Source organism: Crocodylus siamensis, chromosome 11 (assembly GCF_052110815.1).
Source record: "Crocodylus siamensis isolate JL-2025a chromosome 11, ASM5211081v1, whole genome shotgun sequence".
Lineage (NCBI taxonomy): Eukaryota > Metazoa > Chordata > Crocodylia > Crocodylidae > Crocodylus > Crocodylus siamensis.
Window position 1 is genome coordinate 14,699,520 of NC_143405.1, and position 72,089 is coordinate 14,771,608.

Sequence of the window (72,089 nt, forward strand, 5' to 3'; positions counted from 1 at the left end):
TATACATCTTGATATGGAGGGGCTTTGATTGGATGCTTTAGCTCTGTATTTATATTTGTGTTCTTGCAACAAAAAGCAGTTATTTAGTGGAGCTGACGGCATGGTTTTAAAAGTTACATATAGAAGGGTTGGCGTCCACGTCACCCTAACATGGGTCACCAATTTACCTTAGGTTCCCTCTAAGTTTTAAGAGATCTATTTAAGAGATTACTGTGCTGTCTTAATCTTCCAGCTAAGCTATATCACCAGCTATATCCTTTCCTGGTTAACCAGGTTCCAGCACAAGAAAGAACAAAAACCTCCACCCCAAACATGACAGGATCAGGAATCTATCACCACACCCATCAAGCTTTCCTGGCCTACGGCCATCTTCCCTTCAAGGAGGCTTAACAGGCCTTTCTTCTCAGTGCTTCACTGCTTTCCCACCTACAAAAGGGCCTGGCAGTGGTAGGCAGTAGTCTGACTCAGCAATCTGGTTCCAGTTATGCTTCTTTCACCAGCCAAAAGCTAGAAATCCACTCCTTCCCACATCAGCTCTACATGAACTGAGTTCTCCTCTTTTATTGCTACCTTTTAGCAGGCACACTATGGCAGAATTCATTAAGCTCACAGGTTCTCAAGTAATCCCTTCTTGGCAAGTATAGGTTTTGTACATATTATTACCCGGTCCACATGTCACACCACCCTGTTAACACATCCCCAGTGGGTGCATCTACGTGTTCATTAATCCACATAAAGTCTAGTACCTCAGGGCACTTTTACACATGGTCCAGGCATGAGGGTGGGGGTGGTGCTTTAATTAAAGCAGCTCCAAGAGCCACTTAAATTAAAGTACAGCAGTGTCTCCTGCATCAGCACCCCTGCGCTTAAAAATAGCAGTGGAGGCACTTGAATTAAAGCTCACTCAATGAGCTTTAGTTCAAGCACACCCACCATCATTTTTAAGCATGGGGATGCTGATATATGAGATGCAGGAGGCTGCTGGAGGGAGGCAATTGCCACACTCCAGAAGTCTCAACTAATTGAGTCTGTTCTGGTGTGCTGGAATTCCACTGTTGGAGCACTTTCCATGCCCTCCATTCTGAGGTACTAGAAAAAGGAACATTAGCCTATTTTAATGCATATTAGCAAAAGCGCATGGTTTTTTTGTGATGCTTTAATGCGCATTAAAATAAACTAATGCACATTAAAGCACACGTGTAGACATGCCCAGTTAAAGCCGCATCAGACCCATGCATTCCCAGGCCTCTCTTGTCTCTTATTCTGACAGGCTACAGCAATACTCTTTCCTTGGCGCACATGCTTACCATCTGATACTCCAAAATGAACCATCACAGTCCAGCTACCCTAAGTCCAAGCTCAGTGATAATTCCCCCAGCCACCCCAGTAGATTAAATAGATGTTCCTTGATCACTACTTTGAGGCCTCTATGAGTTCATAGTTCATCCCTTGAAATGAACATCATCATAGAACAAACAGATTCAGACTTGTAAGTATTCCAAAAACTAATCACTTTTTTCTTTAGCTAGCATAAAAATGTGTAGATCCAAGCAAACTAATAAATACCTAAAAACATTTCTCCACCACATCTTATCAGTTGGAGGCTGCCTTGAGGCTCAAACCAAGGTCCATTATAACATCTAAAACTCCTCTCCTGTCACTCATGAGACTTACTTCAAAACCATGGAATCTTTCTCTTATCTGCAGCCAGCATGCCACATCTTTAAAAAAATATATTCTCTCCTGTCCTTTCTCCCCCTACCAAGTGGGCAAAAAAGCTTTTTGTTATGCCTTCTAACTTCCAGACAGGTGACCTCCTGATCAACTTTATCAGGTGAATGAGATCTCCCAGCAGGTGATCAGTTGCTTAGTTCCATGAATCTTGGAGGGTCCAGTAATTTCAGCATCAGTATTTATTAATTCAGAAAGTCACACTAGTAAATATATTTTAACTAACCGTTTACTCTGTGATCTCTTTCTGTTTAAAGTGTTTCATTCATCCACTTGAGCAAATAAGAAAATATCACGTTGAAGACAGACCTGTGTACAGCCAAGAATGCAAGTCCTGAAGCTTATGAATTTTCTCAGGCAGCCTTTGGATAAAAAAACACAAATGAACATGGAAGCAGCACCCAGAACCCAGAACTCTCCCTACCCAAGGATTAAGGGCTGCCTTAATCACTAGGCTACACATTCAGGTTTCCTTTTATTTGCACTCCTTTAGACTATTCACTCTTGTATTCCTAGCTAAAGAGGGACCTCACTTCAACAGAATAAATGGAGGATACCTCCCTCCTGAATTATCCCCAACATTAGCTTATAGCTAGGTGTCTATATGTTCCTTAGGAGTGAAGGGTATTGGTTTGAATCCCCTCAAGGTGAGGAGATCTTAGAACCCACATTTGCAATTTCTGAGTGCTGTAACCATTAGGTTATTATTAAAAAAGGGTGACCCCTCCAGCCATATTTCTGAGTAAAAACAGCCATGGGTACTATCCCTTGTGCTGGACTTGGTGGGCGCATCTACACATCGCCCCATGGTGACATAATGATGTGCTACATTGCCGTATGGCATGCTACAGCAATATAGCGATTATGTGTGTCTACACATGATCACCAGCTACAAAACTGTAGTGCCACTGTAGTGGCATGCGCACCACTACAGTGACATAGCTGCAAAGACTAAGCATGTGCTGCCCTTATGGCATGATACAAGCAGTTACTGTGCCATGTTTAGTACTTTCAAAACAAAGTACTGAAGCACAGCACAGTAACAACGTCACTGTACGGTGGTGACATGTAGACACACCCACTGATGTTTAGTTTACGCTTTGATATCACCTACTAAACTGAGCCCTCTTGAGATTTACAATGTGTGCCTCACCTCCATTTATCTGGATTGTAATTAAACTAAATACATTTATGTGCCTGAATTTTGTGTGGCTTCTTCAGCAGTGGTATTATATAGACTGTTTGCATCTTAAGTACTTAAATGGTACCAAAGTCCTGTTTAGGTACCTACTTTACAAAAATGAATCTGGCCTAAATTCATCCAGGAAATCTGTGCTGGAAAATAAATGAATTAGGCACAGGTCTTTCAAGTCCTGTCAGAGTTACTGGATAATTCTCCACCTCTATAATGAAATGAGCTGCTGGAATTACTAATGAGAAATTGACAACCCCTACCTTGTAGCTGATTTTACAGTCGGCATGTGGTATTTCCCCGCCTACACTCAATGTGTCAGTAGTAGTGTCATAAAGGACAGCCTGGTTACCAGGGCTAGAGACAGACATTACACATAAGCCATTTTAAGTGATCAGAAACTGATTTAAATCTGTAACAGAACAGATGTTCAGTGCATATAAACCAGTTTGAAAATGGCCGAAACTGGTTTGAGTTAAGCCTAATTGACTGTCGTATCAGACTTAACTGATTTGGTTCAAACTGGTTTATGCAATGTCTGCCCCAGGCCCCTTGCCAGTTTAAATTAAATCAGAGTTCCCCAGCATCCCAGCATGCTCTCTAGGCTGGGCAGGGATCTCTGCTCCACAGCAGGGCTGGCCTCTCCTCTCCACTCCCTGGCTGGAGCTTGGCACAGACTTGCAGGCACAGCAGGGTTTGCTGGCTTCCCTGTGCCCACCTCTCCCTCCCCCCTCTCACTGCCCACTGCTTAAGCAGAGATCCCCTCCTCCTCTCTGCCACACCAGGGAGCATGGGCAGCATGTGGTCTGCTAGCTAATGTGTCTGTGTGTGTGTCTGTCTCCAATTTCACTGGGATAAGGAGACAGAACAGTAACTGCTTAGGGCTTTTGGAGTTAATCAACAGGTCAGGCAGTAAGCTGTTTGAGGAGTTGAAGTAATGTGAAGAGAAACTATTGTTTTGCTAATCGGGTGATAAAGACTTATCAACAGATGCATGCACTGCACACACACACCACCACACCCTGCCCTTGCTTGAGAGTGCTAATCTGGGGCTGGGGCTGGGGCTGGCAACACTGCCACCCCTTCACCAGCCTGCCACCATGCAGAAAGACCTCCCTAATGAGACAGTCCTGCCAGAGCCTGGCCATACCCTCCTCAGCTCAGCTGCTGGCAGAAGGGAAGGGAGGGCTGCTCTAGTAGTGCCTCCTGGCTTCTAGCCTGAGCCACTGCAGGCATGTGCCTGAATTTCCCCAGTCCAGAGAGAATGTCTGTCCAATTTCAAACCAGTTCAGCCTAGCCAAGTTAGACCAACCTGCAAAGACTGAATCAATTCAGGCTCAGGCTTTTTGAATGTCTGCCCCTAGCCCAGAGCCCTCTGGCTAATGCAACGTGGTAGTTTCTCTTCAGCCTTATCTACCTCTTTTAACATAACCAATCGCTGCAATACAGTCAAGCAGCCTGGCTTGTTAAGATACTTCTGGAGATCCAGTAGGTCTCTTTGCATGGTCCAGTGTTTCACTGACACTCATCACTAATCAACATGAAAATGGGTATCTCGGTATAAATGTACAAAACTGTCAATTGGGGGAGAGTATTCTTATGTTCACAGATGCAAAAAAAAAAATTGTTAGTATAATAGATCCAAGCATCTAAAATTTTCAGATGATGCTTAGACAGCTGATTTTGAAGGCATAGCCCTAAGATGGCAATGCATATGTCTGTATTTCTTTATCTCTGCTTGCATGCATGTCTTTGTAAATGCATAGTGTTCAATTGCCTGCCTTTTAGGGCTTATCTCACTGTGTCTGTTTGTTTCAACTTGGAATCCAGAGACTACCCTCTACTTCTAATTAAGGAATTCATGTGCTGCTGGAAATGCTAGATGCTAATGGAATAGCAGTAGAAGGGAGCACTGAGAAATATTTTTTTTTCTATCCAGGATATTCTAATTTACAGGATTATACTTTAAATTACTATGAGCTGCATTAGTTTCTTGAATTAATATTATTGATCCAATTCTTGATTACAGTCATGCATCTCTGTTTCTTGAGCTGTTATAGTCTGCCTTGGGATGGGTCCTGTAATTCCTGAATATAATTTAAAAAAAAAGACATTGAAATTCACTACAAACAAGCTCACTCGCATGCTAGCTGCTCATAATATCTGATTGCCTGACAAAGGTGGCAGAAGTACAAGAAAAATAAAAATACAAATGAAATTTGTATTTAACAAATTACACCTAGTCAATCTCACCCAAGACACCCACATGCCAAGTATATCTTACATTGCAAAAGTCAGAAATTAACTGAGGATTCCCCCAGACTTTTTTTTAAAACCACTTGCACCATCTAGTCAAGTCATAGGAGCAGTGATGCTTCCCACTTTCAGTTTCTAAGATTAAGAAAAGCTTTTTCAGTTTCTTGATTTAATATAGCCAATATCTGTCTTCAAGAAACATTATCATCTAGCTGTGTGGGTTGATTTACTGTTATCAATTTGAATTTCTGTATTATTAGCTGTCACGGGTTCTTGAATTTGTACAGTGGGTAATGTAGAGCCAACTATATGCATAATAAAGCTATAATTTGCTTTCAGGGACCTGATGACAACAACTACCAGCTGACAACAACCCCCCATGATTTATCATTGTAGCCAGTATACTGGAATGGGGCAAATACCTACTGATTAGCTTATACAAAAAACATTGTGAATGTTGCCTAAATAACTCTACCATCAAAGCTGTGAACTACTGTATGAACATTATTCTTATCCCAGCATTATCAACAGGAACATGGAGACCCAGAGCAAATAAATGCACCCAGCCATGCACACATAGTAAGATCAGTGGCAAAGCAGGACCAGAAACTAGATCTTCCCCTGAAGCCTCACCCAGTTCCCATGGTGGCTAAGAGAAGTTTCTCCATTGACCTTAAAAGCCAAGCACATGGCCCTAGCTCTTTAAATCAAGCTATTTACCTAATTCCCTGCCTCATCTATGTTGCCCCTGCAGGTGTCTTACAATAGGTGCTGCCTCCTTTGACCAGCTTGGTAATGTTGCACTAGCCATATAAAACAATAACTAAGGCACAGACTGCCAGCTCCACCTGTTTCTACGCATTAGGGCTGTGTAAAATTTTGCCAGCTGTTTCATTTCAACACTAATTCGACTCGTTTCAAGCTCAAAACAGAGAAATCAAAATGAAATGAAGGGCTTCGGAACAGCCTCAAAATGAAACAAGGGCAGTCAAAACATTTCTCTGAAGCTGAAGCAGAGCTTGCCTGCAGGGAAACGGAGGCAATAAGGAAAATAAGGAGGCAATAAGGAAAATAAGGAGAGGGAAGGGGAAGAGGGGGGAAAGACTGCTCTGACAGAGACTGTGTAGCTGGTCAGTGACTGTGATCCTTCCCTGAGGTCCCTTCCAATCCCAGTGCTCTGGGGACGGGATGGAAAAATATCATAAACAGAGGGCATTGTTTGAACAGGTCTGCTTTCTGCCTTGGGGTCAGTTACTGAGCTATCTTCCAGAAGCTCAGGAGCATTAGACAACAAAGGCTATTACTACCATTGATTTAATTTCCTATTTGCTAGCCCAGCAAGTGAGATTCCATAATACCGTATGCTTTCTTTCTAGACCCTTTTATTTTATTAGTATATTAATTGATTTATTTTTTTCAGTTTCATAATTGTATTGAATATTATACTATAGAATTTATATAGGAGGGCACATATATATTCATATATTTTTATTTTTATACATTTATATCTTGCATATTATAGTATACAATTTATATAGGAGGGCACATACATTTATATATTTTTATAAAGACAGGACACTATGAAAAACACAATGAAGCATCCTGGAAAGGCAGCTGACAAGACTTCAGGGAGGGGTAGAAAAGGGGGTAGAGGGGGAGGTGTAAGTTCAGCCCCCCCCCAAAAAAAACAGAAAGACAACCTCTTTGCTACAACAAACAGGCCTGAAGCTTCCACTAGTACAGGCAGCAAGGCAAGGGGAGCAGTGTTAGTGCCACTGCCTGTGCTTGAGTCTACATCCCCTCTACGAGCACAAGCCATAACCCCCCCCACACCACCAACATGACAACAAGCAGCAGTACCAGCATGACAGTCTCCTCCACCCCCACTTTACTTCCCATGCTGAGCCTTCCAGCGCCAAAGGAAGAGCTGGAGCTGGATCTGAGTGCCCTAGCAAGGGAAATCTTAGGGAAGGAGGGGGAAATCAGCTGAGTTTGTACTCCACACCCCTCAAGTTTCCCCTAGAGCCAGGTCTTCTTCCCCAGAAGGCACTTCATAAGAGGCCAAGGTAGAGGCCGTGGAGGCAAGTGGCTCAGCAGAGTCCACTCCTCCTGTTGCTGTGCCTCTGCCTGCTGAGGAGGAGGAAATTGCAGCATCCACACATGCATCCACACCCCAGAAATGGTCTGAGCTGGCAGATGATCCCACATATGCTGTCTGCCTGCACTGCCGAGCCAAAACCAGCTGGGGCAAGGGATCAAAACACATGAGCACCACAGGGATGCCAAAGGACCTTGAAATGCCAAAGAACCTTGTCTGCCAGTGCCATGTCCTTAGACCAATACCTCTAGCACCTGACCGGAAGAAGGCAGGGCCCTGGGCACATCTAAGCCCCGGGGCTGGGGCTGGGGCTGGGGCTGGCAGGGAGAGTTCTCTGGAAGCTGCTGGAGAAGAAGCTCCTGCAGGAGAGGAAAGAAGGGCTCTGTCATAGTTCGGCTGCTTGAGATGCTGCTGGTGCTACTGTGCTGCTGCTCATTAAGATATTACTTTAACTGTTGTCATTTAAAGTGGTGGACTGAACTGAGGCTGTAGGGGAGAAGGAGAGGCCTCACTGGGGCACACTACCATGTTGTGTAGAGGCCCCAGCACCTGTGAGGATTCACCTTAACACACACACAGTCACACGTCATGAGTTTTGCTTGTCAGCAACTTGAGGTGCAGTTTCCCAGAAACCCCTGTACCTATCTCCTTGAAAGCTGGCAAGTTTCATGGCCTCAGCAGGAGCTACCATGCCTGCAGTTTTCACCCTGCTGCGCCTTAACACATACACGTGACATGAGTTTTGCTTGTGAGCAGTTTGAGGTGCAGTTTCCCAGAAACCCCTAAACCCATCTCCTTGAAACTTGGCAGGTTTTATGTCCTCAGAAGGAGCTACTATCCCTGCTGTATTCATCCAAATCTGCCAAAAAATTGCTAAGTTACAGGCAGTTTCATGCTTCCCCATTATAGCCTATGGGCAAAATGTTGAAACGTCGTCAAAACAGCAAAACAGTTTCAACGAAATGGAACAGAAGAGCACTTCAAAATTAAATGAAACTCGAAAGGAAACACTGTCCCATTGAAATGGTGACATGGAAGTTGAAACAAAACAGTGCTGTTTCTCACAGCCCTACTAAGTATACTTCTGCTACACTCAGCCTAGGAACAGACGTCACATTTGCCCTTGGAGAATTTGTGCTTGTGTTTGTCCCAGTACATCCATTTCCACTGTCCTTCGGATAAAGCCTAAAAAAACAAGTTTCCAAGTAAGAAGTAGTAACAGTGTACCCTAGGAAATTGCAAAGTACTGTACTGAATCAATGGCAGAAAAGCAGCATTGCACTCTCTGAACCATAATTAGAAGGACAATGTGCATTCATGCCAATCACAGGACATTTTTGATCTGCAATAAATTTACCCAGGGACAAATGCAACGTCTGCTCCTAGCCCTAGTCCCATTTCCCTCACTGCTTCATTCCCAAAGTTAAATAAAGATGGAACTAGTTAGTTTAAAAAAAAAAACCCCAAACAAACAAAAAAAAACCCCTCTTTCAACTAGAAATGTCACGATGCCAAAAGTAAGACTTTTCTGTTAGTTTTTTTTTGGCAAAATTGGAGGTTTGAAATATTGGACACTTTTTATATCTCTGTAACATCTGCCCACCAACTTCAGACTCGAGAGGTCTACATAGCTGTCAGATAAGCCCCTGCTGAGGATTGTCCACAGCAAATAGAACCTTTGAACCTAGTTCTGTTTTCCAGTAAATGCTGGCAGCTGCATTGCCTCATACTTGAGTGAGCAACCTAGAAAAATGGAATGTCCAGTCAAGCTACGGAAAGTCTCTCTACGCGTATTGCAGGCAAGTTGGAGGAAGAGTACACTTTCCATAAAGCATGGTCCAGAATTGTGTCAAAGACAGCACAGCAGATAGGGAGCACCCAGTCTGATTTCTTGGTTGAGACTGAATTCTAAATTGGGCTTACTGTCAGCCAAAATTGCTGGCATCCTATGAATGCTGGTGGCCTCGCAGGGTGAAATTTTACTTAGAGCTGTTTTAAAGTTGTTTAAATGTTCCAGGTAACCTTTTAATAAGACGTCTTAGAATAAGAGATCTGGAGGATTTTTTTTGTCATAGCCAGTCTTTCTCTTGGTTAGCCAGTGCTTCTTAAAAATGTTACCTAGCCATGACAAACATTTGGCACAAACAAGCTTCTTGAATAGGTTCCGGGAAGCGGGCGGTGTTTTTTTTTGTTTGTTTGATGTTGGATCAAAGTGACATTTAACTATAATTCACATTAGGACTGAACATTTTTGTGCCGTACATTCTCACTTGCTGGGTTGGTTGGGGTGTTGAGTACATTCCAGTTTGACTGATGAGGTTGGGCAGAGCATACAACTATCTCTGTCTCAACATCTGCCATGACAGCTGTGACATGGGGCAGCTAAAGAATAACAATAAATGGGCTGACCAAAGGAATCCCTCCAACAAACATTACTTAGACACTTCTGGAGTTTAACAGTAGAACAGGCCTGCGTGGAACAACCCAGCCTCATTCATGCCATAAACAACAATGTGGGAAAGATTCAGATTTAAGTTTCTTCTTACCTTTTAAACTAGAACAGTTGCTGAGGCATAGAAGTCTACGCACAGCTGCTGGTGCTAACATCTTCTCCATCAGTAGCTGCACTTATACCCATCCTACCCCAGTTAAACACTAACATCTACCTAGGAAATAAATAAAAGATTTGTTGTGAAGCAGCTCAAGCTGCTAAATGCTCAAAGAGCACCTGACAGAAGCTGACAAAAATGGATAAAACAGTTAAGTCCTCTAAGAATATATACCCTCTGCTCCTTCACACAAAAAGGTACTTGCCTGCTAGTAATACAACCATTGTCCATCACAGACCACATGCTGCCACCTTAACTCTGCCTCCCTCATGCACCCAGGAGATGACTGGCTTCTCTCGCTCCCCTTTGGTGTATGGCCCTCTCCTAAACGATCGTCTTCTAACAAAACTGATTACTATACAAAATATTTACAACTATATCCACTTGTGCTGGGGAAAGGATGAGGAGTTAGGAGAATCCATAAGGAAAAATCATGTGTGCATAAGGGTGAAAGAATTACAATGAAATAGAAGTTAGGGAAGAATAAAAGGCACTTAATATACACGCTGTTAAAAGGTGCGAGAAGCATAATGTTTTGCATAATGTGTATGGGAGCTGGCATAATGATTTTTATCCCCAAATGGGGATTGAAACAGAGATTAACCGTGATTTGGCCCAGGCTCTCCAGGCAACTGGTAGCACAACCAAGAACTGTTCCCAGCATCTGCCAAATCCCCAGCTACTCCCTTACCCACAAACACATCCTGGTTTTATAGACCAGTATTTCTTCTCCCTTCCCAGCTCCTAAAAATGAGGAATTTATTTAGTTAAAACCAAAGAGTTAAACATTGCTTCAGAATTTCAAGTCTGAGGTTATATTTCTTTGGTGCCTTTTTTCCCCTTGGGAAACATGTCAAACAGGATACAAATGCTGAAATAATCATGACTATATATCTGTCCAGTGAAAAAAAGTAGACAATGCTGGCAATCCTAGAAGAAAAGCTGAGTGTTTCTGAGCAGAGTACTCATAACATTGAGATAAGCAGAGTCTTTACTAGAATGCTATAAACATCCAGCTATACGCACAGGGACAAAAGATTTGTCATACCACAACAAATCAGCAGGCCACTTTTTCCCGTTTCACTATCTTTGATCTCAAGCATTATTATCCCATGCCTCAAGAAGCCTTCAAAGGCTGTTAATGGAATCAGTTGTCAGAGAAGTTCTTTCTAAGCTTCTTAGTAAAAAGTGAGATCAGTTTTTCCCACTCAAATTTTGAAGCCGATGGTTCCCAGCTATTAGCATGTACTGCAGAGAGAGAGACTGAGAGAAAAGAGTTACAGTTAAAAGACTGAATTGGAAACCTAAATCCCATTCCTGAATCAAACAGACAGTCTTATCTCAGTATGATGGGATACATCTAGACCCCAGCCATATTTTTTAAAGTTGGGTTAAAAATACAAAACAGAAACAACAAGGAAAGTATTGCCACACTTGTGAATATTTTTTTCTGCATTTACACCTGGATTTAAAAAACTGTAAAATTTGGAGCACTCCAAATCTCATATTGTACAAGAAGACAGAAATGAACGTTTGCAAAATATTCTGCCTTTTATGCATTCAGGTTTCATATCCTCTAGTTTTAAGGATGAAGGAGGGAAATTCTTAGACTTAAATCATGAATAGTTCAAAAACGCAAATCACCATTTCATAGAAAACTGATATTTCAGCATTCATTTTTTTAGTCTTGAGATGGGTGGTAAGTCAAAATAGCAACAATTTCCATAGAACAAGAACTTTCAAAATATTTCCATTTGGAAAGACTGAAGCAAATAGTTTTATATTTTTTCAGTTGAAACATACTGTTGAATTTTGAAATGTCAAACTATTTTCTTGATAGGAGAAGATGTGCTTTTTCAAGTTTCTCTGTTTTACTAAATGTTATTAGGGAAAGAAACATTTTTTTCCCTGAAAAATATCAACTTCTGTGTTGGGAAACATTTCAGTGACTTTTTTCTACACATACATAAAATAAAATATTACATTTATTACTACTATTATTGAAAGTATTGATGGAAGTAAATATGTACAGGCAGTCCTCAGACTTCTGACACAGTTGGTTCCCAAAAACTGTGTCTCAAAACTTTGTAATTTGGAACCAATTTTCCCATAGGAAATAATGTTGTAAAAGGGAAATTGGTTCCTGAACCAAGGCCCGATACCCTATTTTCACCAAAAATAATCCAGAATTTTGTACTCAATCAATTATAGATGAGTAATATATCTACATTAATGTATTTATATTGTAAATAGCAATCATATTGATTTGGAAGGACTTCTTAGAGGTGACTTTGCTGGACTATTCAAAGGGCTCTTGGTTGGACTTTTTTGAAGGGTTCTTGTCTGGAGTCTCGTCAGGAGTCTTGGCTGCAGGTTTTTCTGGAGTCTTGTCCTCTTTCTTAAAGAAAGTGTCCAAGCAAGTTTGGCCAGATGTTCTCCAGGGAGATGGGTGATGTAGTGAACTTGTTCGTTCACACAGCGTTGCATCAGATCAAGCATTGTAAAGTCAAAACTGATGTCATAAAGTTGAAACAGAGTGTCAATTTATAGATGTATGTACAAAACATTGTAACTTGAAACGTTGTAAGTTGACTGCCTGTAAACAAATGAGCAATACAATAAAATATATCAAGATCTATATTAGATATTATTATTACATACATTACTGAACTACTTAAGAGGCCCATTCGTGGATTATGTTTCTGCCTTCTTGGGCTCTTTAAAAACACAGCAAAAGGAAAGTCCCAGCCACTGAGAAATTATATCTTCCTGTAACTGTTTTGTAACCTGCACATGGAACAAAAGATCTAGTCTAAAAGGACTACAGTATCCAGTTCGTACTGAAAGATAATAATTTAAGTATTACAAACTTTAAAGAAAATAGCATGGCATCCTGATGTAGGGAATTTGTTTTATGCACATGGGCATGTTTTGTCTACACTGGCAAAAGGCCAGCAAATGACTTGTGTAAGTCCGCAAAAGAAAGAACTTGCATCAGAGAGCATTGACTGTAAATTGAGCGTGAACATGAGAGATGCTGAATAGAAAGAAGTTGGGTAACATCTCATTTAAAAACAAATGAAACTTGCTGAATTTTGGGGGATGGGACTTTTCCCAAAAGATTCTTTGTGTAATCAAAAAAGAAAAGAAAAAAACCCAAAGCATGCAGAACTTTGAACGTGAAAAATGTTTGGGAAAACAGTAATTGTTCAGTAGCCATTTCAAACACAATTTCAGTTTACTGCATTTTTCAGGAAACAAAAATGTGCAGCACCAATTTTAATACAACTTTCATTAAAATTGTTTTGAAAAAAATGTTTCAGAAACTTTTACACATAAAATTGCCACTGGGCTTTTCCTAAAAGCTGCATATAATGGAAAAATTGAAATTTCCCTGCCAAAATTTCTATCGTTCAAGCTGCATAAATGTTTGCCCAGACCTTGAAAACACTCAATGCTCAAATATTGGGGTATACAAACCAAAAACTCTCACTAACCTTCAAGAAGCACCATTTGAATGAGTTTCTTGTGTGTGGCATCATTAATGCCGCACATCATCAATGGCACCAGTGTCAAAAAGGGTGGGTAGCAAAATACTTGTTACTTGCTGGAAAGACTTGCTGGTTTGTGGTGGTAGTACACCAGTGCTCTGTACCCCACTGTGGCACATGTGCATAAAACAAGACCATTTTTTTTCAGCAACACTCTTGGTACAAGGGCCTGGTGACTGTGCCAGATTTGTAAAACCAAACCCACCTTACATACCCCACTATCTGCATATCTGTAGAGCCACTGCCACCTGCCTCTGAACTCCCTCCTCTGACTGCTGAACTGCTGCCTTTTCACTGAACCATGAGGATCTGCAACCTGCAGCACAATGTAGGCAGCTCAGTGCTTCCAACAGGAGGGAGTTCAAGGAAAAGGACAGTGGAGAACCATTTTTTAAAAAACACAGCTTAACATCAGGTTTTCTTTAGACCTTCAAGGGAAGGAAGAAAGTGAAATCTTCCTTTTGTCAAGAAAGGATCCAGTGCTGCCCAAACAGTCTGAAAGGGGATGTGTTTCTTTGGGAGTCTCTGCTGAGGGGAATCAGCCATGCCCTCTGCCCTGGCAGAAACCCCAAAGGTGAATAGGTACAGTACAAACTCATGCCATCCTGCAAGGGTGAGCCAAAAGAAAGTTGGCCAGCACCTCTACATTTGGTTGCACCAGCTACAGCACATCTGGCCCTGTGCTTCTATCTTGGGCAATGCAGTGCTGTGTCATAATGATCTGCCCACACAGGTGTGATGATGCTTTCCAGCTCTGGGTGTTTATGCATGTATACCGCCTAGCTCCTCTCACCGCAACCCAGCTTTGCCCAGCCTTCCTGAAATACGCTTCATCACAGGAAATGTAAGTGTGCATAATCCACAGAAATGGTCACAGCAATAAACTCTAGAGTCAGTTACCCCATAGCCCAGGCATTAGGAAACTATTCTGGATGTATAGAAAGGTGGATTTGAATGGCTTCAGCCTGAGAAAGGAACTGAGTCTGAGGGAGCTGGCACGTGCAGGCACCAGTACCTTTGTGAGTTGGGGTGAAGCTTTTAGAGTCCCCCCTTCACCCTGGACCTGTCCTAGTCGATGTCCCCACTTACCACCAGCCAAGCCTTGCTGCTCCATGAGCTACAGAGCATCTCCTGGCCAGGACCATGAGTGGGCTTCTTATACAGGCAGCCTCCTATATTCCCTTTGCAGCTGCTCCACACCTCACAACATCTTTTCTCCACTGTTGGGTCTCCCAGGCAGTGGCCATTCCCAAGGCTCATCCAGTCCCAGATGGGTTCTTCTGGGACCTTTCCTCAGGCCAATTGCAGTCCCTCTCCTGGGCTTCTTCCAGCCTCTGGCTTTTCTTTCAGTCCTGCTCACAGTGTCAGGCACCTTTGTCTTTCTCTGTGCTCTGGGCCTCACTTTTGCTAGCAGGCTGTCCTCTCAAGGCTGGAGCCTCCTGCCTCTTCCTTAGCAGGTTCTTCTCTCACAGCTGGAGACTCCTACCCCTTTTGCTGCTGCTTCCTAGCCTGAATTGTCCCTTTTTACGTGTCCTTCCCTTTTCTCTTTCATAATGGAAGGGGAAAGGCCCCATTACAGACAGGCAGCTCCACTACAAGCATTTTTGAATGAAAGTGTCTGTGGCCGCTGTATTTGGTGTTATCCTGCCCGTGCATGTTGGGGCTGCTCTGAGAAAGTCTCCAACTCAGAGCCAAGTCAGGGATTTAGGCAGAGGTACATCTACTTTGACCTACACATGAGCTAGGTACAGACCTTCTAAGATCTGCCAAGGTAGAAGATGGTCTGGGCATACCCAGAGGTAGAAATTTAGTCATCTATGGGAGCAGGGAGCTGAGCACTTGATGGGAAGTACAGCTTGAAGGGTGAGATTGACCCAGAGTGAGGGAGATGTTTAGTTGGAAACGGGTGCTTGTGTTTGTGTTCCATCTGAGTCAGATACCGGTGGACCGGATTGTGACTGTCGGGGAGGATTGGAAGCCATACCAGGGTGCTGGGGTTTCAAGCCCCACAAGAGGGGTAAGAGTGAGACAGGCAGGTGAGAGCTAAGAGGGCCACAGCCCAAGCCTCAAGAGCAAGACAGGGGAGCAGGCTGGAGCTGAGAGGGCTAGAGCCTGTGCCCCGAGAAAGTGAGGCACAACTGCAAAAAGGCTGGGACTAAGAAGTCAGGCCAGAACAAGTAGCCCTACGCTTAGGAGTCACAGCTACACCAGCTAGCAGGCCAAAGTCAAGAGGGCTGAAGCCTGTACAGGCTGGTGCATGGAGCAAGGCTAACATCATGGACTACATTGAGAGGGTCCAGGGAAGGGCCACCTGCATGATCCTGGGACAACAAAGCAGACCCTACAATGAGAGACTGCAGGACCTGAACCTGTTCAGCCTTCACAAGAGAAGGCTGAGGGGGGACCTGGTGACCGTCTATAAACTCACTAGGGGGGGACCAGAAGGGTTTGGGGGAGACCTTGTTTCCCCTAGCACCCCCTGGCATAACAAGGAATAATGGACACAAGTTGTTGGAGAGGAGGTTTACATTAGACATCCATAAGAACTACTTCACAGTCAGGGCGGCTGGATCTGGAACCAACTTCCAAGGGAAGTGGTGCTGGCTCCCACCCTGGGGGTCTTTAAGAGGAGGCTTGATGCCTACCTGGCTGGCCTCATTTGGGCCCAGTTTTTTATCCTGCCTAGGCAGGGGGTCAGACTTGAAGATCGACAAGTTCCCTTCCGACCCTACTTCTATGATTCTATGATCTGTGAGATATGGGGGTGGCTATAGGGAGGACAGGGGCCACAAAAAAAGCCCACAAGGTGACAGGTGCCCTAAGGCCACAATTCAGTGCCTGGGGGACAACACTGGGGCCAGGTAGACACTGCAATGATCACCTGGCTGGGGAACTGAGGCTTACTTTGGGACCCTGAAGGCAACCTCCCTATACACTATAGGATACATGAAGGCGTGGCAGGTCAGGGAAAAAAGTGAGGGACCCTGAAGAGCCAGGGTGGGAGTAGGAGTCACATGGCCACCAGGGAGCATCATGGCTGCCCTTGGGGCCTAGGCCTGCTACAGTGCCTGAATGTCTTATAAGACCCTCTTTAAGCACCTAAGTCCTACTACAGATCTGCACCTTTACCTCACCATGTCTCAGCTTCTTCATATGTAAATATATCTTCAGCTAAAACATTTCATGGAAAAGCAGTGTTTTTATAATGGATTTGTGTAATCCAGTTTAAAATGATTCAAGTTATAACAAGATTTCAGCCACAGCCTTATAGATTTTACCATCAGAACATTTTTTCTGATATTCAGACTGCTGACTGACAATCAATTGCTGGTGATTTGCTCTCTAACATAAGAATATATTTTTAAGCATAAAGAGCAATATAATCCCCCTTTGTTCTTAGGAACTGAGGATAGGATGGGACCTCCTAGGTTATCAATTCAGTCCCAACATTTAAGGAATTCACCCCACATCTAATATATGATAAATTATTGCTTTTTGCATAAAGCAGGCAGTATGTTAGAGGCGATATTTTTTACTAGACCAACTAGATAGTTGCAGGGGAAAAAAAAAATCTTTATTTGAAAGCTTTTGGGCACATGCACCCTTTCTCAGGCAAAAAGAATGCAAAAGTTGTAAAATTTCTCCCAGGTAGAAATTAAACTTCCTATTGCACAGGAGAGCTGGAGGGTGGTATAAGCTCTCCCAGGTGGAAAAGTTCATTTAATACAAATTAGGCTCAGATAAAAGTTGGAGCAGTCTGTTTACCTCTGAGATGTCTGATGGCAAGCAGGATGTTGAATTTTGCTTCTTTCTTGTTAAGATGCTTCATATTGTACAGGAGGACTGGTGATGGAAAGTTTCTCCTGGGTAAGGACATTCTGTTTTTCAGATAGGAAGTCACACAGATTAATCTACATTTGTTAGTTTCTCCCCAGGCCCCACTATCTACACAGCCATTTTCTTTGCCCATTGATCAGTTGTACAGAGAATATTTCCAGCATTTTCTTGATGATTTCTGGGGGGGAAAAAGCAAATTAGGCTAGACTTGCTTCCAAGAAAACCTTTATGAGATCTAGAAGTCTTCATTTCTGGATAAAATCTGGATCCAGTAACAATTACTTAGAAATTAACGGGCTTTATTTCTACATTGTTATATGTAATTAAAAGTAATTTCCCTGGTGTCAGAGGGAGGGGAAATTGGTCCAAAAGATTCCACAACTATTTTGTTGTGGAAGGCTGACAAGAAACCATCACCTAGGATACCATGAATAAGTGACTTCGGTCCTCAAGTACATGTTAAAAAACAACTTGACAGACTTCTGAAAATAAGTAATGTCAGCAGCTGGCTTAAACATCAAGTGACTCATAAATACAAATGCGTAGGTGACAGTGAGTCCACCTTGCCCTGTAGGCTGTTCCATTTCCTCAATACAAAGGCTTCCTCAAATAAACCCAGTTCCAAAACTTTAAAGTGAAACTGTGTACCGTATTTAGAACAAGCATCCTACTTGTAGTAAAAACAGCATGTTGCCTCTCCCTTCCTGTTGCAGATATCATCCCACATAGGGATTATCTATTCATAAGAAGCAACAGAAACTATTGCAGAGATACTGATGTCTCTTGCATCCCAACAGACAGCAGAAACTGCTTGAGCAATTCCCGCTGTTTTATGTCCATGGTTCATCATACTTGAAGTCCATGCACCTACACTGATTTTCAACAGCTGATGTTATCCCAATTTCTCCAACCTAGGGCAATTCTGGCAATTGCTAATTAGGGTGGAAATCCTGAGAACTAGTTTACTAGGAGCCACTCTAACAAATAAAACATGAAGTGCCTCTACTAGAATGTCTTCTGACATTAAACATGATTCTACAATATTTATTATTTAGGACTAGAAATACTCAGCGAAAAAAAACCATGATAGTTCTGCTGACATTTTCTTGGAAAAAATGACCATGTCCCTGTTCTGAGAAATGCAGTATCCTATTACATGAAATCATTTGCTAGGCCATCTGGATATGTACCTTATAAAAAGACAGCTGCAAAATGTCTTATGGCTAAGGCCACTGTATTTGTTTGATGTTGATTAGGAATTGTGCTTTTTGTGATTTCAAATATCTCTCAGATGCAAGGAGGGTGTGCCAATAAATGATCGTCAAATAATTCATTTAACATTAAATGGGCTATCCCATTAATTAGCTTCTTGTATCAGATCTAATAACTCTTCTGTTTTATGTGATAGATATGCAAGACTTATAATGTGGGAAAGAAAAAAACTGCAGTCAGATGAAAAGGGAGAATGTGAGATCAGAAACTGTTTAAATTCTGGACAAGAAATGGGATTTGAAATAGGAAAAGAAAAGTTCATGATTAATATGAGAAAGACTGTTTTTCCTGGTAATTCTCATATGACCACAAGCAGACGGTGTCAACAACCTCACCAAAAAAATTTGCATAAGTCTTCTAGCCCCAATTTTGCAGAAGTAAAACACTTGTAAGTTTGTGAGAGGGTCAGGTAAAAGCCATAAACCCTGGATACAAACAATCTATGAAATGTTAGATTTGAAAAGAATTCAAGTCTGAACCTAGATCTCAACCACAAGTTTGCCAAGGACTCCAGTCTTTAAAATGGGCTGCATGGAAACCATTAGACTACAGAAACTACCATCCAGACCAAGATCCAACTGTAGCTTCTATACATCCTTATTTGAAAACTACAGTAGGATTCTGCACCAAATCAAACTTCAACCCACCAAGGTTTGGCCTTCTTTAATTCATAGAATCATAGATTCATAGAAGTAGGGTTGGAAGGGAACTTGTAGATCTTCAAGTCCGACCCCCTGCCTGGGCGGGAGAAAAAACTGGACTCAAATGAGGCCAGCCAGGTAGGCATCAAGCCTCTTCTTAAAGATCCCCAGGGTAGAAGCCAGCACCACTTCCCTTGGAAGTTGGTTCCAGCTCCTAGCCGCCCTAACTGTGAAGTAGTTCTTGTGGATGTTTAATCTAAACCTACTCTCCAGTAACTTGTGTCCATTATTCCTTGATATGCCAAGGGGTGCTAGGGGAAACAGTGTCTCCCCCAAACCCTTCTGGTTCCCCCTAGTGAGTTTATAGACAGTCAACAGGTCCCCCCTCAGCCTCCTCTTGTGAAGGCTGAACAGGTTTAGGTCCCACAGTCTTTCATTATAGGGCCTGCCCTGTTGTCCCCGGATCATGCAGGCGGCCCTCCCCTGGACCCTTTCAATGTTGTCCACATCCCTCCTGAAATGGGGTGCACAGAACTGGATGCGGCCAGAGCTGTGGCCTGACCAGCGTCGCATAGAGGGGGAGGATCATCTCCCTGGCTCTACTTGAGATGCACCTGTGGATGCACGACAAGGTGCGGTTAGCCCTACCAACCGTGACCTCGCATTGTCGGCCCATGTTCATCTTGGAGTCAATAATGACTCCAAGATCCGTTTCTGCCTCCATGCTCTCAAGAAGGGAGTTTCTCGTTCTATAAGTGTGCTGCTGGTTACTACTGCCCAAGTGCAGCACCCTGCACTTGTCAGTATTGAAATGCATCCTGTTTATGTCAGCCCACTCCTGTAACCTATCCAGGTCTTGTTGCAATCTTTCTCTCCCTACTAGCATGCTCACCTCACCCCAAATGTTGGTATCATCAGCGTATTTAAACAGGTTGCTTTTCACCCCATTGTCCAGATCACTGATGAAGAAATTGAACAGCGCGTGCCCAAGGACCGAGCCCTGGGGGACTCTGCTTCCCACTTCCTCCCAGGTTGAATATGACCCGTCCACCACCACCCTCTGAGTACAACCCTTGAGCCAATCTGCAATCCATCTAACTGTGTAGGCATCAATGCCACAGTCACCTAGTTTTTTAATGAGGATGGGGTGGGAGAAGGTGTCAAAGGCCTTGCTGAAGTCTAGAAAGACTACGTCCACAGCGACACTTGCATCCATTGCCTTTGTGACCTGATCATAAAAGGCAATCAGGTTGGTCTGACATGACCTGCCCCTAATGAAACCGTGCTGGTTGCTCTTGAGCATCATCCCTGAAGCTGGCTCATCACAGATGTGCTCCTTGAGGATCTTCTCAAAGAGTTTCCCTAGGATTGAGGTAAGACTGACAGGCCTATAGTTGCCCAGGTCCTCTCTTTTTTGAAGAAAAAGGTCCTTTTTTGAAGATAGAGACCACGTTAGCTATCTTCCAGTCATCCGGCAGCTGGCCCGAGCACCACGAGCACTCATAAAGCCGTGCCAAGGGCCCTGCAATAACCCCAGCTAGCTCCCTCAACACCCTGGGGTGGAGAGCATCTGGACCTGCTGACTTGAACACGTCCAGCCCCTCCAGAAGCTCTCTAACCTGGTTCTCCCCAACCTGAGGTCTGGAGGCGTTCCCCTCAAGTCCATCTGGCATCACAGCAGGGAAGTCCCGGTCCCTGCACAAGAAAATGGAGGTGAAGAATTGGTTAAAGAATTCCGCTTTCTCCTCTGGCGCAACCACCAGATTGCCCAGCGTACTTTGCAGGGGCCCCACATTACCCAGTGCCTTCTTCATCCTCCCTATATATTTGAAAAAGGATTTTTTATTATCCTTGATCTTGGATGCTAGTCCTAGCTCTATGTCCACCTTAGCTTTCCTGACAGCCCCCCTACAGGCCCGAGCAGGGGAGGCACCCCCCTTCCACTGGGCATACGCTGCCTTTTTGGCAAGCAGGCATTCCCGAATGCCCTTGGTGAGCCAGGGGGGCTTTCGGGCACTCTTGCCCCCCTTGCTTCTTGTTGGGTTGGACACCCCTTGGGCCCTGAGTAGTATCGGTTCCTTAAGGAATGACCACTCGTCCTGGACACTGAGTTCCCCTGCCCTCAAGGACCCCAGTGCCTCTCCCACTAGTGTCCTCAACTTGTTGAAGTTGGCCCTCCTAAAGTCTAGGGCTACCGTCTTGCTGCAGGCCCTTGACACCCTGCGCTGGATGGTGAATTCCAGCAAGCGATGATCACTATCACCCAGGTGGTCAAGGACCTGGAGGCCCCTCACCAGGTCATCGCCTGTGGCTAGGACCAGGTCCAACAGGGCATTTCCTCTGGTGGGACCATGCACGTCCTGAATTAAGTGGAGGTCCTGTATCCCAGCCAGGAACCTCCTGGAACGGTCCGTCCTGGCTGACTGTTCCTCCCAGCAGATGTCTGGGTAATTAAAATCACCCATGACAACTACATCTCTTGCCTTAAGTGCCTCTGCAAGCTGGCCTGAAAATTCCTGGTCCAGCTCCTCCCCTTGGTTGGGGGGTCTGTAGTAGACCCCCACTGTCAAATCGCTCTCCCCACAGCCCCCTTGAATCTTGACCCAGAGCACTTCAGCCTGCCCTTCTTCTGACCCCATTTTGCTGGCAGAGGAAGTGTAGTGCTCCTTGACATACAGTGCCACACCCCTGCCTTTCCTTCCTTCTCTATCCTGCCTGTAAAGCCTATAGCCCCTAAATTAATTGACATTCACTTTTGTAAGTTGTCATGTTTCATTGAAAAAGCAGAACTCTCTCATACAGAATCTGTCTACTCATTCCTTGCTTGTTCATTTTAGATAAGCACTTTCCCTAGTCTTTGTCTAGAGATCTCTTTATCATTGCTATATATGAGGCAACACCTTGGACCACATCCAGCTGGGCTTCTGGAAGGTTGTATATAATGCAGTGTATTTCTGGCACAACCCAGGCAAAGGGAGATGTACATTCATTACACCTTAATTATGCCTGTAGTGACCTAATTGTCCCTTAGTGAAATCTGGAGGGGGAAAGATAGGCCTTAAGTCAATACTGTTGTTACTGTTATAAATGGCTGCAAAAGCTGATGGCATTATGTCCAATCCATCCTTAAGGTCCTCTTGTCCTTGTCTGTTGTTTTCCTATTGACTTTGTTGTGTTGTGCTGTCATTTACTTGATTTCAAGGTCACAACCAGATCTTTGTGTCATTATCTAAGTCTGCCAGACATCATGGAGCTGGACTGATCTCAGTGGTGGCAGATGACAGAACAAGGAGCAATGGTCTGCAGCAAGGGAAGTTTAGGTTAGATATTAGGAAAAAATTTCTCACTAGGATGGTAGTAAACACTGGAACAGGTTACCCAGAGAAGTTGTGGAATCTCCATCCTTGGAGGTTTTTAAGACCCAGCTAGACAAACCTTGGCTGGGATGATCTTGGCTTGGGGATGGTCCTGCTTTGAACAGGGGGTTGGACTAGATGACTTCCTAAGGTCCCTTCCAATTTTCTATGATTCTGTGGTGAAGAAATATTACAAAACAAGTATGTTTCAGGTGTTATGACTCCATCCCATGCACAAAGTTGTTGTTTTTTTTCCCCCTGGTAAGTAATAATAAGCTCAACTAAGATGCATATTACATACAAAAGAACTGTTAAACATATGGAGACATGGCCAATAAAGCTATGCATGTTTAAAGATGCTTAGGATCTTTCTCTTATTACACATTTTGCTTTCTAACCTCATGGCTAAGTACAGGCAGTCAAAAACCCAAGGCTGAATCAATTCAGTCATCTCAAGTTAGTCTAAACTGCATAGATTAAACCAATAAATAAGTGAACAAATGTTCACTTTTGATTCCGGAATGCAGTCACATGCCTGCAGTGGCCCAGGCCAAAAGCTGGGGGCGCTAGAGCATGCATCTGGAGCAGACAGTTTGGGCCGAGGCTAGCCCACTCACCCTGCAAGGGGAGGTTTACAGGGAAGGTGCAAACATCCTGGGATACTGGAAGACTGTGAATTAACTTGATTCTGGAGGGGAGTTGATTCAGAAGTTCAACAAACTGATTTAACCAAATCAGTTGTCTCATATACTACATCAACCCAGGTTTCTCTTAAACTGGTTTCAGCCATTTTGAAATGGGTTTATGTGCACTGAACTTCTGTTGTGTTACAGATTTGAACCAAATTCCAATCACTTATACCAGTTTATGTGTAATTTCTGTCCCTAGCCCATATCTCCCATTGGAAATGCACTCTCACTTTTCCAGATATGTCTATTTTAAACAAGACAAACATAGCTACCCTTGTGTATCCAATTTCTGCCAAAAAGGGGTTAATGGATAACAGCTCCAGTTATGTCATAACAGGTTTGTGCAGGAAAAAAAAGTGTGCATACTCACTCACACACACACACACACACACACACACACACAATTGGGAGCCAAATAGGGAATTCATACTACTCCCATGATGAATGATGCTGGATACTCCTGTTCATCTTTCCAATGTAATCTGCCGTATGGCATATGCAATCACTTACAATACATGTTTAATACCTTTCATAAGGATCCAATTATGAGCACCTACTGCAATGTATTAAGGCTAGGATTTTTAATGAAGATAAAGGGAATTAGGTGTCCTAAATTACTAATTTTCAATGTCATTTTGGCTTTTAACTCTCGTAAGTACCTCCACAAAGATTCATTGCAAGAGCCTTCAGCTCCCTTGAGCCTAATTCTGAGCTTACTTATCCCAGTAAAAATCAGGAATAACTCCATTAAATTAAAGATGGATTCTAGTAAAAGTTGAGAGCACTTTGCAGATTGCAAAGTTTGAGTATAGGCCAAAAAAGCCTATAAAGGTCAATAGAAACAGCTACATGTGCCAGCTAAGGAAGGAAAGAATAACTCTACTACTTGTCTTCCAGAGGAGAAACAACTCAGAAAGATTTCTTTTCTGTCACTTATGATACAGGCTTATTTTGGAATGTGAACCTTTGTCCTGGATTTCTTGTTGTTGAGGTCATCCTTCAAAATCACCTTCAGAATCAAGCTTCCCACATAGGGTTCTGTAGACACTGCTCTTACACACCCACACACCCCAAAAACAATTTAAAAGAAAACTGAATTCCGTCTTTCCAGCAATGGAATTGAATTGAGATAAATGAGACAATTAATGTATCATAGACATATGACATATTCTTGAAAACTCTGTGGAATGGTAATAGGTACAGATTTCTGGGTATTGGTTTAAATACTGTCAGGTTTTCCCTTGAGGCAACCGCCTTTATATGCCGGATGTGAGGCAAAGTTCTGTCCTCTTTTGCAATGAGGGTAAACTATATCAAGCTGTTAGCACTGGATAGGGAAGTCATTTGCAATAAAAATCAAATATAAAGAAGAGAGCCAGAAGTCACGAGGTCATTGTACACCAAACAACCTCAATGCTTGCTACGTATTGAGCTGTACTCATTCACATCTAGCAGAAAAAAGGAAACCAGATTATTTTTATTTAGTCTTGTGGTGTACTGTAAATAATTTAGCAATAACCAGTTGTGAGTTAAATATCCTTTTCCAGTTAACTGTGTTCTTTTAAATTTTGTTTTTAAATGGGATATTTCAAAAAGGCTTTTAGGTGCAAATCTGACTTTGACAGCATTTGGCTTGGCAACTGCCCTATCAGTTAAACTACCTCAATTCATCTAACTAAGGCAGGGCTGGATACAGGGAGCTGCACAAGACACCACAACAAGGGAGCTGAATACATGAGGACCTGAGGGCCCTGGGCCCCCTTTGGAAGAGGGCCTTTACCTGAAATGCATAAAACTTTCCACATGTCCATTATCTTAACCCCCTCAGCCCCCAGAAAAAATAAAAGTCGGTGCCTATGTACAGCACAGAGTCCAGGCTCATGGGGGCTCTTTGTTTGGCAGTACATAGGGCAGATAAAAGGGTGGGGTGGAACAGACTGAAGATGCTTGTTGGAGCCAGAGACCAGGGCCAGAAATGCTACCATGTTGCTGTACTGAAGTAGCTATTGGAAAACGGTCAGGAGCAATCATTCCTTTACTCCCTCAGCAACTGAGCTGAGTGACAATAAGTCCCTGAATTTGGTTAATCAGGAACAGCACTCTTTACTGTATGCCTAGCCACAATATAGTTTCATTCCCCTCAGGTTTTATTTCAGACAAAAAAAACAGTATTTTGCCATTACTAAGGACAGATAAAATCTGTATCCAAGTGGCTGGGGCAGGGATACAGCTGGGTGGAAGCACAGAGCATGGGGCTGGGGCTGGCAGCAGTGCGGAGCCTGCACCCAGAGGGGCAGCGGCAGCATGGAGCTCATCTGGCAGCGTGTGGATGTGAGGGAGGGTGGGGGGTGTAGGAACCCCTCACAAACCACCCCCATGACGCGCAGTCCCGGCAGGTGATGGCAGCAGTAGATGGGGTGCTCAGGGCACAGGTGGCCAGTGGGCCATGGCTCTGGCCAACACTGCACATTGCAATGAGGGCTGCAGCCTCCCTGGGGCCATCTGTATCACTGGCATTCCCTGCCATGCATGCACAGCCCCTGCGCTCGCTGGGCATAGGAGGAAAGCCTCAGGCACTGGAGCCAGCTGCCTCCTCCACTGTGCAGCATGGGATGGAAGCCTCAGGCACCTTCCCCTGGGAGGTGAGGAGAGACTTCTGGTGGCAAAGGTCATGGGTTAGGGGTGGGACTTTAAGTCCAAAGAGGGCAACAAGGGGGAGGGGCTCCTGTCAAGGAGCGGGGCTATCCATGCAGCCCTCAATGGCTCACGAGAACTCATTAAGTGGCCCTCCACCCAAAATAATTGCCCACTCTGCTCTAGAGATTGACCAATTTCAAAGACTTCAGGCCCTGTTTTCGACTGGTATAATTGCCCCAATAGGTCTGATGCATTAGCTATAGCTTGTTAAAAAATATGAGTGTTTTATATTAGCTAAATATCATAAAAGAACAGGAACAGGCCTCTGCAGATTCTATCAGGATCATTACACATTAGGCGCCAATAGACATGCAGCTCCCTGCTGTAACTCATGGCACTATGCAGAAAGTGCCATGAGTTACAGTGACCCCTCACTCTCCCCAAACCAACAGACATTCACTATTTGGTCATTGGGTTGGGGGGAGGATCGAGCTCCCCACCCCCGGTTGCATTTCCATATTGGACTTTGGAAATGCATCCACAAAACCAAGTGTCAAGAGGCAGTAAAACATAGAGGAATAATTTTAAACTCCCTAAAATGTTTACGTCTGAGTTCCAGATGACAGCATTGCTGGATGCTTGCCTAAGTAGAATAAGAAGACATTCCTTTTTTCAGAAAGGAAAATAAAATTCTTGGAGCCAGTTGCTTACCCTGCTGCCCAGTTGTTTTGCAATTGTGCAAGAGTATGTAATCCATTGGAAAGCTGACCTGAATGTGCAGCTGGGGTCCCACTGGTTTAAGGGAAGTCCAAAGAAGCATAAAGTTGATTGTTAGTCAAGTGTGCATCCAGTCACAAGAAGGGCCATATTTTTCAGTTGCTCAGAGTATGTAAATGCATCAGAAAGCTGGCCAGAGTGTGCAGCTTAGGTTTCACTGCATTACAGGAAGTCCAAAGGAGCATAAAGCTGACTATTAACCAGGCGTGCAGCCAAAAACAAGACGGGGCTTGTCCAGGGTACGTTCTGCTCTTGTGAACCTGTACCAGTGGAGATTGCCCTAGGAAGTTCTTCCAGGATGGCATAACTTGGCCATATTGTGTGGATGTCGGTTGCTCTAAGTTACAGGGGAGCTGAACTCACTCCCTGGTTCTGAGGAGTAAAAAGGATCCTTACAATGGCCTAGCCATGAAAATCAAACATTGCACCCCGGTATCTGATCATTCAGTGAATCTGATTTTGTTCCCGTTAGCAAAAGTCTCTCTAACTACTGTATAGGCTGGAACTGCTTTTTAAGCACGCTCTAGCACAGAAGCAAACTTATCCTAGCTCCACATTGTGAGTAAAATCTTCAAACAAAACAGGCTCTGTCTACATTTCCAAGAGACAAAGATGGAGTAAATGGATTGGATTTCTCCTGAAAAAGAAGGAAAACTGACACACAAAAAATTCTCCCAGAGTTTTAAAGAAGTAGATGCATTCTGCCCGTGGACACAAAGCCAAACTCGGATCTTGATTACAACAACAAGACTCTAGATTTACAGCAGTATAAACAAAAGCAGGATCCAGCCCACAACATGTATACTCCAAAGCCAGCTGGTCCTCAGGAGAAATAAAAAACATCATCACACAAGCTGCAGTTTCTTTCTTCCTGCAAACACAGGCATGGCAATTGATGGCCCCCTGAGGCAGAGGCAAGCAGCAAAGTAGGAACAACATACATCTATGAAATATGTTCAGGACAGCAGTTTCAAGCAATGCATTTCTGGGCCTTTGTTTTTTTAGTTCTACTTGTATGAGTCAAAGATATTAAGAACATCATGCTCAACACTAGGGGCACTTTTACATATGCTCTGGGGATGGTGGGGGCCATGCTTTAATTAGAGAGGCTCTGAGAGGCACTCTAATTAAAGCAGCACCGCATCTCCTGTATCAGCATCCCATGCTTAAAAATGGCAGTGGGGGTGCTTGACTAAAGCTCATTCAAGGAACTTTAGTTCAAGTGCCCCCACCACCATTTTTAAGCATGGGGACACTGATACACAAGATGCAGGAGGCTGCTGGAGATTGGCAATTGCCACCATCTGGCAGACTTTATTAATCCATTCTGCTCTAACGCAGTGGAATTCCAGCAGAGCGGAGCAGCCTCCATCCTTGTGTATAGGCACCCTAGGAGTCAGGCATGCATGAGCTTTAATCCAGATAGTAGACAACTGTTGTCCCTCTGGATCACGGTGTATGCATAAGGACTCTAGTCAGGTGCCTGATGAATCTGCCTATGCAGAGTCCTGCACCCATCACAACAAGTCGTTCAATGCATACGCCTAGGCAAGAGTATGGAGGAGTGGAAGCTGCTCAAGATCTACCATCCACTGAAACAGAATCCAAAAGCTAGACTGAGTCCAGATATTCAGTGCCTCAATGGTTGTAGCTTCTGCCAGAGAGCAACAGATAAGAACTGCTGCTAACTGCCTAATGCCTCATCCAAATACAGGCACGGCAACTGCGGCTACCAGTTCTTCAGGGGGAGAAGAGTGTCTTCTTGTGGATTATTTGCATGGCCCCAGGGGATGTGAGACTTCTGTGTTCCACCACAATAGTAACAACAACCGTCAATTAGGAGTAATGTAAGAACTCATCAATAAATGCTCACAGCTGGAAACAAGCCTAGATCGGAACCACCAACTTTGGATCGCAAGATGATCTTTTTTTCCAGTCCCAAAGGACAGAATGAACTAAAGTGAAATTTTGCATGGAGATGTCCCTATGAATCTGGCAAATTTGGCTCTGAAATTTGTGTCCTGGGTTTGCCTGGCATTGTTTTAAATGAAAAACATAAAAATAAGCCATTTCTTTGGCAGGTGTAGTCAGCAAAGTCCAAAGGAACGATGCCAATTTACATTTGCTGAGAATATGACCTTATCTCTCTTATGCACTAGTATTCACTCAGAATTATGTGAGTCATAAGGGGACTTGCATGAACAGAATATAAACATTTGCAAAAGAAACAGTAAAGAAAGAAACCTGAAATTCACTCCTCAGGGCAAGAGGTGAAAAATTTGGTAACATGAAGTTCAGAAGTTTGCTAAGAGATTTAGTAAAAAGATTTTAAGGGAAACATGATTCCTCAGCAAGTTGATTTGCTTTTGCTTCTAGCAATACCTACATCTCCAGGTACAAAGGAAATCAGTTTGGTCTTTGCTGTGTAATTCTTTGAAAGCTCAGATCAGTTGGACAGAACGAACAGATGCAACCACATCACTTCTGTTGTCAGCCTAAAAAGGGATACAGTGAACAGTCTTCTATTTTATCGAAGTCTGAGTGAAACACTGGGAGTCTCTGAAATTCAAAAATGATGAACATGGTGTTACTTTTAAAGACAAAGCCAGAGTGATCATGACACCCGTAAGCCTCTTTGGCTTTTCTCTTGTTAATATTTATGAACGGTCATCTAGGCGATGTTTATACAATATCGTCTGCAGGGACCACCTGAGAACAGGAATCCACTGTGTCAGACATTGTAATGCATCAGTAAGAGGCTAATAATCCAAACAACATAGCATTAGTAGTTCTCACCAGCTATGGTGTAACTATACTGCTTCCAGTTTGTGAGCTACCATATGCAGAGCAGACAGTGGCGTGCCTCCACATGGCTGCAGTCCATCTCAGCACAGTACTGTCTTACTCTGTATAAACATAGCCTACGTGACTTGCTCCAAATCACTGAGTAGATCTCTGGAAGAGCTAGCAGTTAGAAATAATCTAAATCCCAGTTTAGTACCTCAACCATAGGATCAACCTTCTTCTCCAGATCTGCAGATACCTGCAGATGTGCCAGAAGCAGACTCAATCAAGTCTGCTGGAGTGTGCTAAATAGTGCACTCCAGCCAGCCTCCACAGATCTAGTCCGACCCCCTGCCACGGCAGGAAAGAGTACTGGGGTCAAACGACCCCAGCAAGGTGTTCATCTAACCTCCTCTTAAAAACCCCCAGGGTAGGAGCCTGCATCACTTCTCTTGGAAGTTGGTTCCAGACCCTAGCCGCCCTGACCATGAAGTAGCGCCTCCTGATATCTAGCCTAAACCTACCCTCTGCCAACTTGTGACCGTTATTCCTGGTCACTCCTGGCGGTGCTCGGGGGAACAGGGACTTCCCCAGTGCCTGCTGATCCCCCCAACTAGTTTATAACAGGCCGCAAGATCACCCCTCAGCCTTCCCTTGTGGAGGCTGAACAGGTTCAGGTCCCATAGCCTCTCCTTATAGGGCCTGCCCTGTTGTTTTCTGATCGTACGAGTGTTCATCTTGGAGTCAATGATGACCCCAAGATCCTTTTCCGCCTCCGTGCTGACAAGAGGGGAGTTCCCCAGCCGGTAGGTATGGTGCCGGTTGTTCCTCCCCAGGTGCATCACCTTGCACTTGTCTGTGTTGAAACCCAACCTATTCTCATCCGCCCACCCTTGTAACCTGTCTAGCTCTGATTGTATCCTGTTGCTTCCTTCTAGTGTGCCCACGTCCCCCCACATCTTAGTGTCATCAGCAAATTTGAACAGCGTGCTTTTTACCCCCTCGTCCAAATCACTGATGAAGATGTTGAACAGTGCAGGCCCGAGGACCGAGCCCTGCGGGACCCCACTGCCCACGTCCTTCCAGGTTGAGAAGGACCCATCCGCTACCACCCTCTGGGTGCGGCCCTCCAGCCAGTTGGCGACCCATTTGACTATGTGGGTGTCGACACCACAGCCCCCCAGTTTCTTAATGAGAACAGGGTGAGAGACAGTGTCAAAAGCCTTCCGGAAGTCCAAGAAGACTATGTCCACTGCTACCCCTGCATCTAATGATGTGGTGATCTGATTGTAAAAGGACACCAGGTTGGTCTGACAGGACCTGCCACTGATGAACCCATGCTGGTTGCCCCTAAGCATGCAGTCCCCTGCTGGCCCCTCCTGGATGTGTGCCAGCATAATTTTCTCGAACAGCTTGCCTAGGATCGAGGTAAGACTAACTGGCCTATAGTTTCCTGGGTCATCCCTCCTCCCTTTTTTGAAGATGGGAACCATGTTGGCCCTCTTCCAGTCCTCCGGTACCTCTCCAGGGCACCACGAGTGCTCAGAAAGCCATGACAGGGGACTTGCAATGACCTGTGCCAATTCCTTTAGAACTCTAGGGTGGAGATCATCCGGGCCGGCTGACTTGAATACGTCCAACCCCTCCAGAAGCTCCCTAACTAAATCCTCACAAACCCTTGGCTTAGGTGTGCCTCCCCCGGGGCCCAAGGGGGGCCCAGCAGGGAGGTGGCTGTCCTGGTCCCTACTTAGGAAGACGGAGACAAAGAAATCGTTAAACATGTTAGCTTTGTCGTCTGGTGTGACGACCAAGTTTCCCAACGTGTCCTGCAAGGGCCCCACATTACCCGGGACCTTCTTTTTACCCCCTATGTATTTAAAAAAGGACTTCTTATTCTCCTTAATCTGGGAAGCTAGTCCCAGTTCCATCTCCGCCTTGGCCTTCCTAACTACCCCCCTATATCCCCGAGCAACTGCAGAATAGTCCTCCCTGGAGATGACCCCTTCTTTCCATTGGGTGTAAGCCTCCTTTTTAGCAAGGAGACATTCCCGGATGCTTTTGGTGAGCCATGGAGGCTTGTGTGCTCTCCTGCTCCCTTTGATCCTCGTCGGGATTACCTTCCTTAGTTCAAGCATCCCCCGCTACCGTTTTGAAGCATGGGGATGCTGATACACAAGACACTGTGGATGCTTTAATTAGAGAGGCGCTTGGAGCCCCTCTAATTAAAGTGCCCCCCACCCCAACAGCACATATAAAAATGCCTTGTATTACCATGAGAATTGTAACCACTCAGTTTATCAGTTCCTATAGCCTGTAGCTGCCAAATGAGCTTCTGATACTTCATAAGAGAATCATATCAGCCTCACTCAGCAGCTGCCAAATGAGGGAACCCAATGGCTTCCAGATTCCCCGACCTGCCACTCTTGGGGCAAGGGGCTCCCTGGATACCCACTCCAAGGACAATCCTTTGACCAGGATTGCTACAGATCTTCCTTCATCTGAAGCCTAAATTCCATAGCAGTACACCTAACAAATAGGAAAACAGAAGTTTTCCAGCAGAACCTGAGCTCTGAATCAGCATTTTCCAGGGAAATTATGTATTACTGGAAAATTTTGGACAAGCTTCAAGTTCCCACTCCAAAATGACTGAATATTTACTGAATTCCTGCATTAATCAGTTGATTAGACAGAAGAATGTGTGCACAGACTTCTGATTAAGGCTGCTAAACATTTCCATAAAAACTTTCATGGAAAGTCTTGTGATAAGACATGAAAATAATTTAGGTTTATCATCAGATGTACTGTTGACTCAAGCCTTCTAATCAGTACATGTTAACCAGAACATACGTAACTACATGCTGTTCACTGCATAAAAAACGCAACTGTGCTGCTGCCAGACCACATTGTTGACATAGCAGTAGCAAGCTGTTAAAATGCCATGCATCTGCATCAAAGGTGACTGGGTCTGTGACTAGCAGTACAGTTATTGGAACTCAAATCTCAAGATTTATTGCCTCCTGACTGACTGTGCTGCTCTGTGTGTGCCTGCCAGGTGTTGTGAGGCTTCTAATCTTCTTCAGCTCTTGGAATTATGGGAGGCCTGTGAAATTTGCTTCCTGGCAGGTACTTGGGTGTGAGTGTCTCATGACCTGGGTGAAGGCCTGCTACTTTCTAGGGAGGAATTTGTCTTTCTTGTGTCATCTTTGTGGAAGCATCTGCCACAAGGTTGACAGGGGCTTCAGAGACTGTCAGAAGGCTGGAGTAGCTTGTGACTAGAAGTAGCACAACAGCAACAGCTGATGGGACCACATGCACCTGGAGATGTGCTTTTAATGCCAGCTCACCCCTATGCAAACTGCCACTTCTGACCATAAGCACACACTGGTGGGACCACATAGTAATGGAAATATGAATTGACTAGTAGCTAGCTGTAACCTCGTGCATACAGAAAACACATTCATCAAGCAGCATGAGGAGCCTGCCTCAGTATGTCAAGTATTTAGATGAGACCCAATAACATTCCAGATTCTTGTTACTTCCACTCTGTGGAAACTGATAACTGATAAGAGAATTATGGTTTTTCCAACAATGATTTTGTGGTTGAAAAATCTGGACTTGGGTCAATGGCTATTGCAATATAATTAATATTCTACTGTCACCTAGGTTTGTAAAATTTGTAAATATTCCTTGGAAGTCCCTGGAAGTGGGGCTTAAGGGGTTGGGGGCACAGATGGTGTTCTCCTTGATCCTCCCAGTTTTTGGGGTACGGGCTGAGGAGGGAGAGGAGGATTGAGGTAGCAAACCAAAGACTGTGGTGCTGGTGTCATCGTGAAGGCTTTGGCTTCCATGACCACAGTCCACTCTTTGGTGAAAGAGGCAGTGAGCTGCTGGGAAGGGATGGCCTCCACCTCTCTCTGCTGGGGAGGAGGCTCTTCTCAGCCAGACTGGCTGACCTGCTCCACCGGGCTTTAAACTAAACCTGCCAGGGGTGGGGAGACTACCGCCACTGCTGGCCTGCTGAGCAACCCTTGCAAAGTCAGCAGACCAAGGCACTTAAGGGAGCCCACCCCTGCCCCAGCCCTGGAATGATCTGTAGGCAAGGCAAGGGCCCCCAAGGGGACACCTGTCTGTCTGTACACAAATGTCAGGAGCTTGGGGAATAAACAAAAGGAACTTGTCCTCCTGCTTAACACAATATGTCATAGGGATAACAGAGTCCTGGTGAGACTCCACCCATGACTGGACCACACGTATAGATGGCTGTACCCTGTGCAGGAGAGATCATGTGGACAAAAGGGGTGGAGGTGTAGTTCTCTATGTCAAGGAAAGCTACGTGTCCTTGCAAACTGACATTGGCGGATGACTGGAGACCCTCTGGGTTAAAATTTGTGGGGAACACGGCACAGGGGACACAATGGTGGGAGTCTACTACAGACTTCCCACCCAAAGTCAAGAACTTGACCAGGAGTTCACCAGGGAATTGACTGAGGCCACATGCTCCTGGTGCATCATTGTCATGGAGACTTCAACTACCCAGACATCTCATGGGAAGACCACTTGGCCAAACTGAACGGTCACAAAGCTTTCTCACATGCGTGGATGAGCTCTATCTGACTCAAGAAGGCTATGGGCCGACAAGAGGCAAAGCACTTCTTCACCTGGTACTGGCAATGGGGGATGACCTAATCAGCAACCTAACGATCGAAGGGAAGCTGGGTGACAGTGACCATGAGCTGATCACCTTCACCATCTGCTGTAAAGCTGGCAAGTCAGTCAGCAATACTGAAGTCCTCGACTTCAGGAAAGCTGACTTTGACAAGATCAGGAGGCTTGTCAGTGAGGCCCTAAGGGACCATGACCCAAAAGGGAAGGGAGTCCAGGAAGAGTAGTTGCTCCTCAAGGGAGTGATCCTGGATGCACAAGAAAAGTCTATCCCATCTTGAAGGAAAGGCAACGAAAGGGCATAGCAGCCCCCTTGGCTCTGCAGGGAACTAGCAGACCTCCTGCATCTAAAAAGAAAGACATACGAAGGATGGAGGACTGGATCCACCTCCAAAGAGGAATACTTTGCACTGGTCCAGACAAGGTCGAACAGTCACAAACTCTTCCATGACAGTTTCAGGCTGGACATAGGAAAGAACTTCTTTACTGCCCAAGCCCCCAAGGTCTGTCAGTGACTGCCATTGGAGGTGGCTCAAGCACCTACTTTGAACACCTTCAAGAGACATTTAGATGTTTACCTTGCTGGGATCCTATGAACCCTGCTGACTTCCTGCCCTTGGGGCATGGAGCTGGACTCGAAGCTCTTCCGAGGTCCCTTCCAGCCCTAATGTTTATGAAATCCTGTAATAATTGTGGGGCTTGAATAGATAGGTTCCTAAATTGTGCAGGTCTGATCAATAGAATGTATGAATCCATCCTGATTCTATTTCATGCAAGAGAGTATATTAACAGGAGAGGTTCATAGTCCATCATAATGCAGGCATTCATTGACCACTATGGCCAATTTACAAACACCTACATCAACGCGCGCTGGCAGGATGCATGATGCCAGGCTGTCCTAGAGGTCTCACCTGCTAAACCATGAGCAAGCAAATACAATGTTCTCCACTAACTTTATAGTCACTGGAGTTTTCCTTATGTCCAGTCTGAAGTGATCTTTCTGTGAATATCAGTAATCTTAGACAGACACTTAGCTGGGATGGGTCACTTAGGGATAATCCTGCCTAGATGACCCTGTGAGGTCCCTTCTAGCCTATTTTCCCATGATCCTATGATTTCTTTGACTGTAAGTAATCTATTAGTAAGTGGTGTAATATCTGTCTGCCAGAATGCTCACAAACACTGAGTATACTTTGCAAAGCGAGTGAACACTCCCAGAATTTTTGGGGGTAGAAATTCAAACCAAAAATATTTCAGCTTCTCCCCACACTTTTGTCCCTTTCCAGTGACCCAAAAGGAAAAGAAAATAGACTAGACAGCAGAAAGAGAGGAAAAAGAAAGACTTTTCGGGGAGGTTGTTTCTTTCCCTTTATTTCTTTTGACCAAAAAAGTAAATTTTGGAGCCCTCCTCAAATTTGTATCAAGCCACATCAGGCTAGATTGTTTGTGGATTTCTTCTGACCCATTTACATTTTTGTCTATGAGACATCAACATCACATCCAAAATTTCCACTATGCTATTAACTTTCTGAAGCACTGACTTCCCTTACCATTTGTTCACATATGTTCTTCAGCCTTTGCTTAAACAGCTCCAAATAATCTGGAAACCAATACACAACATTTACTGGTGACATTAACAGCCAGTCTGCTGAGCTGAATTACAAACTTATGCCATGAGACCAGGAAAACATAAAATAAAACTGGTATAATATAGCTGAAAACCCTATGTTTTTTGGCTCTAGTCCTCCTTCCCTAAGCCTGGCATCAAATAATGAGCTCTTGTTACTGAACCCTAGAAAAGCTAACGAAGAAAAGTAAGTCTCATTTTAAAACTGAGATTATGCATCTGACCAAGGAAATCAAAAAAGAATCAACCTTTGCAGCAGGGATTTTCAAAGGTACCTAGAGACTAACTCCCTAAATCTCCTTTTCAAGTCCCAAACATATTAATTTTATCATACCTTGAGCCACAGCAAGTGATTTACTGCTTCCACGGAGCCTGTTAGGTCAGAGAATGAATATCAGTCAAGGGGATTTAGCTGTCCAGCCAGACCAGACACTAGAAAATTGTTCATGGCCATCAAGAGGCTCAAGTCAAGAGACGATTCATATATTTACACAATATTTTTCCAGTGGTAACGGCAGGAAAGGCGGATGAGGACTATATAGTACTGCATCAACTGCTTGGGATAAAATCCAGGGTTAAATAAGGGGCAATAAAATCCAGGTTTTGAGTGCATACCAGTGTTCCTAGATATTTTAATTTATACTAGCTAGTCTGACACACTTAAGGATATTTCATTGTTGTCTGCTGTGTTCTAGTTGATAGATAGTTTGGCCCAAATTCCATTTCACCTATAGATATCTGGGTGCATACAAATGTACAAACTTTCTGACAGTTTAGCCAATTTAACATTTTAAGTCGACTTAACTATCAGAGTGTACACATGTATGTGTAGCAGAGTTGACTTAAATGCAGCACAAGATAATACAGCTCCAAGATCTTCAGTCACATTAGTTAAGTGAACATAGCTCACAAGATGACTGCCACCGTGTCAAGGAACTGTACATGTGTATACATGACTTAAAATAAGGTGACTTAACTAAATTGACTTAAATTAAGTCAACTTAGTATGCGTGTATTCACTTTAGATGCTATTCAGTTGTCCAAAGCCCAGATCATCTCAAATGCATAAATAGCACCAATTGCCTCCACTCGACCTCAGAAAGTCTAACCATTCATCTTCCTCTTTCCTGCAAACGTGGTCTTACAACCAGACCAGACACTAGGCAAGGGTGAGAGCATCCTCCACCAATGTTCCCTCTAAGCTGTGGGCGTATACAGCCACGCACAATAAAATATCTTGCCGTGCAGTAACTTTTTAATATCGCACACCTGCTTGGAGAGCAGCTGGGCTGTAGCTTCCTATAAACTTTGAACACGGAGCACAGCAGAGGCATCAGGGCCAGCACAGGACACTTACTGGTAGTAAGCTCACTCCTCCGCTCCACTCCTCACTCTGGGCACACGGCGGCTCCTCCCTGAGGTGGGGGTGGGGCTGGGGGCTGGAGCTGGGGCAGAGCCGGGCACCATGCAGGCTCCATTGGCTCCAGGGAACTGCTCCACTCCCCAGCCCTGATGCCATGTGCCTCCTCACCCCCAAGGTGAGGCAGGGGTGGGGACAAGGGCTGGGGCTGGGAAGTCCTGAATGCAGATGGGGAAGTGCCCCCCTGCAAATGGCATTCAATGCTCTGGGATAAAGCAAGGAGGCAGGGATGCTGGTGGGATGCTGAGCTGATGGGGTGGGATGGTTTGGATTCTGGCCTTGCAGATCGGGTGCTCTGACATGATCTCGGAAGAAAAGAGGATAAAGTGAGTGAAACCTGATTCTCCTCCCACATGAGGCACTGGTGGAAATCGGGAAGGGGAGCTGCTCTGCATGGGGTTAGTGGTGCCAACCTGACTGAGCCAAAGGCAACCACGCTCTTGTCCCCCATGTGTAAGTGATTGTTGGGATGCACTGGGCTGTTTCCCTGTTGTTTCTTCATATGTTTACATCTTGTAGTCAGAAAAGTCCCATGTTTCCAGCATGTTGGATTTTGCAGGTGTTTTTCCTATATTGAGATCGTGTCATTCCCCCAAGTCCTGCCTGCCCGAACTTTCATTTCAGAAGGAAATGCAAACTTTTGCAACCTCAGAATATTTGAACGAATCTGCTCTTTAGCAGCCACCATTTGGATTGGTTTCCCATTTGATTTGTGTGTGTGTTGGTGAGAGATGCACATGATGGGATTTCCAACCTTATTCCTATTCTTTTGTTGTTGTTGTTTTTGTTGTTTTATTTTAAAAGGTGTAAATTTAACAGAGTAAAGCACTGCGAAGAACTATGAAACCAATTCAGGAACAGACCGAAGCAGCGCACTCACGAACCAAAGCAGCATGCTCACAGATCACTACACCTTAGAGGGAACATTGTCCTTTAGCCCCATTTAAAGCTGGCCATCCAAGAGAAAAATACTTGCATTAGAAGGCAAGAATGCAAATTAGAGGGGGAGCACTGTGGCCCAATGGGATGGGCACTGTCCATAGTGGCAGGGTGCCCTAGGTTCTGGGATTGCACGAATAATCCTAGTGAATCCCTCCCAAACATGCTCAGAGGACAAATCTGTTCAGGTAGATGGGAATAGGATCTAAAATCCAGGTAAGTGGCACATATTCATCTAGGAGGATCTAGGTGGCATTTAGCTCCTGAAGGTGAATCAGGATTTGGGCCTAAGAATCTCCAGCATATACACATCTCAGAAGATTGTCACAGGACTTCAGCCACGGAAGAATCACTAATGAGGAAGAACATAATTAAGTGATTTGATTTTGACATCAAAACTGGAGATCTCTGAAATTTTTGGCCAGAATATTTTTTTTCAGTAAAAGATGCTAATTTGTTCATGTCAGAAATGAAAGGAAATGAAGGAACCTCACCCCAACATTTAAATTCACTGAGTATAAAAAGATATTTCAGTTGTACTCAAAATGTTTAATTGATTTTTCTGAATCCCAAGCAAAAAGAAAAGGAAAAAAAAACAATTATTCTCATAGTTTTAATAAAAATAGAGTAATATGGCAGTTCAAGGAACGCATGTCATAATGACATTCAAGCTAGCAGTCTGACAGCAGTTCTATTTTAAATGTGTCAACGGTTGACGATATTATTTATGGTAGTACTATGAAGAAAAAGAGGCACATTTGCCAACTGACTGCAGAAATGTTGGACGAACAAAATGCACTACATTTCTTAAAATCTTAAATTCACCAGTTAATGACACAAGATGGTCAGAAAATGACAGTTGAATGTTGTTTCCACTCTTGCTTTATTTGTTTTCAGAACTTTTTTTAATTTTGCCAAAATTCTCAAAATTAAAACAAAGTGGGATCAGCTCTCTAATTTATCACATAAATAAAGGAGGAAATTGTATAAATAATCCAGTAAGGGGTTTCCCTTTATTTCAAAATTTCATCAAAATATTGACATTTTTCAAATTTTGAACCAACTCTACTTTGAAGCACGCTAAAAGGCCTCCCCATCCAAGTAAGAGATGTTAAAAAAAACTGTCATAAGGAAATCCGTGCCATGGTTAAAAGACAAGAGCGTATTGCAAAGTTAAGGGAAATTACCTCTGTCCTTTGTTTTCTTCTTGAATGAAGTGGAACAAATGGTTAAGTCTTCACAAATAGATTCATTAGGAATATTTGTGGATTTTGCAGAAAGGGTTTGAGAGATGACTGCCAGGTAAAGACAAACTCTCCACCCAAGCAGCAGCTACAATGTTTCAGACAAAATTAAAGCATAGTAACAACATCTCCAGTCTAAAGTTGGCAGACAGATGGATGTGGTGACCTACCTTGGGCCAGAAAGCTTTCAGTGAAAGAGAAGACACCAAGAAAGAGCTGGCCCACCAGGAATTTGCCTACTTTGGTGAGCTGCAGCAAGGACCTATGAAGCTGATAAATCACCTTGGGCCCATCTACATGTGAAACTAGCATAATTTGCAACGGAGATTATTGTTCCTGGGCACCACATCTTCACATGCACCCAGGACCACAGCATATTGAGTTGGGTTGGTGCAGCCTTGGCTGGCAGGGGGCTCCAGGGATCAGCCAACCAGCCCAGGTCTGCTCCCACCTGGCTCAACCTGCTGTGGAGGGGCTGGATGGGGCACAAGGGTGCTCCAGTACAGGGCTAGCTAGCAGGCAGCCCCCGCACTGAAGCACCCTTATGCCCCAGCCAGCCCCAGCAGCGTCTACACATGCATTACTGCACACTAAAGAACTCTGCCACAGGACAGGACTTGTATTTACAAGCACTAACCTGAGGTGGAGTTAATTAGTTTCCTGCAGCCTAATAGGGTCACATGTATAGATGTTGAGACTTTACGGAAAAGCTAATTAGGCAGCCCCACTGTAAGCATCTTATGTAGATGTGCCCCTTTAGAAGGAAAACAGAGGATCATAAGCAATAAAGTGATAATAAACCACCTGCATGTGGAACTAGGACCACTGAAGGCCTTGGGCATAACTAAACATTAACAACAGCCTTTTTCACAGAGGCATGGAAGAGATTTTTCTCAGTCAGATGATGTAAAGCCCACTATCTTCTCTCTGAAAAGTCTACTTGGCTCACAGCCCCATTGAGTAGCTGGGCAGATAAGCCAGAAGCTGAATCAAAGAAATCTGAGTTGTTCCAGCCTGAAGTAACTCACTCTATACACAGAGTGGGGGAAGGTGGGAAAGTTTCCTCGGGTGATATAAAGATTGTAGAGAAATAAATGCCTGGCTCTCAGATACTCACACATGTGAAGGGTTCCATAAGACTATATTCCCATTATACAAAATGTAATTTTTAGTTTGTCAGTATTGCAAAAATGCATCTTATTTGTGGACGTCAGAAGAGGAGAACATTGTTGTGGCCAGCATAATGTCATTTGCCATTTTCAGAATTGATAAAAGTCCCTTTTGACTTCTCCTTTCTCAGCCTACCTATGTTTCAAAACATTTTTCATGGTGGACACAGATGTTAGTGCTTGTAGGATGGATGTGCCATATCCCAGCCAGCCGTTTCTACAGAAACAACAGTTCTCACAGATCACTGAAAGAAGACACCTCCCTGTGGTCTAAATTGGACAAGGAAAATAAAACTCTGAGGAAGTTTGGCAGAGAATTTAATTATTTTGGGCTGATCACATGAAAAGACTATGGGCTTGTCCACAGTCTCGAGGTACCCTGCCCAGAGTTCCCACTGTAAAGTAGGCCCTCCCACTCATTCCTGCACTATGCAGGCCAACTCCAAAAATGACTCCAAGCAGTTTCTTTAGATTTGGGCTGTGTGCAAACCGAGGCTTTCTTTCTTAAGTGTGCATATTGGCTCACACTCAACGCTGTTCTGAAGTAGGTGCATTACTTCTGGTCTGGGATTAGCCCATGCATGACAGGGCACCCTTGACAGCTGTGGTCTTGGACGTAGCACAGAAACATGTAAAATGGTACGGGATTGACCAAGTAGCTCTGTTTTATACTCTACTAGGCCAAAGAGCAAACCTAAGATGCTTGAAGGAAGGGCTGGATTAAAAGAAATCAGTGGATGCAGCAGCTGCTTTTCATTTAGGATACATCGAAAGAAAAATTGATCTTTCTTAAGAAAGCAGATGACTGAAGCATGAGCAACTTTCGCCTGCCAGCAAGTATCACTAGTCAAAACAAAAACATAAGTGAGTCACATGTGGGTGGGTGGGTGGGTTCTGCAAGGTATTGCTCTTTCCTATTGTTTTGTGAAAGTTTGCACACCTGTGAAAAGAAGGCAGAAAATCAACAATGCAAAGAAGGACCAGGGCAGCTAAGAGAAAAGCCTCAACACTGACTCGGGCCAAGGCACTGAAGAGATCTGAGAGAGAGAGAGAGGTTTGAGGGGATTAAATGCTGGCTGAAGGAGTGATGTAAAGAAAAATCTGTCCCCTGTTGCTTGATTTTCTCTGTAAACTGCATCACAGGCACCTGGTTCCATCACCAATTTCTCATCTTTACAGAAACAGCCCTCAGGACTCTGCATCTGGTCTAACCACTGAGATCAAAGGATAACAATGATAACTCTCTGCTGACCAGCAATAGAAACAGCTACTGCCCAGCTGCTCACCCAATCCGTAGACACAAAGATGATACTGTAGAGATGAGCCCAATGGAGAAGAGGCTTGCACTACAAAAGGCTTGAGAGAGGACTTCAGGCTGCATCTCCTTCTCTTGAACTGACCTGGGCAAAACTACTACAGAAATTAATATGGTAGATTGAGGCCTCATCTCTGTAGGTTCAAGAATGTAAATGCCACTGGGGCAAGACTAGGGGAGAGAGAGGGCTGAGATGGATAGACAGACTTTGTATGTTTAAATATGTATGACAAGTATAATATTTGTAGAACATGCAGCTACTAGAGTACTGGACACTTACATTAACTGTAATCCCATTAAATAACCTAACAACTATATACTTATTAGGGCTGTGCAAAGCTTCGGTCGCTGATTCCATTTGGTGGAGATTCAGCCCGATTTGGTGGCTGAATCTCTGAATCCGAACTGAATCAGGAAACCCTTTAAATTTCTGCAAATTGATTTGGAGAGATTCAGAAAGATTCAATGATTCGGACATAGACATAGCTTTAAATATTTTTTCTAAATACCTCCAGGTACCAGGCACAGCTCGTGAATGCTGTGATGCTAGGGCAGATGGAGCATTCCACAGGAGTTCAGGGGGCTCCCCAGTGCACTCATCAGCAGACCTGGAAGTGGATCAGAAGCACTTCCAGTCCACTTCCAGGTCTGCTGGGCAGCACACCCGGGCTACCACTCCCGGCACGTCCCCCTGGTTCAGTGACTGGTGCCTCCTGGATCGGTCCCCCCATGGCTGATCACTGAGCCTGGGGGTTGTGGGGGGCTGGGGGACCAGCGGACCTCCCAGCGGATCTAAAAGTGGACCGGAAGTATTTCCAACCCACTTCCGGGTTTGCCACCAAGCACGCAGGGGGGCCCACCGCACTGCTGTGGGACGCTCCATGCGCCCCAGCATCACAACATTCACAGGGTGCTCCTGGTACCTCAACAGATGTAGAAAATACTTGTAAAGCTGTGTCTATATGTGAATCACTAATTCTCCAAATCAGCATCGAATCTTCAGATTCGGATTTGGCCGAATCGAATCAGGGACAGTGATCCAAATCAACAAATCAAATCACTGTCCCCAATTTGGGCTGAATCTGAATCAAATACGGCCCATTTTACACACCCCCAATACATATTAAGTGACTCTCTTAGTCTACACTGCTCTCTTTAGCAGGAGGACAGAGCAATGCCATAGCTCATTGCATTCTGGGCCCTGTAGACATCCTCAGCAGTCAGCTCACTGAGGCTCAAAGATCCAATTTGTGTAAACTGGCATAAACCTATTGATTTCCAGAGCTAGCAATTTTCACAATATGAGGATTTGGTTCCAAGGATTTGGTCCATGGTTTCTAAACAGACATTAAGCAGTACAGTGCACATGATCAAATCCTTGAGAAATCAATCTGTGTGTTGGTCACTCGACATTTTTAATGGACTAGCCACCTTAGTGCCTAAATGTAAACATTATGGGTTGCATCAGTTCTCTGAAGAACTTACTCTTTGCATTTCACACTGCAAAGATGGGACTGGTGCAGATTTGCAGTTTAAAACAGCTCCATTACCAAGTCAGTAGAGCTATCCTGATTTACACCACCTGTGAATCTGACTCTTTTCTTTGTAATATCTCACGTAATACCAGAACTCTAGGGTGAGTTGTTGCACACCACTTCCCTCCCTGAACTGCCCCAAGCACTCTTCCTTGCTTGTAAATTGTTTTCCATAATAGCTTAATATTAAAAAACGACAATGCAACTTGGTCATTGATCTTGATACAATCTTCCCAAGAAAGAAACCTACTGCTTGCAGCTGAACAAAAAAGGGGGAAAAAAGCAATTATAAAAGATGGTTGGATGAAACTCCAAATCTGTCAATAATCTTGATGAAGATGAATTTTGTTGGTGAAAGGCAAAGTTCCAGACTGTAGGGGAAAAAAGACTCTAAAACTATTAATTTCAATAGAAGTCAGGCTGCAAGTGTCATTCAAGCAAAGACATATCTGGGAGTGATATAAAGTGAAGGGGATGTCAATGGGCAAAAACTGAAAGAGAAGGGTAAACGGGACTGGAAATAGGCTGTTACCTTCAAAGAAATCTGCAGGCAACTAGCACTTCAGTGTGGACTGAGTTGATTTAAATTCCAGGCATTCATATCTGAAAACACTGGCCTGAATACTGGGTCTTAATCAACGTGCTGGACCAGGTCTTTGGGGAATTACGGGACAGGTACAGCATGCATCCATATAACTTACCATTAATCAGAATCCAGATCCTGCATCAATCTGGCACTGGGGGAAAATTAGCAGTGAGATCTGAGTTCTGTTCCTTGGGCCCATTTTTTTAAAAAAACTAAACATCAAGGATAGTTGTAATCCATATATTTAGCATGGTGTGAACCTCCTCATAGCTAATGCACAGACCTAAGCAAAGAAGTGTTCACTCTTCTTGCAAATGGAACCTGCTAAAGAGAAAAGCCCAGAAATTGGCATAGTTGTACTGAACTAGATCCTCAGTTGGTAAATATTGTTTTAGCTCCCTTGAAATTATGGCTGTTAACACCAGGAATTGGCCTAGTGACTTGTGGTGGTTCACCTGATTTATGCTCGTGCAATGGTGAGCAAAATCAGGCTGTAAAACTAGCAGGCAATGTCCTTTATGCATTCACTGATAAAAGATCTACCTCTGAGCAGCCGGATGCAGGTAAGCTCTTTACTGATCCCTACTGCTGCTCTGAAAAGGAACGAACTGAGAAAAGTCTGTTGCTGACACAATGTGTGTCCCTACAGAAGGGAGAGTCTGGGGACCTGAGCAGTTCCTCAAGCTACCAGTCAACACCCTATTGTGGTTCTCCATGCATAGAAGAGCAAATTAAAATGATTTCCTCACCCTCCTTCTGAACCACTGAATGGGTGGGGGAAGGAGCCGAAGGTGGTTCTCCTCTGACTGGAAACTAGAGGCAGTGACAATCTTTTTTTCCAGTGTTTGTACAGTACTTAGTACAACAGAGTGTGTGTCCTTGATTCCTGCAGTACAAATAATATGTGACATTAAGATGCCTCGGTGGAAACCACTGTATAAAGATTCTCAGACCTGAAGGCAAACGGCATTCTCCCCTGCACAGCAGGGGAGGATATTTTAATATTTTTGGACAGAGAGAGAGAGAAAAAGGCAGCGAATAAGCATAATTAATGTTCAATTATTAATTGAAGCATTAGCCTTTATATAACCACATGCAGTTTGAACTATGGTAAATTTGCCCCCTAACATCAGTCGGGTATGTTTTCTATCCCATGGCAGCAGGTGGTAGAAGAGAACAGCACAGTGAGCAGAGAGGATAACTCACCAGGAGAGTGACACCAAACAGACAAGCCTAAAGCCAGCACTGGCTACAGCCCCTGCCTCTTCCATGCAAAGGCACAAGGCAGCTCACACAGCTCCACCCTCTGCATACAGGCTGCAAGTGCAAAACTAGGAACGGTGCTACAGAAACAGAAATGAAAAAGCGAGAGATCTTTTGTTTCTTTCCCTGCAGCCTTGTTAAAGAACAGAGGTCTTCCAAGAACCAGTCCACGGGTCCCTAAAGCTAGCATGACAACTTGTTGTAGCACTAAGTGATACACGTTGCCAAGCTCTTGCTCAATAATGACTGGGAGGCTGGAAGAGAAAACACGCATCTATTATTCCCATCATGTCTGTAAATCAATATTTTCTTATAAATGCTGCTCCTTTTAACGTCACCAAGAAACTTTACTGGCAGGGTCAAATCTCACAAGTGTTACCCACATACCCACTCCAGTCCTTTCCTATCAATGAGATCCCCTGAATGAGAAAGAGACACAGCAACAAGGATGTGCGTCAGTGGTAAGGTTCATGGTACATCATAGCTGCAGAAGCAAAGTGCCATTGTTGCTTGCAGCTCAAGTCTGGCAGTCGCATGATGGTGAACAGCTCTCTGCATCTCTGCAAACCCACGCACTGTATCTAGCTGAGAATGATTCTGGCAACCATACTCCTGCTTACAAGAAAAGCAAATGGGATGAGGCAGTGAGGTTTGATGTTTGTGGACTGCAGGAGCCATTTGCACTAGGTATTCAAATGAGGTGGCTGAATAGAAGGCTTGTCTGTTAGTACGTCTCCTGAACTCCTAGATGAGCATCAGGCAGCTCTGAAGGGGGACCTGAAATGAGGAAGGATGTGGGTTGTGCCCTAATTTGCTTCTTTGTCATGGCTAGAACAGGCCTGGTTTCCTGCCCTTAACTGAGGAACTAGAAATAGCCATGGTTTACCACCCCCCGCAGCCCTCCCCAAAACCAAATCATTACTGGATGCCCACTGTGAAATACTGAGTTGGATTTGGAGAGAGTGCATATGTGGCACTTCCTGCAAATCAGGGCCTCTGAAGGTGTCTTAGACTTACACCCCAAAACAGAGGTATTAAATAAGCTTCCTTTTGAAAATATCAAGTATCAAGTCTGAAGATTACTGATGTCAAATATAGTTTCATAGTTTCTAGGGTCGGAAGGGACCTGAGCAGATCATCAGGTCTGACCCCCTGCCATGGCAGGAAAGAGTACTGGGGTCAAACAACCCCAGCAAGGTGTTTGTCCAGCCTCCTCTTAAAAACCCCCAGGGTAGGAGCCAGCACCACTTCTCTTGGAAGTTGGTTCCAGATCCTAGCCGCCCTGACTGTGAAGTAGCGCCTCCTGATATCTAGCTTGTATCTACCCTCTGCCAGCTTGTGACCATTATTTCTTGTCACTCCTGGTAGCACTCAGGGGAACAGGGACTCCTTTTAAGCTAACCCCTCCAGAGCAAAAAAGCTAAGTAAGATGCCAGATAAACACACAAAACACGTTTTTACAGTCTTACTGAACCAAAGCAGAAAATGAACTCCCATGCACCAGAAGGAGAGAGAGAAGAAAGGAAAAAACAAAGTACTGGTTCAGGTCAAGTTCAAATGTTTCATTTGACTGCGCAAACACATACCTTTTTAATTACATTCCGACTTCTTTAGTTGTGAAACACCATTTTGAATGAAAAAAAAATTTTCTGAAAAGCTTGAAATGAAACTCGTCAGCTTCCAAAGAAACAAATTCCCTTGTCCCACATGCAGAACTTGATGAATAGCTTTAGCTGATTCGCATTGAAAATCTGATCATCATATTTCACGCAGCTCTAATTAAAAACATCTCCACTGCTTAACTGAAAGAACTGCAGTCTGAGACATTTAACAAAACTCCTCTTTTCTCAAAAATGTCTCTCAGACATGTAATGGAAGTAGTTGGTCATAAAAAACAGAGTTATAAACAGTATAAGGGTCTCATCTTTTACTCAACCCGCCCCTCTTGTTTCTGATGATTATATCTCAAGCTCAATAGTTCACTGGGAATTCTTAGGGTAGAGAACAAGAAAGATTTTTTTTTGGTTTAGTTTTAATCCTTTTCAGGCCTTTTACATGCATGATAAAGCAGCAAAAAAAAAAAAAAAAGAATAAACCTGTTTGCCACTCTTTGTAACTGGCTTCAGTATCAAATGAACTGTTATCAGAGTAAGTCAGAGAGCTACCAAACAGCAAAATATACTTAAACAAATGCCAGTAATAAATGTATTACACACTGTTGTGCATGCATTCAGCTGACAGCTAAATACAGGAGACAAGGCAAGTGGAAACATCAAAGCTAACATTGCTTAATTGACTAAAACTCCAATACAGATTCAAGGCATCTGGCTAGCTTGAGGGTCTTTTGTATTGCAATTTTAAATTGCCTTGTATCTAGGAGCTGTTGCTAAGGTAGTAAAGGATGTTTTATTTGAGCTAGAGATGGAAACAGCACAGAGGGCAAAGAAGGGTCTACAGAGCAGGAGTGCCTCAGGGCCTGCCCAGCAAGGAATATTGTAAGTTAAACAACTTATGCTATTATTTTAAACTGAGTTAAACCAATGCAACAGTGTGGATGTTATTATTGCAGTTTAAACTGGAATTAATTTATTTTAAAGTAAGCTGGGAATTAATTTATTTTAAAGTAAACTGGGAATTCTTTTAAGCTAACCCCAAATAAGACTTCTTAAATTCATATGAGGGGGAAGGCTCAAATCCATGGAGTTTTACTACTTGCTTTCCTGACTCATGCTTATTGCTATGTCAAGTTCAAATGGATATCATTAACTTACAAACAGGAAAGAAAAGAAAAAAATCTCTCCTGATTCTTAATCCAGCAAGGTCAATGGAGTTGTTGTGGTGTGAGTGAATGCAGAATCAGGTTCTGCTGTTCCATTGTCAGTTTAAATGTTTCAGCCCATCCAATTGCTGAGCCTAATAAACCTGAACCCAGGAGATCAGGTGTTTGAATCTGTAAACCAGTCTGAGTCGAAAAGCAATGGAATTATGCCATCTGTGGTCCAATATCACAGATCTCAGCAGAGGATACTCGGGATTACAATAAAGAGAAATAAATTAAACCTCGTGTAGTTTTAGAAGCAAGTTCCTAATGAAGACTACAGTTAAGACTATGCCACTATTTCACCAGCAAGCCCCGTTGCTAGAATAATTTAAATAAGCAGGACAAAATACCAGAGGGATGTTCTCTATGGAAAAATACCTTGCAATGGTAGGAGGCAAACAAGATGACCAGATGCAGGACCATCTCATCTGATTTCATTAATAAGATTCCAAGTAATCGTCATGAGGGATACATTTCTAGCCCTACCTCTAACATTAAAGCCATCATTACAAAAAGTAAAGCAGGTGCATGGGACTAATTCCTCTAGCCTTTCAAAGGCTATTGGAATAATCCACTATTTTATGAGCTACACACAGAGACAAACAGAAATATCTGTCTTTAAGAGAAAAACGTTACATACTCCTGCCCAAATTCTCAAAAGAACTCAGTTCCCAGTTAAACACTGAAACATATAACCAGATTTTAAAGGGAACCTACCAGGCTGAGTGCTGTCCTCTTTGGACAACTTGGCCAGACCTTGGGTAGAAAGCACTTAATATGTTTATGTCCGGGTTACATTTAGAAAAATCTAACCCTTTGTCCCCTGTGAGCTCCAGCTCACACATTTAGTCACCAAGCCGAGAAGTGAAACAATCAACGATCACACTCATTTTTGTGGGTGAGAAAGGAAAACATTGCATTTAACTTTATAGACAATGGTGCAACTGACAGCTTGCAGCTCGGTGGCTGCAAGTTGCATCTTTACATCCGTCCTAGCCACAAAATCAGAAACCTTCATGCAAAGCATTCACAAAACCCTGCCATGAGATTTGGCGAGTGTCATGTTATCCTTTCATTCACCACTAATTGGGCAAGAAGCTGGAGGAATGGCTGGTAAGCAACACGGTGGGAGCAATGGGATAAGAAGAGGGTTCCAGTGTGCCTATTAGCCAGCGGCCAGAAATGAGAGGTGGAAATATTTATTGAAGAAATATCTTCAGAAAAGTGAACAGGTGTCAAGGCATAAAAGTGTTGTCTTTAGAACATGGAGCTGCCCCTCGAGATCGTCACACTTCAGGCATCGGTTCAAACCATATAAGGAAATCCTAGCAATTACTAACATTTTCCTCTATTTAACTGGTTGCATAGAAATGGGGATAACTGTCCTGTTTGTTGCAAAGGTTGAGTCTGAGTTTCCCATGACTTGTACCTGATGACATCATTTACCCCCAGGGTAAAATTCTACTAAATCAAAAAGTACAACTCAACAGCATTAGCATTTTACACTTATTTTGCCCAAGTACAATTAATTACATAAGGGCAAAGCGCTGCAGACCCAGGCTTCATGCTTTTTGCAAAGTATTTTTTTTTCCCTCCTTTTTGATTAGCAAACATCTGCAGACCTTCCCTGATTTCTGCTTATCAACTCATTGCCCATGAGTATTTTTCTTAAATAATTTGGATTGGTGTTTTTCAACCTATGTGCTATGTACCGTCTAAAAATACATGTTGTATATGAAGGTACGCATGTGTGTGTGTGTGTGCGTGTGCGTGTGTGTGTGTGTGTATTGTGTCTCTGTTTCCTTCTATATAGTTTATTCTCCCTGAAAAGCAAAATGTAGCTTCGTAAAAAATAGGAAAAAAATAATAATAATACACCTACTAGAACAAACATTCCTGCTACAATCTGTCATAAGTATCCAGCATCAAGTCATACATGTGTGAATAACATATAATATAATCATATGTAATCATAAGAACTTGATGCTTTCATATAAAAAGGGTGATATTCACTCTGTTCGGGGAGACAGTACAAGATCTATGCACCAGCTGAATCCTATTTTGAAAGCTTAAAAGGGACTTAGGTAGGATTTAAGAAGTTCATAGGCTTTGCATTTACCCTCGGCACAAAGGTGAATTCCACCTGCAAATATTTGTAAATCCATTTTTCACTGTTCAACCACTTGTGTACAACATGACCATATCCAAGGAGTTACCTCTACGATCTCTAAGACAAAAGCTCTTGAAAGGCCTAAGCCTAAGCCATTAAAAAAAAGGGGGGAAAAAAGCTTGCTAACCATCTTAAGGAAAAGGATTTGATGATCAGGAAGATTTTAGTATAAATTGCAGTTTTGTTTTCAGAAGTCTATGGTTTCTCCCAAACTGAAAATGCTGTGGCATCTCCTGAATACTCACCATACATTGTTCTTGGAAATCATGACTAGTACAGGCTTTGATAGGTGTAAATCCGGTAAGTGTGAGAGATGGGAAAAGGAAAAGAGAGCTTTGTGGTAGGAAAACAGGCTAATGATGTACTTTCCACAAAAGCTGCTTATACTGCAAATTGCATTCACAAATCATTTGCCTGCAGTCAATATCTGATGAGTGTTTGCTGTTTAAATTCAGGCCTGGATCTCATTTTCAGAGGTGGCCCAATACTTTAATGTCAAGCACCTCTGAACTTTGAAGAAAGACTGGAACCTGAATCAGATTAAAATGTGAGGCATCCCCATGCAAATATGAGTTTGTGCACAAAAGTCTAGTGACGGGTCCAGTGGCTTTTGCTCTCTCACATACCCTCCTGTCAAAGGTCAATATATGCATGAAAGTATAGTTTTGTTTGTATGTCTTGCTAGTCCCCTAAAATTCAATACGCTTCTCTAGAATTTGGGTCTCCAGTTAGTAAATCAAAATGTAGGGTCGTATGCATTATGATTCGCTGCTGGATATTTATGACAGATTGTACCAGGAATGTTAGCATCAGTCCATTAACTTTAATGCATTCACCACCATTTCTAGCAGCAGCATTTGACCCAGCAGCTCTGTCTGACATATGTGATAAAAACCATCCTTTGCATAACACCAATTAAATCAGCTGAGTTACAGGATGCCAAGGCTGAACTTGACCCAAGGAGCACAGACTGAAATTTTATGCAAAATTTTCTCTGATCAAAATCAGGAGATCCATCCTCTCTGAACAGAGAAAATGCCAAATTGCTGCCAATGGTACTTTAACCCTTTTTTTAGTACAGAAAGCTTTGCATGGATATACAGTGCAAGTTAGAGATGAAGGTATCCATCAGATAATAGCATAAGGACCTTGACTAGAAATATCACAAAAGGAGCTTTGCTTTAATTACACGGCAGTTTTGAGGCCTGTGCTGGGTATATTTGTTAATGGCATCTATTTTGTAGTCTGCAGCCTTTGTTTGTAACAACTGACTGAAAGGAAATGTTACTTTAGCACCTTCACTTTCGATCGTAGGAGCTGTACTGAGATTATTACCAATTGCACTTTCTAAGTGAGAAGATCTGCTGATTTCCCAGGCTGAACAGCTTTCAAGTGTTTTTCAGAAAATTATGTCACAGGGAACAGGACGAATGAGAAATTATACCCAGAGACATTGATCTAAGCCAAAAAAGAGGATACTGCAATCACAATGTACTGAACGACTCCATCTGACATGGGAGTGTACCATACTGCCATGTGGGAGTGTCCAGTTGTACCAGCATCTGTAGCTGTTGGTCTTTGGGCCTGGAAATACTCTGGACATAGTATGTTCGACATTGTAGTAAGGACGTCAGCTCATAGTTATCACTAAGGGAGATTACACCAACTGCATTTAGTAAGAAGACCAAGCTAGGGCTCCTCAGCTGCAAAGAACATGCTTAAGCATGGGGCTTCAAGTATGAGAAGGTGTAAGGACACAGGGAGAGCTAGGGAACATTTAGCCATGACCCCCCCAGTAATGAAAATGAATCATGCAAAGAAAGTTTCAAGAGGGATGATGTCTTGCCCAACCTCTATTTGTGCATAAAGTAACTCTTCTCTCAATGGGCTGGTGTGAAGATGGCACAGGATCGTGGTTTTGCCTCCTGTGTATCCCTCTTGATTTCCTTCAAAGTAACAGGCCTCTTGCAGGGTACGCAGAGGGAGAAAGCCCTTAACAGGGCACACAGAGTGCATGGGGTAAATTTTCCTTTTGACGAGGCTAGGGCCAATCTCAGTCAAAAAAGAGGTGCACAGATACCAAAAGGGGAAGAGGTGGGGGATATTTTGGGTTTATTCTGCATTTACTGGTATGAAGAACAGTCTTGTAGAATTTATTGGTGCTATGGTAGTGTAAAACCATGGTCAGTGAACTCAGAATCAGTGCTAACATATTAACATGAATACATTCCAGGAACCAGGAAAATGTTTCAGACTTTATAAGGATAGGTTGTTTTATTTTTCTCCTATGCTAACTCTACCAAATATATTGTCATAGCAACAGATGTGGCTATTGGTAGGGATGCTAAATGAAACAATGAAAAACCATTCACCACTGCATTGGATGCAAAATTTGAAAACTGCAAGTTAGCAGACTGGCACAATCTCATTACATCTGAAAAAGAACAACTTTTGATTCAGCAAACAGTCAGTTCATTGCTGGGGAGGCTTCTAGCATCTTGAGTTCCAAAATCAAACCTTCTTTGATGCACATGTGAAAAGTGGAACGTGGTCACTGGGATTTGTGAGTCCTGAATCAAGCTGAATGGGGCATTCTGTAATGGAAAGGTTCATCTGATATTTCTCAAACAGCGACAATTTCCTGGCTCTGACGTGACTGAGCGAATTTATTTCCCAACATGTCAGCTTTACTGTCAAGCCACACTGTAAAGCCTCAAACCCATTTCACTCATTTTATGAGCAGCTATTTTTAGCTGGTACTTCCATAGCCTCCAGTACAGTAGCACTTGAGCACCTAAAAAATGTAATGTATTCCTCCACTTGACATCCCTGTCTGGTAAAGAAGTACTGCAATTTCTATTTTTCACCTACAGAACCAAGACAAGTAACTCAAGAAGTCTGTGGCAGGGCAGAGACTTATATCCAGGTCTTGCAAGTTATCAGCGAGTGTCCCAGCCACTGTACCAGACTTGTGATGGGTATGGCTGGAAGCTATTCAGGCTGACCTGGACAGGTTTGCAAGGTGGGCGGATCAAAATCTGATGACATTCAACATAGAGATATACAAGGTGCTCCACCTCGAGAGAAAGAACACACATCATACCTATAGGTTCAGCGATGGTACACTCACCAGCACCGTGACCAAAAGACTTGGGGGTGATGATTAACTACAAGACAAATATGAGCCACCAACATGATGCAGCAGCTGGCAAAGCAAATAAAATCCTGGCTTGCATCTATCGATGCATCTCAAGCAAGACCCAAAATGTCATCCTCCTGCTTTACTCAGCCTTGGTGAGGCCACAGCTTTAGTACTGCAACCAATTATGGGCTCCGCGCTTTTAAAAGGATGTGGAGAAGCTGGAAAGAGTGCAGAGGAGAGCCACACGCATGATTGGAGGTCAAGAGAGCAGGCGTTATGAGGAAAGGCTGAGAGGCATGGGACTCTTCAACCTGGAGAAGCGCAGGCTCAGGGGTGACCTGGTGGCAGCCTGTAAGTACAGCAGGCATGTGCATCAGGAACTGGGAGAACGTCTGTTCACCAGAGCACCCCAAGGCAAGACAAGGTCAAATGGTCACAAACTGCTGGAAGACCATTTTAGACTGGACATAAGGAAAAACTTCTTTACCATCCAAGTCTCCAGATTCTGGAATAGACTCCCCCAGAAGTGGTGAAAGCACCTACTCTGCACATGTTCAAAAAGTGTTTGGATGATTATCTTGCTGGGGTCAGCTGACCTCAGCTGACTTCCTGCCCTTTGGGCCAGGGGCTGAACCCAATAATCTCGCAAGGACCCTTCCAGCCCTAATGTCTATGAAATGAATGAAATTTATTGAAGGGAAAACATCAACTTGTTCTGATAAGTTTCCAAAAGTTTAACCTACCTAAGCAATGGGATCCTCAAGGGATTGCAAAAAGAAGCTGGAAAGTGCTCACTTAAAAACTGTCTAATGCTCTCTTGCTTCCAGTCAAGCTAAAAATAATGTGAAACTTTGGACAAAAATAATTCCTGTTGTAAAAGCCATTGATATCCATGGTTTTTATGTGACCAGAGAATGTGATCTTTTATTGCACAAATTCAGTATTGCCACTTCCAGTTTTAGACAAAACCTGGAAATGAGAAAGGAAGGGTAGAACAGTTTGTGCAATATTTTCCAACACCTCTTGTTTTAGTCCTTGACAGGCAGTTGTCTACATTTACAAAATTCAAAACACAAGAGCCCCTGTTGGCATCTCTCTGGGACTTTCTCAACAGAGAAGCCAAGGACCAAATGTGTCCAAAGGGCTGAGGTTATAGTTACACTACAGTCAGTCACGTGATTGCTACATGATTAGGCTCATCTTTATTATAGCTCAGGCAAGGCAGTAGCAAAGCCACAGTAACATTGGTTTAAGCTCAGGTTAGCAACTGAAGTTTCTATGCATGGCTGCTGAAGGGCCCGTGCAGCTCACGATGAAGTCTGGTGCACTGTCTTTGCACCCTTAATTGTAGCATAGATAGTCCATGTTCCTGAGAGAAAAGCTGTATAATACAAAAATAATATCTCCCACCCAATTCTTCTCCTTCAACAGCCTCTCATATTTCCAATAAGTACACCCACAATTGTATTCCAAGCACACATGCTGCAGTGCTGCTATGAGTCAGGTAAATATGTAAACTGAGTCCCCCTTAATGCTTTGAAGCAGAAGGCACTTTTTGTTGAGCTGCAAGACTCAATTGACAGTGGAAATCAGAGATGTGTTTAACAACAAATGAGGTAAAGGTTCCTTGCCTGAACTGTGTAACCAAGCTGCAGCTTTTGAACTTTCCTTTTCAGCCTCTGCCCCCCTTCCCAACTCCAGAAACCAGGTGGAAATGGTTGGAGGATGTTCTAGCGTTATTAATAAGCCAATACCAAGGACACCTTGGTCATGAATAGGAGATGAGAAAGAGGGAGGATAAAGGACAACCCTCTTTCCCACACAGTTTCAACAACTTATCTACACCAGTGGGCAGCCTTTCCAAGTTGCAGCCTAAATGTTTTAAGTTGCTTAAACCACCCCAACCACACCAACACCTCCCGCCCCCCAAAACTATTGACTACAAGGATAAGGAACATAATAAAAGGCTAGCTAGAGAGATTGTGCAAAAAGTCATTGGAGATTTTTAAGAGCAGATTAGACAAATATCTATCAGGAATCGTTCAGATATATCAAAATGTAGTGGGTTGGACTAAATGAACTTCTTGAAGACCTTCCTTAGCCCTGCATTTTAGGATATCATCTAGGAACCACCTCCTTAAACAGTCTCCTCTCTCTCAAAACCCTGTCTCCTCTGCATTTTGGATGAGGCTCCAGGCACTGCTTTCACTCATGCTGCCATGTACAGCTTTCCAAGATAGTTTTAAAGAGATACATTAGTCTTCTTGTTCTGTACTTTAAATCAGATCTGTCCAAATCAATGTGACAAATCTAGATGCTATGTGTGATTTATTTCCATGTGATGTCTGCACCCCATTCACTCACACGGCATTTACTTTTGCAACATGTCTTTACACTGAAAGCTGAGTGCTCCTGACAAGATGAAAACTCTGCAGCTGTCTTATTTCCGATATCTGTTCTACTCCCATGTAGGATTATGCAACCAAGAATGGGATATGAAAGGGAAATACTAGTTCCTGAGCAGGCTGATCTAAAAAAACTACAGAAAAGTGAGAAATACAATTGAGGATGTTTCAGGACTTTCATTCTTAACTATTTTAAATCAGTAAAGCTCCAGTGATTTATACCAGTAGAGGGCATAACTCAAATAATTTAAAATAGAGTCAATTGAGCTTTGGGAGTCAGCGGGTGCATCTACACAAGACACTTAATACACAGTAGACTAACTCTACTGCACATTACCACATCATGGCAACAACCCAAGTAATGCACAGTAGACTTAGTCAACTGCACTTTAAACATCATAAAATGACCATATACCTCTGGTACTGTGTATTAGCACCAGCTAGTGCACAGTTATGTAGTACCTCATCTTAGAGGTAGTAAACTTAATGCTCAGTAGCAATGGTGCATTAATGCACATGTAGACTGATGTGCTGCTGGTTTTGCAGACAAAGCAAAAGTGGTAAGTGATCCTGTTTCAGTCCAACTATTCAGCAGGACAAATCTCTAAATCTAGTAAGGAGTCTTATAAACCTTTTTCAGATCAAGCATTGGGCACCCAAACTGCTTCCAAATCCCTAATCTGAATCTTACACACTCCTACACTAATGTGCTTTTATACAAGAGCATGAGCAACTACTGAAATCAGTCACTAAAAAGCCACTTGCATTTGACAGTGTTACCCAGGAAAAAATATTATGGGCAAATAACACAATAGCCAGAAGTGAGCTGATCAATGGACAAGTACATTTCAAACAAAAGATGAAAATATATTTCTGAGGAATACTGTCACCTGCATGGGAATACAGAGAGGTAGTTAACCATGCTAGTCTGAAGTCAGGCAGGCATCTCCAATACAGTTAGTGCAAATCTACCTTGCCTTCTACGTACATCTACAACCATGTGACACGCTAGCTCTAAATTCTGTACAGGTTCTCTGTATTTATTCTTCAGAGACCCTAATCAGGACAGAGGAGAGACCCCCAGGAAACCTCTATAGTCATACGGTTTCATGAATTGAAAGATCTTCCCCTTTTATAGCAATTGACGTCAACAACCACCCATTAAATTCTTTCAGAAAATGCATGGAAATATTAAGCAGAAAAAAATCCTCCCCTTCTTTCCATCTCTTCAGCTCTATTTCTTTGAGAATACAAATAATAATAATAATAGTAATAATAATAATTATGAGTAATGATGCCAGCGCTACCTTCAGTGTCCCCATAAAAATTCCACCACTCTATGAAATGGCGTCAATTGTGGTCAGCATCAGAGAACGGGTGCAATGGCCAAGCTTCATGAAAAATTAAAAATAGGTAAGATGGAAATTAAAGCAGTGATGCATCATCGTTAGTCTGAGGTTAAACTAATAGCTGAGACTTGGGACTCCTTCCCAGCATTTCAGGGCATCGTGACCTTCAAGGTAACCACATGAAAAAGGGCTTTTCATAGTTCTGAATTCTGAAATGACTGATGCTGCTTACTCAGACATCATTTTCCTGGGCAAATTAGTCACTTGTGGCATTGTTCCGGCTTCTTCTCTTTCTTACTCTGTAAACATCTTCACTGGAAGACATGTTAGTGTCCAATTCTGGCAGGCATTCAGCACCCTTGTGTCCCATTGTCTTCAAGGTGCAAAAAACTTGTTCAGTGCCGCACAGGACCAAGCCGCCAATGACTGATGTACCTAGGTTCTTAGGGAGATTTTCTTTCAGTTTGCATATACTAGTGATTTCCGTAAATGTGTTTCTTTGCCTGGCTGTCCACAACCACGCTTCTTATTCAATCTTTCAGGTAAGTATGACAGATCATAGCTATATCCATATACCTCACAAGCACCAGTGATGAATTTATCTTTCCCACATCTCTGCAAATTGTTATTATCTCCATGTTAGAGAAGGGCAGCTAGGACACAGTGAGATTAAGTGATTGTCCAAGGAAGTCAGGGCAAAGCACAGATCTGAACTGTGAGATCCTAAAAGAGTCCACATCCAGCTCCTTAACAGACTAGTTGGTCATGCCTGGGGCTACAGAAAATTCCCAAAAAATCACACATTTAAATCAAGTTTATTTTCTGATCTGGATCAAGTCTGAGTGCCATAACTAGCCGCCTACATGTAGGAGACAAAGTGAATCTCTACACTTTAAAAAAAGTTTGGATTTTATCCTGGAACTACTGATTTGTATTGTACCTTCCATACATGCTGCAGAAAGAGGAGGAAACAACATACAAAAGCAATAGAAAAGACACTGCAGAATCCCTAGTATGTCTGAGCCCTGTGCTTGAGAACATGGGCCAAATTCTGAGTATTAGATAGTCACCAGAAACAGTTTACTCCTAACAGCCTCTGCTAGACTTCTTGCACTTTCCTATTCAATATCTGGTATTGACCACTGCTGGGAAGTTGCTACTGAAGTCATAGGCGACTGATAGGGGGTGCATGAGGGTGCATGTGCTCCCACTCCCGATGGAGCTGGTTCCCCCTCAATGGCCAACACTGATGCTGTCAGTAGGGCTGGTGCCCCTCCTGACAGGGCTGGTGGCTTCTGCGGGTGCCCCCCCCCCACCCCCCAAGATGCAGGAGGCACCAGGCACTCATGACTGAAGCTGATGGATTCTAGTCCAACAGGATCTGGCAACCCCTATGCTTTTAACCCAAATTTTAAACATAGGTGCCTAAAATTAGGTACCTAATTTCATCTGGTATCACCTTGGTTATGGACATTTTCAACACAACAGAAGGCTGTATAACAGCAGCCTCTTGTCAAAGCAACCTTCCCAATTGGAACAAGAGGCCAGATCCTCAGCCATTATCATGTAGTATCTTTCTTCTGAATCTAATGAAGGCATGTCTATTTGCACCAGCTAAGGAACCGGCCCAAGAAGCTTATTGAAAATGCAGAAAGAACAGTCAGTTTGAAAGGAATAATCTGGGCAGCAGATGGAAAACTTAAACCTGCTCTTACTAAAGCAGTAGTTCTCAATCTTTCTAGATTCAAGACATCCCTTTTTAAGATTCAAGGCACCCTTTTGAAAACGCCAGCGCTTAACTTCCACTCATTTTTTACTACAGCACAAAATAGAGCGATTCTTCTGTTGCAAAGAACTCAAAAAGCCCAAAACAGGTCAGAAGTGTTTTTGACACTGTAAATTTCTATTTGAAAGCTCTGGGCTTATCTTATAAATCATGTGCAGGTGTTTGCACACCTAACTGTGCTAATACTGAGTAGCACCCATGGCACCGGGGTTGAGAATCACAGGACTAAAGCTCCCTTTGCCTCAGCAAGGGTTGTAGTGGCAGAACAGTTGAGACATCTCCTGACTCCTAAGCTATCTTGTTATAATTTATCTGATCTGTGCCAAAGACTGCTTTAAGTCAACCCAGTTGTAAATACTTACCTTGGCATTCAGGCTGAGGAGTCAGGAGCAGACAGACATGAGGCTTCCTTAGACACTCCCTTGTGTGCTTCTTGGTTCAAGAACTGTTGTGCTTTAACCATGCTACCTAGCTGAGGTAAACCATTGACCAGCCTGATCTCGGTAGACTTTATGCAGGAGTCTGCCTGATCCAATCTAGATAGGTAATGTGTGTGACATTACGGTTAAAACGTTTCTTACTATAGGCAGACTGATAGTGCTACCTACAGTTAAGATTGCCCTAGGCTTCCCATAATAAGACCTTGTTTTCAGTTAGTTTTAAACTTTGATGAACTTTAAATAATTGGGATGATTTTTTTCCATACAGGGTGACTGACTCAGATTGAGCTTCACTGGAAAATTATAGCCATTTCCAAGAATAAAGCTAGGGAAAATACATTGTTTTGCTTATGTCAAATATTTTTCAATGAGACATTGTTTTGTTTTGCATCTGATATTTCATAGCAGCAATGGATATGGTGCCAGGGATGTGTTTTTTCCACACCAGCATGGCCAAGCTCTAAGGACCTACCAAAAATCACGATTTCTCCAGGTTCACAGAAAACATGAAATCTAGCATTGCCCTCAAAAGCGGGCAATGCCCACAAAATCCTGGGGAAAAAAAGAAAAAGAAAACTTGATGAAAATAAAATTCTGGCTCCCCAGAGAGAGCCAGCAGTCCTCAGTGCTGCACCCAAGCAATGTAGCCTGCCAGGGGGGAGGGTAACTTAGTCCAGCATTTCCTATTTCCTGTGGGATTGATTTGATTCCTTAATATCATTCTTTTAACATAGCTTTTTTGTACAACCATCATAAAGAACACATGGGCCAAATCCTTCATCAAATGCCAATCGATGTAGTACCATTGGCTTCAATAATAAACCATGTCAAATAGGCTATAAGCTCTTTCTTTCTTGTCGGTCTGCCCCTTACTCCTCCATCCCTCTTTAAGGAGTCTGTCCCCTCCAGGTATCAGGCATCTTTCTTCTCCACACAAGCATTTCAATCCCCTCAGGGTTCCAGCTGGTGACCCTTTTTGATATTTAAACTGGTTATCATAATCTCTGGCAGCTGAAGAAAAGGTTCCAAGAAAATGTGACAATTTTATTAAATGCCCCATTGTATGCTTGAAAATAGCTGCACTCTTTCACCTTTCAGTTCCTGTTTTCTCTCCTGTTGTTCTCAATTTTACCAAGGCTGTGTTTCCATCAGCCAAATTTTAGAAAATGGGCTGAAATATTTTTTAAGGGGCTTCCAAGCAAACAGTAACCCTCTACTGTCATTTATCTGCCCATCACTACCCTGGTAGTAATTACTATTAGAAATGTCCCTTTTTGGGTGCTTATTCAGCCATCTGGTGTTCCTGCCCTGATCTAGTCGTCAGGGCATCAGTCTGAAACTTAAGGGCGTTAGTAGATGACACTTTAAAGCGGGTTTAAAGTGGGTTAAATGCCTTTTGTACTGCTTTAATGGCACTGCTGTTTGCACATTGGGCAATGTATTGTGCATTAATTCCAGCTGCTGCAGCACATTCGGCAGCGTAATGCATCTTAAATGCCTTTGGGACCCAGCAAATGACTTTGGGGTGCTGCAAACTAAAACACCTCCAAGACTATTTAGTTCCTACCCTACAGCTGCGGAGGGAAGCACTGGGCTCCACGCGGTTCAGGGGCTGTACAGGCATCCCATCCAGGCAGCCCAGCAGAAGCTTGGAAAGGCGGGCTCCACAGGAGGGAAAAAAAAAGTGGCGAGCCTGATCTTTTTTTTCCCCCCTTGAAACCTGCCCGAGCTGCGCAGTAGGGCTGTGCGAAATGACAGCATTCTGTTTCCACCAGTGTTTCAATGTTTCGATGGAACAGCGTTTTGTTTCAAATTTTGTTTTGATTCAAAACAGATCTGTTCCATTCCGTCAAAACAGGGTAAAAAACGGTGAAATGACAAAGTTATAGACTGTTTCAGCCTTTCCCATTATAGCCTATGGGCAAAACGGCGAAACAGCAGTGAAACAGCAAAATGTTTCAACTTGCCTCATTTTGTTTCAAGGTTGTTTTGACTATAGCTGTTCCATTTTGATTTTGCTGTTTCAACCTTGAAATGGATCGAAACAGCGTCAAAACAAAACCGGCGGCAAAATTTTGCACAGCTGTACTGCGCAGGGTCCCAGTGCTTCCCTCCATGGCTGCAGTGCCGCCCAGGACTGCCCGAGCCAAGTGCCTGAAGGTGGGTGCCACCTGGAGGGGGAAGCCGCCATTGCCATGGAGGGAAGCACCAACCTCCCCCCTGCCCCAGAGCTCAGGGACTGTTCTGCCCACCTACAGCTCACTCTCCCCTCCCCGCCACCAGAGACACAGGTAAGGATCAGGAGGACATGGGTGTACACAACACAGGAATTTACTTCACCCTAGATTGAAGCAGTGTTTCTAAAAAACAACCACTTCAGTATAGGGAGAATTAAACTGCCGTGTCGTGTACAAATGCCCTAAGACACCATCTACAATGACCCACTCTCCCACAGATTTCTTGTCTGACCTGAGTAAGTAACTATGAGGATCTATACCTAACTGGTCATTAAAGTCAGGCATCTAAGCCCTTTGGATGATTTGAGCTTTAGCCCTTCTGTGCCTCAGTTCCCGATCTGTGAAATGGAAATAACAGAGCTAACCAACTACCGGGAGGCTGTGAGGATAAGTGAGAGTTTAAGGTATTCAGGTGTTATAAAACTAGAAGCCTCTTAAGTATACATTATTGACAGGCAAACACTGATCTATTATAGAAGTTGTCACACTAAAACCCAGTAGCTTAATATAAGAACAGGCCAAATTATACATTACCTTCCCAAGCCTAATGTTCTGAGCCATTGCATGGGGAATAGGAGAGGCACAAGTACAAAATCTGCCCCATGGTATAAATCAGTAGTTGTAGAAACAGTTGGCCTTATGCTCCTTTCACACCAGTACAAAACCATTAGAGTAATGGAGTTATAGTAGTGGAAAGGAATGGTTAATGAGGAGTGAAACAAGTTTGATTTCTTTTAGATTCCTTTTTTTTTTTTTACAGAGATGTGTACTCCTCAAAAAGTCAGCATTTGCTAGATGATCTTCAATGAGCCAAGTACCCGATCAAGTTCATTAATAGCCTCCTTTTTCATAATGTGTTGATAACCGAGGAATTGTGCTGGGTTACTTGGCTGGATGGTGCATATGTAACAAAAGAGTCCATGCCTAAATTACGAATAATGAGTTTATGCTGATATAGTTCTGAGATTATTATTATGCAATGGCAATTCTGTTCCTTGTTAATTCCAGTTACATTATTATGATTATGATCCAAAAGAAGGACTGCTGGGAAGAGATGGAATCCACCTGATGAAGAGAAGGAAGAGCATCTTCACAGACAGGCTCGCTAACCTAATGAGGAGGACTTTAAACCAGGTTCACCAGGGGATGGAGACCAAAGCCCTGAGGCAAGAAGGGAAGTGGGAGACCTGGAGGAAGAGCAAGAAGGAGGGAGCAACAGGGGAGGTGCGCTCATACTTCCTGAGAAATCAGAGCAATCAACTAATGACCTCAGGTGTCTATACATGAATGCATGGAGCCTGAGAAACAAGTGGGAAGAATTGAAAGTCCTTGCACAGTCATGAAACTATGATGCGACTGGAATAACAAAGACTTGGTGGGAGCTTGCATGGCTGGAGCACTGTCATGGATGGGTACAACTGTTCAGAAAGGACAGGCAGAGAAGGGGAGGAGGAGTTGTGCTGTATGTAAAAGAATCAGATGATTGCTCAGAGCTCTGGTATGAAACTGGAGATAGGCCTATAAAAAGTCATTGGGTTAGGGTCAGAGGAGAGAGCTGCAGGGGTGATGTTGTGGTGGTAGTCTGCTATATACCACCAGACCAGGAGGATCAGGTAATAGGGCTTTCTTCAAACAATTAGTGGAAGTTTCCTGATCACAAGCCCTGGTTCTCATGGGGGACTTCAAATCACCCTGACATTGGCTGGGAGGGCAATACAGCAAGTTTCTGAAGAGTGTTGGGGACAACTTCCTGGTGCAAGTGCTGGAGCAGCCAATTAGAGGCTATGCTCTTCTTGACCTGCTGCTCACAAACAGGGATGAATTGGTGGGGAATGTTGTAGTGGATGGCAACTTGGGTAGCAGTGACCACGAGATGATTGAGTTCAGGATGCTGAGAAAAGGAAGGATGGAGAGCAGCAGAGTATGGACCCTGGCCTTCAGAAAAGCAGACTTCAACTCACTCAGGGAACTCATGGGCAGGATCACGTGTGAAGCCACTCTGAGGACATGAGGGGTCCAGGAGAGCTGGCTGTACTTTAAAGAAGCCTTACTGAGAGTGCAGGAATAACCCATCCCAATATGCAGGAAGACTAGCAAGTATGGCAGAAGAAAAGCTTGACTTAGCAGGGAACTCTTCAGTAAACTAAATCACAAAAAAAGAAACTTATAAGAAATGGAAAGTTGGAGAAATAACTAGGGAAGAATATAAGAACATTGCTCAGGCTTGCAGGGATGAAGTCAAGAAGGCCAAAGTGCAGTTGGAGTTGCAGCTAGCAAGGGACATGAAGAGTAACAAGATGGCTTTCTGCAAGTCTGCTGGCAGCAAGAAGAGGATGAGGGAAAGTTAGGATCCCTTACTGAATGGGGGAGGCAACATTGTAACAGAGGATGCAAAAAAGGATGAAGTACTTAATGCCTTGTTTGCCTCAGTCTTCACAGGCAAGGTCAGCTCCCAGACTACTGCACTGGGCAGCACAGTTTGGGGAGGAAGTGAGAGCTAACAGTGATGAAAGAACAGGTTAGGGACTATTTAAAAAAGCTGAATGTGTACAAGTCCATGGTGTCAGATGGGATGCACCCAAGGGTGCTGAACGAGATGGCTGATGAGATTGCAGAGTCACTGGCCATCATCTCTGAAAACTCATGGTAATCAAGAGAGGCTCTGGATGATCAGAGAAGAGCAAATATAATGCCCATATTTAAGAAAGGGAAAAAGGAGGATCCAGGAAGCTACAGACCAGTCAGGCTTACCTCAGTCCCTGGAAAAATCATGGAGTACATCCTCAAGGAATCAATCTAAGCACTTGGAGGAGAAGAAGGTCATTAGGAGCAGTCAGCCTGGATTCATCAAGGGCAAGTCATGCCTGACCAACCCGATTGCCATCTGTGATGAGATGACTGACTCTGTGGACACAAGGAGGCCAGTGGAAGCCAGATATACCTTGATTTTAGTGAGGCTCCTGATACAGTCTCCCACAGCATTCTCTCAGGCAAGCTAAGGAAGTATGGGCTGAATGAATGGACTGTAAATTGGATTAAAAACTGGCTGGAGCATTGGGCTTAGAGGGCAGTAATCAATGGCTCAATGTCTAGCTGGCAGCCGGTATCAAGTGGAAAGTCTCAGGAGTCAGTCCTGGGGCCAGTTTTGTTCAAAGTCTTCATTAATGACCTGGAAGATGGGATGAAGCGCACCCTCAGCAAGTCTGCAGATGATACCAAGCTAGGAGGGAGTAGTAGATATGCTGGAGGGTAGGGCTAGGATTCAGAGTGACCTAGACAAATTGGAGGATTGGGCCAAAAGAAATCTCATGAGGTTCAACAAGGACAAGTGCAAAGTCCCTGTACTTAGGATGTAACAATCCCATGCACCGGTACAGGCTGGGGGCTGACTGGCTGGGCAGCAGCTCTGCAGAAAAGGACATGGGGGTTACAGCAGACAATAAGCTGAATATGAGCAAACAGCGTGCCCTTATTGTAAAGAAGGCTAATAGCAGCCTGGGCTCTGTTGGTAGGAGTGTTGCCAGCAGATCAAAGGAAGTCATTATTAGGGCTATGCAAAGTGTTGGGTGCTGATTTGATCTGGAGGAGATTTGGCCCGATTTGGTGGCTGAACCTCCGAATTGGAATTGAATCTGGGGACCAATTAAAAATTCCAAATAAATTTGAAACTCTGAAGCTTTGGAAAACATTTGGAGAGCTTTGATGATTTGGACAGTCCCTGGTGGCTGTAGCAGGGAGCTGGAGCTGGTGGGTGGAGAGGCTGGAGAAGTGGGGAGGGGACCATGATGGGGACCCCTGCTTTGCCCCATCCCCTGCCTGCTCCCTCAGTCCCCCCATGGGTGCCCCTCCCATCCCAGCTCCCAGTGCTTTAAAGAAAAAGCCCCACTCACTGGGTGCTGCTTAAAGGGCCGGAGCTGAGGTGGTGGTCATCCATGGGGAGAGGGACTGGGGGGTTAGGGGAAGCCCCCCACACAGTGGCAGTAGGGATCGCCTCCCGGCCTGGCAGCATCCACTGAGTCAGGGATTTTTTTTTCCAAGTGCCGGAAGCTGGGGCAGGCAGGGCAGCCATTAACAGGGCTGGGAGAGTGGGCAGGGGATGGATGTGGGCAATTCAGAGATTCAGCAGCAGCCGAATCTCTGAATCAGATTTGGCAGAATCAATTTGGGACAGCAATTTGAATCACCGGATCAAATCACTGTCCCCCGAATGGGCCGAATCTGAATCTGAAACCAATACTAGCCACTTTGCACAGGCCTACTGATTATTCCCCTCTGTTCAGCACATCTAGAGTACAGCTGAGGGAACTGGGCTTATTTAGTTTGGAGAAGGGAAGACTGAGAGGGGAGTTTATAGCAGGGGTTAACTACCTGAAGGACGGTTTGAACGAGGATGGAGCTAGACTGCTCTCAGCAGTGCCAGATGACAGAACTAGGAGCAATGGTCTCACGTTGTAGCCATGGAAGTGTAGGTTAGATATTAGGAAGAATTTTCTCACTAGGTGAGTAGTAACACACTGGAACAGGTTACCCAGAGAGATGATCGAATCTCCATCCTTGGAGGTTTTCAAGACCCAGCTAGACAAAGCCTTTGCTGGGATGACGGGGCTGGTCCTGCTTTGAGCAGGGGGTTGGACTAGATGTGACCTCCAGCGGTCCCTTCCAACTCTCACTTTCTATGATTCTATGTCTATGTAGATGAAATGTCTCTCACATACTCACATTAAGTGTTATTCAGCAAGTGTGATGATGCCCCTTGGTAGAATTTTTGCGTCTAGTTTTGTTCTCAAGCATGCATAAATCAAGTCATACCACTGAAATCAATAGAATTTGCTCTCACTATGAGATCCAAATCAGGTCATTTGGTTTAATTGTATATTATTGGCAGTAACTTTTTAGAAACTCAGAACAATCACATTTCCTCTTGTGACCATTTTGAACATTTCTGATTGCCAAATACCCCTTACTTCATATGAAGGACAAGGCAACCTACAACTATAGCTTGTTTGATCTCTTGATCTTCTTTTTAAATTGGTCTTCTTGGCTTGAGGGAATGGATGGTTTTGTGGTTCATGCAATATGCTAAGGATAGCAGGTAGATCCTGCCTGACAATCCTTGTTTCTTTTTACAACCAGGTCACAAACTGCTTAGATGCAGGAGTTGTGGTGGATGTCATATACTTGGATTTTAAAAATGCTTTGATACGGTATTGTCACAGGAGCACCAAGGTGTCCTGTGCCATGTAAGTGAAAGTAACAGAGCTGTCAATCAGCAGGGCAGCTCAGCTGTCGGTTGCCATCACAACCAACCAGGTCAGGTGGCCAGAAGGGGGCCGGGCCGGGCCTTTATAAACAGCCCAGGCCGGAGCCTGAGGAGCAGTTCCCCTTTGGCAGCTGCAGGAGCTGCAGCTCTGTGGGAGAGCTGAGCAGGAGGGTCAATGATGGTGGTTTGGCTGGCTGCAATGATGCGAGGGGAAAGAGAGAGAGAAAGAGAGTCCGGACAGCGGTATGACTGAGAGTCAGCACTGTGTGGAGTTTGGATTATAAGCCAGGGCTGTAGGGGCGTGAGGAGGCCTCACAGGAGCGCCCCAGTGGCTTGGGGGCTCCCGGTGCCCAGCGGGGGGCACGGAGCGTGTGCTGCAGTCGGCACAGCGGACGAGTGCCGAAGAGGTGCTCGGTGAGTGGGGGTTGTAGCCTCAGCGCGAAGAGCGCGGCACAGGCCCCAGAGGGGGGCAGCAGGCTGAGTGGTAGCCCAAGGGCACAACAGGCCTGGGGCACCGGTAACAGGGTGGCGGCTACGTGCCAGGCTCAGGGGCGCCGGTAACAACAGAAGTTCTAGAGAGGGGCGCCGGGGCGGGACAGCCTCGGGGCACCAAGTGTGTGGTAAGCCCAGGGGTGCCAGAGAGGATGCCAGAGGGCAAGGGACCAAAGAACGTCCAGAGAACATCTGCGAGGCTTGGGGCGCGCTAAAGGGGAGGTAGGAGGCACGCATTGCCCTTAAGGCAGGGGTGCGCTGAGGCACCCCTTACAGAGTAGGAGTAGGAACACGCACCTTTCACCAGGGGATAGAGGCAGCCTCCCATCTAAACTTATTACCAACAAAGACGTGGCGGGCAAGAAACAGAGGGTGCTGAGTCCACCTTAAGTGATGGTAGGGGGGCGCTAGGGAGTTCACGGCCACTCCTAGGCCCCACTCCCTCACAGGTATCACATCCCATTCTCATAGAAAACTGAGTGGCTGTGACTTGGATGATTACATGGTCAGATGGGTGGCGAATTGGCTAATGGAACACACCTGGAGAGTGGTGGTGGACAGGTCGGTATCAGCCTGGAAAGATGTGGGCAGTGGAGTCTCCCGAAGTTCAGTTCAGGCTAGTGCTGTTCAGCATCTTCATCAGTGATTTGGACAAGAGCATGGTGCACACACTGTCTAAATTTGCGAATGACACCAAATTGTGGGGCAAAGTAGACACCCTGGAGGGCAGGGAATGGATTCAGATGGATTTGGACAGGCTGGAAAAGTGGGCAGAACAAAATAGGATGCAGTTTAACAAAAATAAGTACAGAGTATTGCACCTAGGGAGAAGGAATCACCAACACATACAGATTGGGAGAGGACCTTCTAAGCAGCACAGAAGCAGAACAGGATCTCAGAGTCATAGTTGGATCCAAGATGAATATGGGTCGGCAATGTGATGAAGTAGAACTAACCACACTCTGTCATGCATTAACAGGTGCATCACAAACAGGTCTAAGGAGGTGATACTTCAACCTGGAAGGACGTGGGCAGTGGGGTTCTGCAGGGCTCAGTCCTCGGGCCCGCACTGTTCAACATCTTCATCAGTGACTTGGATGAGGGGGTAGAAAGCACCCTGTTCAAGTTTGCTGATGACACTAAGATGTGGGGGGATGTGGGTGCACTAGAAGGGTGCAATAGGCTACAAGCTGACCTTGACAGGTTGCAATGGTGGGCGGATGAGAATAGGATGGGGTTTAACACTGATAAGTGCAAGGTGTTGCACATGGGGAGGAAGAACCAGCACCACACTTACAGGTTGGGGAACTCCCCTCTTGCCAGCACGGAGACGGAAAAGGATCTTGGAGTTGTCATTGACTCCACGATGAACATGGGCCGGCAGTGTGGGGAGGCAGTCAAGAAGGCCAATCGTACCCTGTCATGCATCCACAGATGCATCTCGAGCAGGTCCAGGGAGGTGATCCTCCCCCTCTATGCGGCACTGGTCAGGCCGCAGCTGGAGTACTGCGTCCAGTTCTGGGCGCCACACTTCAAGAGGGACGTGGACAATATGGAAAGAGTTCAGAGGAGGGCCACTCGTATGATCAGGGGTCAGCAGGGCAGGCCTTATGAGGAGAGGCTACGGGACCTGAACCTGTTTAGCCTCCACAAGAGAAGGTTAAGGGGGGACCTTGTGGCCTGCTACAAACTGGTCAGGGGGGATCAGCGGGTATTGGGGGAGTCCCTGTTCCCCCGTGCGCTGCCAGGAGTGACCAGGAATAACGGTCACAAGCTGGCGGAGGGTAAGTTTAGATTAGATATTAGGAGGCGCTACTTCACAGTCAGGGCGGCTAGGGCTTGGAACCGGCTTCCAGGGGAAGTGGTGCAGGCTCCTAGCCTGGGGATTTTTAAAAGGAAGTTAGATGAGCACCTTGCCGGGGTCATCTGACCCCGGTGCTCTTTCCTGCCAAGGCAGGGGGTCGGACTAGATGATCTACCTAGGTCCCTTCCGACTCTAGCTACTATGAAACTATGAAACTATGATACTTCCCCTCTATATAGCACTAGTAAGGCCATAGCTGAAGTACTGTGTTCAGTTTTGGGCACCACCCTTCAAAAGGGATGTGGATAATCTTGAGAGGGTCCAGAGGAGGGCCACTTGTATGGTTAGGCGCCTGCAGGATAGGTCTGATGAGGAGAGGTTGAGGGACCTGGATCTCTTCAGCTGCCGTAAGAGAAGGCTGAGAGGGGATCTGGTGGCCATATACAAATTTTTCAGGGGGCAGCAAGAAACAGGAGATACTCTGTTTACCAAGATGCCCCTTGAAGTAACTAGAAATTAGGACCGTGCAAAGCTTCAGTCCCTGCTTTGATTCGCTGGAGATACAGCCCGATTCGGGGGCCAAATCTCTGGATGAAATCAGAGGATCCTTTAATCTCTCTGAACTGAATCGGAACCCTCTGAAATCCATTCAGAGATTCGGGCACAGACACCACTTTAAATGTTTTTTCTACATACCTCTAGGTTCAGAGGGCTCCCCAGCATGCTCGGCAGCAGGCCCAGAAGTGGACCAGAAGCACTTCCAGTCCACTCGGTTTGCCGCCGAGCACATGGAGGGCCGCCCTGTACTCCTGTGGGACACTCCATGTGCCCCAGCATCACAGCACTCACAAGCTGTGCCTGCTACCTCAAGGTCTATAAAAGGAAACAAGCTGTGACTATGTCCAAATCAGCATTGAATCTTCAGATTCAGCTGAATCAAGTCAGGGACAGTGATCTGAATCAACTAATTGAATTGCTGTCCCTGATTCAGGCTGAATCCAAACTCGAATTGAATAGGGCCCACTTCACACACCCCTACAAGAAACAACGGTCACAAACTGACAGAGAACAGATTTAAACTAGACATAAGGAAGAACTTCTTTATGGTAAGGGTTACCAGAATCTGGAACTGGCTTTTGAGGAAAGTGGTACTCTCTCCTACCTTAGAGGTCTTTAAGAGGAGACTGGACATGCACCTGCCTGGGGTCATCTGACCCCAGCACTTTTTTCTGCCCAAGCCAGGAGTTCAGACTCAATGATCTACTGAGGTCCCTTCTGACCCTGAAAATCTATAAAATCTGTTAAATCTCTTGAGAGCTCAGTTCCCATCTCTGGCATGGATTTCCCATGTGACCTTGATCAAGACCCTTAATCTTTTTATACTTTGATTTCCCCATCTGTAAAATGGGGATAATGCTACTGCCTTTCTTTCACCTTTTGTGTGCCATGTATTTAGACGATATACTCTGAGGCATAGTCCACCTCTTACTGTGGTTATGTCAGCTGAGAGGGGTGCAGGGAGAGGAAACAGTACATTCTTAGCTAGAGCTGGCCTGTTGAGTTAGTTAACTCAGAATAATATAGTAGCGAGGACAAGGCAACCTGATTTTCAGCCTGGATTAGCAGTTTTCTTTCAAGCACAAGCTCTCCCATGTGTTTGTGTATGAGCTACTAGTCCACTTTAAAGCCAAGTGGTCCTGCCCTCACTGCTATAATTATCCAGAGTTAGGTAGTTCAAGTTAAGCAACTCGTAGGAGATGCACACTTTTTTTCTTCCATTCCTATGTGGTATACCTTATCTGTTTCGAGTGCCTAACACAAACTCATAATACTTCATGTTAGTGTTTGATGGAGAGTCCACAACATCCCTGGGTAATCTGTCCCTGTGTTTTACTACCCTCCTAGTGAGAACATTGGCTGAGAATTCTTGATGCTAGCATTTTCTACACAGCACAGGGCTAAATTTCTGGCTGGCATATCCTAGCAAATCATCCACAAACTCAGTTTACTAGGGGAGAAATTTACAATGCAAAAAATCAACTACGGCCTCCCAGCCCCCGTGCATCGAGGCGTGAGCAGTGGAATTGCTGTTTCAGCACATTTACTCTTCAGTAAGCACACCAGCTGGGTGTTGCAAAATTCTTTGCATTTTTGCAACAATTCCAAGAAGTCAGAAGGCTAAGCTCCTCTCCTGCAGTACCAGGGTGCTTTGTCAATACAATGCTGGGAGGTGCAATCTATCAAACACGGGCCTGTGCCAGCTTCTGTTAACACACAACAGGTTCTAGTCAACAGTCATTACTTTGTGCCCCCTCTGCTGGCTGATCTGCATCAGTGTGCTATTGCAATGCCTCAGGCAATGCCCTGTGATACACTGTGGCTTCAGAAGAAAAACTAATTCCTATCTTGTAGAATAGTTCCCAGTAGGTTACAGAAGAGTTATATAAATGCTGGTCATTCTTTGGGCTTTACTTACACTGAACAGTCCCTTTGAAAGTGCTATTCTTGTAACCTCTGGTCTCATTCAATTACAGGGTATATATTTTGGAAGTACGAAACTGGAAAATTGGCAGCAGATATTACATATTTCTAAGTCAGTGAACATAAACTACTCCCAAACCACTGGGTCCCTGGGAAGTAGCTCTGATCAGAGTTATGACTATGTAGCTTTACAATTTAGACAATGAGCATATTACAGAAAAATCATTAAAGGTAACCTGGGGTTAGTGTTAGGGCTGTGCAAAGCTTTGGGTGGCAATTCAATTTGAATGAGATTTGGCCTGATTTCGTGGCCGAATCTCCAAATTCGAATCAAATCAGGGGACCAATTTAAAGGTCCAAATCAATTCAAAGCTCTCTGAATCTTTGCCGAAGATTTGGAGAGCTTTGATGATTCAGGCAGTCCCCAGTGACTGCAGCGGGGAGCTGCAGCCACCTCCGAGCTGGTAAGTACTAGGGGCAGGGGCAGGGGAGGGGGAATGGGGGAGGGGACC

The 72,089-nt window shown here is 44.2% G+C and overlaps 1 long non-coding RNA gene across 1 annotated transcript; it reads right to left on the reverse strand.

Annotated features, from left to right (window-relative positions):
* Positions 1-6,726: 6,726 nt before the first annotated feature.
* Positions 6,727-47,005, reverse strand: LOC149855468 (uncharacterized). The gene is made up of 3 exons (XR_016438564.1): positions 46,777-47,005; positions 17,203-17,315; positions 6,727-12,482 (listed from the first exon to the last, which is right to left on the reverse strand). It is a non-coding gene; the product is annotated as an uncharacterized LOC149855468 (long non-coding RNA).
* Between the last annotated feature and the right edge of the window lie 25,084 nt (positions 47,006-72,089).